This window comes from Diabrotica virgifera, chromosome 3 (genome assembly GCF_917563875.1).
Source record: "Diabrotica virgifera virgifera chromosome 3, PGI_DIABVI_V3a".
NCBI lineage: Eukaryota > Metazoa > Arthropoda > Insecta > Coleoptera > Chrysomelidae > Diabrotica > Diabrotica virgifera.
In genome coordinates, this window is record NC_065445.1 from 87767995 (window position 1) to 87840083 (window position 72089).

Consider the following 72089-nt stretch of genomic DNA (forward strand, 5'->3'; position numbering starts at 1 on the left):
CGGTTTACCATTAGATGTTGCCAAGTTTCAACTTCATGGCTTGTTAAGTAAAGGTGGCTATGCCAAAAGACATAAAAAGGATAAATCCAAACTATATAAAAGACACATAGATTATAATATTATGCAATAAGTTCCCTTGATCTTCCTAATCGAGTTAATTGGGTTGAATTTGTCTGTCTGTAGCTTAAGTTTCATGTCAGCTAATATATTTTTTATGTTCCAACATTTTTTTCTTTAATTCTGAAGCGTTTTACGGGGGAAATTCCCCTGGGAAATTGAGCACGAATTAATAATACGCAATATACGCAAAATGAGTCTTTCTTAGTTTCGTTCACTCGACCGTGTATTAGTACACTTAACGTAAACCGAGTAGCTGAATCCAATAACTTCAGAAGGCTGTAGCTTCAGAGTAATAGTTTTTCACACCTTTTCTACGCACTGAGAACTATCACTGACCGAACTTTCGTTAAATTTGACCGGGGCCACTTTTCCATAAGGAGTGTTCCGGGGTCATTTCTTTAAAGCCTTGTATCGATCGGATACAAGGCTTCCTTAATTACAGTATCACTAGCGTTTTCTTTTCTAAACTGGCCTAGTATTAATCTCCCAGAGTCGATATTTGATGTTACCGAATATTTTTTATTTCTTTTTTAAATCTGTTATGATACAAGACATAATTTTTTTCGACTTATTACAAAAATATTCTACGTTATATCCGTCCTCGTTCCGGATTTCTTATGTGTTCGATCTTTGAGATCCTACAACTTCTCCAGTAATCAATCTCCATAGCCTTTAATTTTTCCCTTTGTAAATAATGAAAACGTTCCAAGTGTGAGTCCATGATACACAGATTTATGAAAAAAGGTCAATACTCACAATCTTATTTTTTTTATTAGATGTTATAAGAGGCGACCTGTTTCGGGAACAATTTATGCCTCATCCTCAGTCCAAGTAAAAAATTTATTTATACAAAACAAAACTACAAGCTAAAAATACAAATATAGACGATTACAAAATGTTTTGTATAAACAATCTCTTTACTTGGACTGAGGATGGGCATAAATTGTAAGTCCCGAAACCGGTCGCCTTTTATAACATCTAATAAAAAAATAAGATTGTGAGTATTGGCCTTTTTTCAGAAATCTATACATTTTCCCTGTGCCTCTTATTTAGTATCTAGACTTCAGATCCATCTGTAGATACACTATTTACGGTATAAATATTAATTCACTATAAATTAGACGTTTAGTGGCTCTTGTAACTTTATTACTCCATATAGGAGGAAGAGTTCAATCATAGCTCTCTTACCTTGAGGTATTTTATTATTAACATCTACATCAGTGGTTCCTGTATAAGAGAATGTGACACCTAGATATTTAAAATTCTCAATAATATAATATAGGATGTGTTGTCTAGATCAGCTCCTATGATAACTTTATCGTCAGCAAATAGAAGAGTATACAGTGTTGTGTTTGTGTGCCCTACTGGTATTCCCATCCCGCCGCATTTTCTTTTCCAGTGTATTTTCTTACTTTTTCAGTACCGTTTCTTTTTTTTTTCAATTGAACACAGATGTCCACTTTCATCCTTTCTAATTCTTTAAAAACTTTTCTCTGTGCTGTAAGGAACCTTTGTATGTTTCACGTTGTTATAATCATCTTCTGTTTCCGTAGCGTATGTTGTCGTCTAGCAATTTCAACCCGATTCCGAGACTGATTGATTGTTATGCTTCTTTTCATGGGCATTTTTCAGTGCGTCACAAATGATAGAAAAAAAGGTAAGTCCGCGATAATATACATTTTAGTGACATGACATTTTAGTTAAATCTGACAGTTCACATTTTATTTGCAATTTGGCATAAAATCAAATCAATTATTGTGTTTATTGCATTTATAAAATGGTATTTTCTTTGATTTGTATACAGCCGGTTTCCGAAACGTTATTTAAATCTCCGATCATCTAATCGGCTGTCAGATTTGATCAACTGTTAATCTGTGATGGGTTTCTCAAACGCCAATTATTGTAAAATTGCATGATCATAGATCATGTAATCGATGATCTGACATACGATTTGGTAGCAATACTGTCACAATTGGCTGTTATCCTTCAAAATTTCAATTATATTAACCTCTAAATCCAAACTTGTATCTTTAGATTCTAAAGGTGCATTCTCTCTTACGGACTGTCACTTTTGTTTGGAGCAAGAATTGAACGAGAGCATTTTAAAAATGAGGTTGGTATTGTGACGAAAGTTGGAGATATAAAACAGTTTATTTATGATCTATAATATTTTATAATCTTATTTTTATTTTTGGTCTATATATTTACTTTTTATATTTATTTTTAATTTATTTACCGGCTGTTTTATTGTCTCCAAAGTTAGCTGCTATAATTTCTCACACGTTTTCCCTCTTATTTACATCGCTATAATCATTATGTTCTGCTTGTTAGAGCTCTGGCCTCTCAAAAAATAGCTCCATGAGTCTAGCATCCTTGTTACCTTACATTTTTAAAAGAAAAAAAAATATAAATTATATAATCAAATATAAAAAATGTCCGAGATATCCATGTTCTGCAAGTTAAATAAATATTCTAAATTATTTCTTTCATAAAAAAATCTTATTTTTATTGAATAATATGATTTATATCATTTATATATGTGTCATTTGACAATTTTTTCCCGGAATTTGTTAATTACAGTAATTAAAAATCTAAAAAAACTCTTAACAGCCCGTTAATCGACGGATAGTCGCAGATTAGGTAACAGTCCATTTTTACCGCCGTTTGACAAGCGAAACTGGTTAATCGACCTTTCGCAGACTCAAAACACTCATGATCGGCTGTTAACTAACGGTTAATCTTTTGTCAGGTGATCGACTGTTGTTAAAACTAGTTTGTTTGACGTTTCTGACGCATTTAATCTATTGTTAATCGTCGATTACATAATTTTTGAGATGATCATCCTTTCGGAAACCGGGCGATAGTCTTATAAATTGCACACATTATATTCGTAGATATATTATATAATTCGTAAATAATTTTTTTTTCGATTATAGCGCCATCTATTGACAACTAGAATAAATGTTATAAATGTCACCGACGAAATGTAATCACCGACGTGCGTTTTTTTCTGTTACATACAATCTAATGCGTTAGAAAGAGATCTAAAAACTGTGACGCACTGAAAGATCCTCATGAGAAAAAGTATATCAAAATTTTAAGTTTTTACTGATGATAGGTAGCTAACCGAACGCCCCAATGACTCCCCCCTCAACTCACTAAAGAAGAATTGTCACTGAACAAGTTCTCTTTCCATTAGCTTACTCTTAAATTATTTACGTAAAGAATCCACAAGGAAAAAATGAATTTCCTTAGTCAGCTGTATGCCATATAAGGTCAGGTGGGGAAAGTGTGTATTCGGGGTAAGTGTGTAAAGTCAAAATATATTTTAAGAGTAAACAGTAGCGATCAGCAGGTAGCAACAAAATATAACTTCGGGAGATAGTATCATAAACTTTGGCAACAGTGGCAATCTTTGACATTATCTAAGATTAATATTTTGACAATTGGAAGTAATAGAAAACGATTTTATTATTAATAAATAGATATTTATAAAACTAAACCAAAATGGGTGAAAATTTTATGTTAAGATAGGTATTTAGAAAGGTATTTGCATGAAATATCTAATAATAAAACAATAATAAATAATCATTTTTTGTTGTGAAGCGAAACAAATTTCGATTTTCGCATAATTTTGGCACGGTTTTAATGGACTTTTTCTTGGAAGGTTTCACTTTATTTTTCGTTTGATTTACTTTTTCCATTTTGTTAAACTATTGATAATATTTTTAGAATAAAAAATCCTCCTAAAACTTTATATACTCGCATTAGAATTCGAAATATTTTTACGTAAAATATACTTACCTACCTACATATAACTAAAACTCACAATCAACAACAATCTATTCTTTCAAAGAGGCCAACAACTTATACAACAACAACAAATGTATAATAAATTAACTACATATCAATAAACACTAACTTTCCTATGAAACAACAAAAACGAATTCTTAAATTAACACACTACTGCACTGAACAGATATCGATAAAGATGACAGAACAGATTAGAGAAAATCTGACGCAGGTTTGTCAAAATGACAGTGATAATTTCTCTATGTTGCCTAATTAGTTATTTAGTTATAATATGTTCGATTTCTTGTTAGAAATAAAAAAATTTAGTAGTTCCAAGATTACACAAAATCTAGGCATGGGATAAAAAAGTTTATTTTTTTTTCTTCTTAATGGCGGTACAGGCTCCTTTTTTCAATATTTTATTTAGTTATAGAGTAATTTCCACGTACTAACATATTTCTGAAATTGGGCTCTGTACCGCCATTCTTTATTATATTACGAATATGTGTGCCAAATATCTCGACAAAATATTCAAAATTAGAGCCGCAATCTTGGAACGCGTTTGTTGCTACCTGTTGATCGCTACTGTAGCCTCTTAATATGCTTATATACTAGTGTCGCCATCTATGATTCGTAAAAGAAGAATACAAATGCTTACAAGGTTAACTGAAACCAAGAGTCGCTTTGTTTTTATTTAACTAGAAAAGTGTCATCATCATACCCTCATAGGGCTTTTCATCGATTGTCATTTGTTTCGAGCTTCTGTCATGTGTCACATAATATTAATATATCTACGTCATACGTCTCTGGTTTGTATCATTGTTATATATACCAATAACGTATGACGTAGATATATTAATATTATGTGACACATGACAGAAGCTCGAAACAAATGACTGTGAATGAAAAGCCCTATAGTGTCATTCTGTCTGAACCTAATGTTACGTGCGCATTTCATGCGAGACGTGCCATTTAAAATCAAATACCTACCATCGGCATTCCGTGTTGCATTTTAAAACTTCTTTTTGCACTTTTAAAACTTATTTTTGCACCTTTAAAGTACACACTTACCCAGATTCCATTTCTATTGATTCATGGCTAAAAAATAAATCGTAGATACACTTCCCCCATTTGAAGGGGAACGGAATGGAATACTACGGACATAGTCTAAAAAAATATATAATATGGTGACGTCATTGCAGTGGAAAGTTATAAAATGAAGCAGTTGTAAGTAATACCTATTAAAATATTAGCTTCAAATCTTATTTGGTCGCAAAATGCGGCATGTAGTACCCCACCTGACCTTATCACAACCTTTTTGAAGTTATACTTCTTTAGGCGCGATTGAGAGTAATATTTCATAATACTGCGCGCATGCGCATACAGACAGTATGGCGTTTAGTTGCTATCTTTCAAGTTATGTATAAATATATCAGTACAAGAAAAGGTGTGAAGAATATATTAGTGTTTTTAGTAAATATATTTATTATAATTTTTGTGTCTTTGGATTTGTCTTCCTCAGGAGTAAGATGAGTATTATTAAAACATTTTATTGTATGTATATTTATTATCTTGTCTGTTTGTTACCGTGAATTGTCATTAGGTACGTCCGACCCGATACAGACAGATTTTGTCCTTAAAAAAACTACAAACAAAAACATACAAGTGCACTTTCGATATTTTTTACAAAGGCTATTAATGCTTACTACACCTACGATATGGAAATAAAATATGAAACCCATTTAGATTATTCCGACAATAATTTCAAAAAGGTGACGCGTACACTATTTTGACCAATATTGAAGACCACCATCTTGTAAGATTTGAAATGTTGAGGGAACATAATTATAATTTTTCTTTCATGGAAAGTATATTGTTTTGGAGAAACTCCGAAGAAAACTTAGAAAACAACACAATGTTTAAATTTACAAAAAAAAACTAGTGCTTGGAAATAGATCTGATATAGATGGTGAAGATCTATTCCATGAATTAGAATTGTTACCAATATTTTTTAAAAATATAGACACAACTCCACTCGATATTTTAAGTTATATAATATATTCTAAAATAATTTACTCTCCGTTTTCCCAAATATTTCTACATTTCTAAGTATATATTTAACACTTCCAGATAAATATCTGAAGGAGAAAGTTCTTTTTCTAAACTTAAATTGATCAAAAATAATTGGCTTTAATAAGTACCTATAGAAAAGCAAGTAAAAATAGATATCACCGAAGGAATAAAAACTTTTGCCAACTTAAAAGCTAGAAAAGTTGACTTTGATATACTTTAAAAAATATGGTAAGTATAGTTTATAAGATTGATCTTTTTTGAATACTGAAACCATGTTTTTTAATATACCTACAAGGTGGACCAAAGAAAACAGTCCACCTCAATATTTGGCAGTAGTTATTAGATTTTAAGGAAATGCAGAAACATTTCGATTTTTATTTTTATATTGCAATTTTTTAGCATATATTTCATACTGCGACGTCATCCATCTGAGCGTGATGACGTAATCGATCATTTTTTTTTAAATGGGAATAGGGGTCGTGCGTAGCTCATTTGAAAGGGTGTTTAATTCTCTAGTCAGTAATATAAACATTAATGTCATTATTTATACAGGGTGGCCAAAAAAATAATTTTTGAATTAAATTAATTGACGCAAAATGAATGTAATCTATTTAACTCAAAATACATTGTACTGCTGTCAGAAAATAGAAAAAAAAATGGTTATTTCACAAATAAACATTTCTTTTCGCTTAAGAGGAAAGGAACATTTTGACGCCTGTCAAAATTTTCAATGTATTTTAAATGTAATCATTTTTTTCGAATCCTGAGAAAACTAATCAGTATTTTTGAAAAATTTAAACGCAGAATGAAAGATTAGGTACTTTATTACCGAGGGCCGAAAGTTCCTGAGAATGAAAAAAAAGTTTCTTTTGAATGAGATATTTGAAATTAAAAATCACACTAAATTTTCTCTTAGTTTTTTAACACTGTAACTTATTAAAATAAACATTGTAGAAGTTTTCAGGGACTTTCGGCCCTCGGTAATAACGTAATCTTTCATTCTGCGTTTAAATTTTTCAAAAATACTTATTAGTTTTCTCAGTATTCGAAAAAAATAATCCCATTTAAATAGCATTGAAGCCGAAAGTTCGTACCCATCCCTTTAAATGAAATCACAAACAGCTTCTTACCTACCTCTTGGCAGTTTGAACATTTAATTTAAGCGAAAAGCAATGTTTATTGGTAAAATAAACATGCTTTTCTATTTTCTGACAGCAATAGAATGTATTCTAAGTTAAATAAATTACATAGATTCTTCTTCTTCTGCCAATTAATTTAATTTAAAAATTATTTTTTTGTCCAACCCTGTATAAATAAAGATATTAATGTTTATATTGCTGAATAGATAATTGAACATCCTTTCAAATGAGCTACCACACACGACCTCTATTCCCATTTAAAAAAATCGTCGATTGCGTCATTACGCCCAGGTGGATGACGTCACTAGTATGAAATTTATATAAAAAAATCGTAACTTAAAAATAAAAATTGACCTGTTTCGGCATTTCCTTAAAATCTAATAACTACTGCCAAATATCGAGGTGGACTGTTTTTTTTTTGCCCACACTGTATAAATAAAGAAAGCAAACATAATTAGTTTTAATTTTAGCGTACCTATAACCTATATATGGGCCATTCCACGAACATACGCCTGTTTTGGATTACTTCGACAACGAATATTTTACTGTCCAACATAAGAAGTACGAAAGTAAATGGCATTAATAATTATTCCAATTTTTTTTTTTTTAAGCTCCATTTAATTTACAATCTGTTATCACTCGTAACAATAAGTAAATTTTATGACAATTATCAGAAGAACAAATGACATGTAGGAATTCTCTCCAGTGAGAGGCTTCCTTTAACATATAATTAACAAACAAAGTTAATAATGTAGTGGAAAATGTTAATTAATTTTATTTAAATCTGTTTAATAAGTCTGTAGGCTTAAAACGCTTTAGTCGACGCACTTCATCGTTGTCATTAAACAGTTCGCGCACTAAGTGATTAGAGTGAGCACTAGTTTTGTTTTTGTATTTTTCACTGTACTTTGTGACTTCAGTTTTTACGGATTGAACTTGTAGGTCTTTTTCTATTATGTTGTTCGAAACATACCACGGAGCACTGACTATAATTCGAAGAACTTTGTTCTGGAATCTTTGTAGGATTTCTAGGTTTGAATTACTAGCAGAACCCCATAATTGAATTCCATACGTCCATATTGGCTTCAGTACGGCTTTATATATTAAGAGCTTATTTGTGAGATTTAATTGTGATTTTCTGCCAATAAGCCAGTAAAGTTGTCTTAGTTTGAGACCCAATTGTTTTCGTTTTGTAAATATATGTGTTCTCCATGTTAATCTTCTGTCAAGATATAAACCTAAATATTTGACTTCATTTCTCTGAGTAATCATTTGATTATTTAATAACACTGCTGGACATATACCTCTTCTTAGTGTAACTTTCTTAGTGTAAAATTATTTTTTTGTCCAACCCTGTATAAATAAAGATATTAATGTTTATATTGCTGAATAGATAATTGAACATCCTTTCAAATGAGCTACCACACACGACCTCTATTCCCATTTAAAAAAATCGTCGATTGCGTCATTACGCCCAGGTGGATGACGTCACTAGTATGAAATTTATATAAAAAAATCGTAACTTAAAAATAAAAATTGACCTGTTTCGGCATTTCCTTAAAATCTAATAACTACTGCCAAATATCGAGGTGGACTGTTTTTTTTGCCCACACTGTATAAATAAAGAAAGCAAACATAATTAGTTTTAATTTTAGCGTACCTATAACCTATAATATATGGGCCATTCCACGAACATACGCCTGTTTTGGATTACTTCGACAACGAATATTTTACTGTCCAACATAAGAAGTACGAAAGTAAATGGCATTAATAATTATTCCAATAAACAACAATGTAATTTGCAATTTACTTTCGTTCTTCTTATTTTGCACAGTAAAATATTCGTTGTCGAAGTAATACAAAACAGGCGTATGTTCGTGGAATAGGGTATACCTAAACTTCTGACAAAAGGGGGCGCAAAGATGAGATTTGCACCCCGGCGCCGTGTATGGTTAAGACGGCCCTGAAAACGAAGAAGGACAAAAGAAAAGAATGAACAATGGGAAGGAATATGTGCACAAATTGAACAATACATAGGAGGAACAAGGAAATCGGAACCCTGGGCAATACTGAAATCTTTAAGGAAAAATAACAATGAAAAGGTCCAAATACAATACGTATCAGAAACAGAGTGGGAAGACTACTATAAAGAACTACTCACAGAAAACCGCCCAGACTTCATAAAGACAGCCACAGAACATGAACAACAACGAAATCAGAATGAAGAACAGATTAAGATAACATTATTAATCGAAGTAAAGAATGCCATAAAACTTTAAAGAAAAAAAAATCAGGGGGAACCAGGAGGAATCGTTAATCAACTAATTAAGTACGGAACAGACAAACTATTACACAGAATTAAACACGAAATGTTCAGTAACGCTATAAACCTGAACGAAAAACCAGATGAATGGTCCAAAGCACATATAATCACGATATATAAAAAGGGAGATAAGAAAAAATGCGAGAAATACAGAGGCATCAGTGTGATAGCATGTATGGGCAGGTTATATGGAAAAATTCTGAAAGAAAAACTGGAAAAATATATCTCAAATAAAATCTGAGAAGATCACATAATATATGTACACTTAGTACATTCTTTCACGGTTTTTGCTCTAAATTTTAAAGAACCGGTTGGATTGACATGAAATTTGGCATACGTATAGCTTACATGTCAAAGAAAAAAAGTGATATTGTGCCGATATGTGTTTTTGCCCTGGGGGTGATTTTCACCCCCTCTTGGAGGTGAAAAAATATATGTCCAAAATAAGTCCGGAAATGGGTAAACTGACTAATTTTAAGTAACTTTTATTCTATAGAGCTTTTTCGCCAAGTCAACACTTTTCGAGTTATTTGCGAGTGAATATGCTCATTTTTCAACAAAATAACCACATTTTTAGACGGTTTTTCGCAAATAACTCAAAAAGTAAGTATTTTGTCGAAAAAAACGTTCTTAGCAAAAATATAAATTTAAAAAAATGGTGTAGCGTTAGGTCTTTGGATCTCGTAGAACCAGAGATAGCCAATGAAAAATAGATTCATATTCACCAAATTTAAAATAGAATATTTCGACGTGAAATATCCAAAAAAATAAGCACGTTTTGGGGAAAACCCATTATAACTTTTTTAAATGTTTAAAAAAAGCTTTATTTCTGTTTTTACAAAAAGTTTCTAGCCTTAAATTTAAGCAAGTTACGGTCAAAATAAAGTTGGTCCCTTTTGTTTTGGAAAAAAAAATCGGGAAGACCACCCCCTAATTAGCAACTTAAATGAAATTAATCGTTACCGCTCCACAAATTATTTTACGTATGTTGTGTTTATATGATCTATAAGATTCATTGATTCAAAGTGCTTATTTTTGAAAAAATTTGGTTTCAAAGTAAAATTTTTAAAAATTTTAATTTTGAAAAATATGCTTTTTTCAAAATAACTTAAAAATTGTTAGAGATACCAAAAATCTCGAAAAACAAAAAAAGTCAGCATTGCTTTTCTGAATATCATGTATTTTTTTTGTTTTTCTGTTAGACAAAAATTGATTAAGATTTGGTGTTTCTAAATTTGCATACATTTGTGATCAGTGACTCGTTCAACCTCTTTTAACTACAGCCTTTTCATTAATAAGGACTTTGAACCGATGAAACTTACAGAGCATATACACAATACATACACGAGTCAAGAAACTTGTGAAGTCGTAACGATTAAGTTCATTTAAGATACTAATTAGGGGGTGATTTTCTCGATTTTTTTACCAGAACAAAAAGGGACTAACTTGTTTACTTTTGATGCTAGAAATTTTTTTTGTAAAACAAAAATGAAGCTTTTTTAAAACACTTTAAATAAGTTGTAATGAGTTTTCCCCGAAATGTGCTTCATTTTTGGTTATTTCACGTAAAAGTATTCCATTTGGAATTTGACGAATATGAACCTATTTTTTATTAGCTATAACTCTGCTTCTACTAGGTATAGAGACGTGATATATACACCATTTTTTTTTTAAATTTTTTATAGGCTATATTTTTGATTAGAATGTTTTTCCGACAAAATACTTACTATTTGAGTTATTTGCGAAAAACCGTCTAAAAGCGTGGTTATTTTGTTGAAAAAATGAACATATTCACTGCCAAATAACTCGAAAAGTATTGACTTAGTGAGAAAACTGTTCAAGATATTTTTGGAACAAATATTAAATCCATGGACAAGGAAATGTGAAGGGATCGGAATACCAATCCGGGACAACTTCTTGTACACGTTAAGTTTTGCAGATGACCAAGTGGTAACGGCTCAAGATGAAGAAGATCTGTCCTAAATGCTCCGAAAATTAGAAGAGGAATACACAAAAAATGGACTGGAAATAAACCTAGAAAAGACCGAATACTTAACAAGAGAACAAGAACCAATGAGAAACTTGGAACTGGACGATGATAGAGAAATTAACGGCACCGAGTGATAAAATTCAAATGCTTAGTTTTCATACTCTCAAAGAATGGAACCATCGAGCAAGAGATAACCAGCAGATTAGCACAGACAAGAACATATTATATTAAACAAATGAACGGGGTACTGTGGGATAGACAGATTACCAGAAATACAAAAAAGAGAATATATAACCCCTCTCACCTTGGTACGTAGTATAATGACCTATGGAACAGAGAATTGGGTAATAAACAAACGAAACAGGTTCAAAATTACAGCAACTGAAATGGAGTTCATGAGAAGAAGCTGTAGAGTGATAAGAATAGATCGCATTAGAAATGAGCAGATAAAACGAAGAATGGCAGTATGGGTCGAAAGAAACTCACAAAAGAGGAGAAGATTTGTGCTTTAACATTAATGGAGAAAGGAGATTCTGTAATTACCGTAGCACGTGATATTGGTGCTTCAAGAGGGGCTATTTATCAACTGAAACGTTCGGCTGCAACGTTTCAGTTGATAAATAGCCCCTCTTGAAGCACCAATATCACGTGCTACGGTAATTATAGAGTCGCCTTTCTTCAGCAATGTTAAAGCACGAACCTTCTCCTCTTTTGTGAGTTTCTTTCGACTCATATTTGTCAGTTCAATTTAGAATTTGACGATCTCAAGCTTTACGCGGTAAATGAGAAGAAATTTAACCCTGACTACCCGCACAAAGCCAACTGTTTACAGTGCAAATGCGCAGAATACCCTAAATAAGCCAAGCGGTCCGTAAACTACAGATAATTGCCGTCGCAAATACGCTATCCCCGTCCCATACCCTCCCCTCCAAGTGCAGACAGAACGCATGCAAATTGTCTTCAAATTTGGTGATTTATTTGGCAATGTAAAGATTTTTTTTGCCGGTACTGTAGAACAAGACATACTCAGCTGCATCGAAGAAAAACGTTTAATTTGGTATGGACATGTGAGAAGAGCAGATCGTACAAGGTGGATATCAAAGATTTCGGATTGGAGCCCAATAGGAAAGAGAAGAAGAGGTAGACCCCAAAGATCATGGAGGGATGAAGTGGACGAGGCCATGGAAAGACGAGACCTTAAACGTGGTGAATGGCAGAACAGAAAGGACTGGAGACGTTGGCTGAAAGAAGGAAGGTGCCGACAGCTGTAAAAATTCTTATATAGATAGATGTAATCTAATACGAATTTAATAACATTTAAAGGGTTTTCACCCATTTAGTACGTTCTTTAAAGGTAAAAATTTGCAAAACCTCTAAATTTTAAAGAACCGCTTAGATTGACATGAAATTTGGCAAACATATAGCTAACAAGTCAAAGAAAAAAAGTGATATTGTACCGATGTGTGCTTTTGCCCTAGGGGTGAGTTTCATCCCCTTTTGGGGGTGAAAAATATATGTTAGAAATAAGTCCGGAAATGGATAAAATGACTGATTCTAAGCAGCTTTTGTTCTATAAAGTTTTTTCACCAAGTTAATACTTTTCGAGTTATTTGCGAGTGAATATGTTAATTTTTCTACAAAATAACCACGGTTTTCAGACGGTTTTTCGCAAATAACTCAAAAAGTAAATATTTGATCGAAAAAAATTCCTATCAAAAATAAAGCACGTAAAAAAGTGAAAAACATGGTGTATGTATATATTAGGTCATTATACCTAGTAGAAGCAGAGTTATAGCTAATGACAAATAGGTTCATATTCGTCAAATTCCAAATCGAATATTCTAACGTCCCATAACCAAAAAACGAAGCACTTTTTTGGGGAAAGCTCATTTTAACTTTTTTAAAGTGTTTAAAAAATGCTTATTTTTGTTTTATAAAAAAGTTTTTAGCATCAATAGTAAACAAGTTACGCTCAAAATAAAGTTGGTCCCTTTTTTGGTAAGAAATCGGGAAAATCACCCCCTAATTAGCATTTCAAATTAACTTAATTGTTACCACTTCACAAGTTTTTTACTCGCGTATGTATTGATCATATGATTTGTAAGTTTCATCGGTTCAAAGTCTTTATTTTTGAAAGAGCTGTAGTTAAAGGGGCTTGAACGAGTCACTTATCACGAGTGTATGCAAATTTAGAAACACCGAATCTTAACCAACTTTTGTCTTACAGAAAAACAAAAAAATACAAAATATAATAGAAAAGTAAAGCCGACTTTTTTTATTGTATAAGATTTTTGGTATCTCTAACAATATTAAGTTATTTTAAAAAGAGCATTTCTTTCAAAATCAAAATTTTTAAAAATTATATTTTAAACCATTTTGTTTTCAAAAATAAGCACTTTGAATCGATAAAACTTACGGATCATAATAAACACAACATAAGCAAAGTAACTTGTGAAGCGGTAACGATTAATTCCATTTAAGTTGCTAATTCGGGGTGATCTTCCTGATTTTTTTTTGCCAAAAGAAAAGGGATCAACTTTATTTTGAGTGTAACTTGCTTATATTTGATGCAAGAATTTTTTTTATAAAAACAGAAATAAAGTTTTTTTTTAAACACTTTGAAAAAGTTGTAATGTGTTCTCCCCAAGAATGCTGCATTATTTGGATATTTCACATTGAATTATTCTATTTGGAATTTTTCGAATATGAACCTATTTTTCATTAGCTATAACTCTGCTTTTGCTAGGTATAGAGACTTACTATATACACCGTTTTCTCACTTTTTTTTAGGCTATAGTTTTTGATAATATTTTTTTTCGACGAAATGCTTAAGTTTTGAGTTATTTGCGAAAAATCGTCTAAAAACGTGGTTATTTTGTAGAAAAATGAAAACATATTCACTTGAAAATAACTCGAAAAGTATTGAAATGGTGAAAAAACACTATAGAACAAAAGTTGCTTAAAATTAGTCAGTTTATCCATTTTGGGACATATCTTGGACATATATTTTTTCACCCCCGAAACGGGGTGAAAGTCACCCCAGGGCAAAAGCACACATCGGCACCATATCACTTTTTTTCTTTGACATATATTAGCTATGTCTATGCCAAATTTCATGTCAATCCAAGCGGTTCTTTAAAATTTACAGCAAAAACCGTGAAAGAATGTACTAATTTATTCAGGCGATTTAAACATGTAGGTATTCCTAGTAACAGCACTAAAAATGGAACATTCATTCCGAAAACGTCGATTTAGGCCGAAGGGTTTCTCTTAAGTAAATATACCTTTTATAAAGGATCTTTTAATAAAAAATTTTAAGTTGTGTATAGATTCGCTGATGCAGATTCCAAACTAAAATATGTAATCAGGTCAGGTCAGTCAAGTAATATCAAGATGTTCATTGGGCCCTTAAAATTATTTAGGCAATTAAAATAGAAATAAAAGCAGGTATTATATAAAAATCTATTTATTGCTTGAAAAATATTCTATACTGGCAATTATAAATATATTTTTATAACACCGATTTAAATCAGACTTTTGCTAAAATTTTGATGGTCATTAATATCTGTATCCACTTCCTTCGTAGTTCAGTCCAGATCTGTATTGTCCATCATCGGTGTACCCTCCTCTTGCTTCCTCTAGTCTATTTTGTTCTAATGATCTACCAAAACAAAAAATAAACTTCATGAATTATATATTTTACTATAACTAAATAGGTATTTAGTGTACTATCCCCTCTACTTTGCAATATGTGCTCAGAAGAGGTGTTTAAAGAGGCTCTAGAAGATATCAGTGAAGGCATATCAATTAATTGATGGGAAATAAGCCACAATTTTACTAAAAAATGATTTTATTAACGGTTCTACGTCCAAATCGGATGCCGTTGTCGAAATACAAAAAATATTAATGAATTAAACAAAAACGTTGTTGCTTAGTAAAAAATTCTTCTAATAATTAATTTAAGCTGACTCATTTATATCGGCAATTCAGACGTATATTATACATTTTAAAGTAGAAGACTTTAAAATGATATTGCCAATATTTATGAGTTGCGTTCCTGGGACGACTTTACTGAAAGATAGTTCGTTAGATTACATTAAATCAAAATCACAAAAAAATCATTTTTTTAGTAAAATTGTAGCTTATTTCCCATCAAAACTAGTAATTATAAAAATGCCACAAGAAAATAGCTTCAGAACAATATTAAATAGGTGGAGAGTTCAAAAGAACGGCCCACGAGCCCACAGGGAAGTGTTTTAGCGCCAATGCTTTTCAATATATTATACAGTAAAACCTGTCAATATCGGTCACTAAAAATGACAGAACTATTGGCCGATATAAAAAGGTGGCCGCTAATACCAGGTTTTGTAGTCCACAAATTTTGGTTTGGGGAACTTTAAAACTGGCCGGCTAGTTCAGGTGGCCGGTTTTGACAGGTGGCCGTTACCACAGCTTTTACTGTATTATACAAACGACCAACCACGCCGACTGTAATCAAGCTCTTCCTCTATGCTATCTCGCAATATGTGCTCAAGAAAACAGTTTTGAAGAGGTGGAGGAGAAACTCAAAACTGCCTGAAAAACAATAATTACGGCGTACTACCCGCAGAAAATGCCTGAGACCCAATTCTTCTAAAACCCAAGTTTGTGCCTTCTACCTTTGCGCAAAGGAAGCCAAACGAAAACTCCAAATTGCGTGGTCCGCAGTCAACTTCCTTCCTTTGATTCCCAAAGATTGTGTTACCTATCTCTATGGTCACAATTAAGTCCTATCTTTCTTTTATTTTTTAAATAGTAATTTTTTTATTCTTTTAACCTCTTTTGTTAACTGTTTTTGTTACTACAAAAAATAGAAAAAAAATATTTTAATCTTCAATTTTTGGTCTACAATATGTGTATTTTAGTTTGGCCAACAATCAAGAATATAAAACAAACTGTATTGTTATTAAGGAAGTCAATAATGTGGTATTTATACAAATAAGAATTCCAAATCAACCTCACTTATAAATAGTAGTCTGTAATCCATCATCTAGCAGATGAGTTTTCTACACAATTAAAGAATGGAATTGCGAACTGAAGTAAGAAATGCTATATATTGTTGTAATACGTTTTGCATAATAAATTATTGTTATTACTGTTATTATAATGCAATTAATAATCTGAAATAAATAGGTAGGTGTTCGCTCTTGTTTATTACGAGATGCGGTATTTGCACAATAGATGAGATGAGTGAAAGTTTTTATTCAACTTGTTCTTCGAAGAGCAGGAATACTGTAACACTTTGGAATTTTATTGTTGTGAACTAGAACTAATTTTTTGCGAATAGTTAGTCATTTAATTAAATGTCGACTAAAAATATAAAAACACGAAGATGCAACAAATTAAGCAATAAAACATTTCATATATGATGTTAGATTAGAATGAATAATGCAAGTACAAAGTTAATTAGGTAAGGTGACTCATGATAACTTTCGGGTCGGACATGTTGCTCGAGATAATCCCCAAAAATGGACACAGAGATTAACAAACTGGAGGCCGAGAGAGAGCAGGCAAGGAGTAGGCAGACCGCAGAAGAGGTGGGCAGATGATATCAAACAAGTCGCGGGCAAGCAGTGGATGAGAATTGCCAAGAGTAGAAATCGATGGAAGCAAATGGAAGAGGCCTATGTCCAGCAGTAGACGAACACAGGTTGAAGAAGAAGATGATGATGATCACTTTATGACGACGGTAAAGATAAAAGACTAACAATCAGAGACAGAAGCTGTGCCAATTAAACATGGCGTAAGAAAAGAATGCGTTGTGGATCCTGTCGTCCCCATCTGAGTTATAAGGTGTTTCTTCTTCTTTACGTGCCATCTCCGCGACGAAGGTTGGCAATCATCATTGCTATTCTCACTTTCGACACTGCTGCCCGAAAGAGTTCAGTTGAGCTGCATCCAAACCATTCTCTGAGATTTCTGCGCCTTCCTTGAATCTTTCCCTGCATAATTAATTTTAGGAGTTCATATCTGTCACCACGTGTTATATGACCCAAGTATTGAAGTTTTCTTATTTTGATGGAATCCAGTATCTCCCTGCTGTTCTGTATTCTCCTTAGTACTTCTTCATTGGTTATTCTGTCTGTCCAAGAGATTCTCAGCATTCTTCGATACGTCCACATCTCAAATGCTTCCAATCTATTGAGGCATTGTTTATTGAGAGTCCATATCTCCACACCATACAAAAGAACAGAAAATACATAACATTTTAGTACTCGCTTTCTAAGATCTAGGCTGAGGTCTCTACTACACAATATTTGTTTCATATTAGAAAATGCACTTCTAGCCTTTTCTATTCTAATCCGGATTTCTTTGGTATAATCGTTTGTTTCACTAATATTCGTCCCTAAATAGTTATAATTCTGAACTCGTTCTATCGTCTTATTATTTACGTGTAGATTGATGTTTGTAATATTTTTCTTTGATATAACCATGAATTTCGTTTCCTTTATGTTTAGTGACAGACCAAATTCTTCACTTGTTGCAACAACCTTACTTAAAATTCTTTGTAGATCTGTAATAGTTTCCGCTATTAGTATTGTGTCATCGGCGTATCTAATTTCACATATGGGTAGGCCATTTATTTTTATGCCTGCTACTTCATCTTCTAATGCTTTTTTGAATATTTCTTCTGAGTATGCATTAAACAGTGATGGCGACAAGACACAGCCCTGTCTAACGCCTCTTTTGATTTTTATTTTATTGGTGTTTAAATTATTTATTCTTATGACAGCTTCTTGTTCATAATACAGATTATTTATTATTCTTATATCCCGAGTGTCGATGTTTTTTGTTCTCAGTGGTTTTATTAACGGATTATGTTTCACCGTATCGAATGCCTTGTTATAATCTAGGAAGCAGATATAGATGTCCTGGTTTACATCTAAACATCTCTGTATTAGCACATTTACTGCAAATAATGCTTCTCTGGTTCCTTGAGCATTTCTAAAACCGAATTGAGTTTGTCCAATGTCTTGTTCTCACTTTTTGTATATTCTACGATGAATAATCTTTAGAAATACTTTGAGTATGTGGAACATTAGACTGATGGTACGGTGTTCGCAACATTGTCTGGCGTTTCTCTTTTTCGGTATAGTCACGAATGTTGATAGAAGCCATTCTTTAGGTAATATACCTGTTCTGTATACGATAATTCTACAATTACATGTATATTGCAGTCGGCTATAAGTTGCAATATTTCTGTCGGTATTTCGTCCGGTCCTACAGCTTTCCCAGTTTTCAGTTCTTTAATGGTGTGTTTTACTTCACTTTCTGTTATTTCTGGTCCAGTCTCTTCAACGAAATATTCGTTATCTATTATGCCTCGGTTGTCGTTAAACAGCTGTTCTATATGGTTTGTCCATACCAACAATTTGTTTTCTGTATCCATTACTATGTCTCCCTTTTCATCAACTAGTATATTTTGTTTGTATTCTGGTTTTCTAGTTAATTCTTTTATTTTCCTGTGTACATTAAAGCTGTCATGTTTATGTTGTAGCGTTTCTATTTCATCACATTTTTCTTTTAACCAATTTTCTTTTGCTATGCGAAATTGTCGCCGTATTCGTTTTGTGTTTGCTGGTATAACGATTTATTTTTGTCCTTACATGCTCTTCTTTTGTTCATTAAGTTTAGTATTTCGTCTGTCATCCAATCTTTTTTCTTTTCTTTGGGTTTGCGTAGATACTTTTTTGAAGGTTCTATTAAGTCAGCCTTTATTTTTCCCAGTTTTTGTTGATATTTTCTTCACTGTATTCCCCCTCAATCTGTACGGTGTTTAGACGTTCGTTAATTCTTTCTTTGATATTTTCTCTGATTTCTGGATTTCTTAGTGCACTTGTATCAGTTCTTTCTTCTTTTGCTGTTTTCTCTATTCTTTTCATTTTAATTTTCATGTGAGCTACTAAGAGATTATGATTAGATGATATATCTGCTCCAGGTTGTGTTTTGACTGCTGTAATACTATTCCGATATCTTTCTTTGATCATGATATAATCTACTTGATTTCTCATTATCTGATGTTCATTATCTCTTGGCGATTTCCACGTGTACAAACGTCTATTAGGTAATTCAAAGAACGTGTTTGTAACAATCATATTATTATCTTGGCAGAATTGTATCAACCTATCTCCTCTTTGATTTCTATCACCCAATCCAAAATTTCCCACTACGTTACTTGTGCTACCCTTTCCAATTTTGGCGTTTAGATCACCCATTATTACTGTGACGTCACGTACTTTGGTAGTTCTCAATGCCTCTTGAATTTGTTCATAGAACGATTCCGCGTCTTCGTCATCTTTTTCGGCCGTTGGGGCATAGACTTAAATAAGGTGTTTACGGGATCATAAACAGGATATTAAGTTACTTTACAGAACAAACCATCGGATAACACCAAGCTGGATTCAGACCAGGACTGCCATCTATTGACCAGCTATTCAACGTAAAACAAATTTAATATTAGCTAAAGCCTGGGAACACGACATAGATATCTACCAAATCTTTGTAGATTTTCGACAAGCCTTTGTTAACATAAATAGAAATAAAATATATTTAATTATGCAGGAATTTGGTATACCAAGGAAACTGGTAAAGTTAGTTCAATTAACCATGATTCACACAAAATCTCAAGTACGAGTTCAAAATTAATTGACAGATCCCTTCCAGATAACTTAGAGGATGCTAAACGGCTAAAAGATGCATATGGACTGGCTACGATTCTGTTTATGTATGGAATATGTTAATGTCCGTAAATATAAAAAATTTATTGTTTAATAAGTCTAAGCAGATTGTAATGTATGCAGATGATGCAAACTTGATGGAAAGAACCCCAAGAAACATCGCAGAACTTTATGTACAATAAAACCAATTTGTCTGCAACCGCGAGGAGAAGAAATGATAGGTGTTCGTTTATGCGGTGCAAGTGACCTTAAGGGTTTTTCGCTTACTCTTTTGTTTGAGTATTAAGGAATCTTTCTTGATGGAGCTTGCCACGCTGAGTAGATGAGTTGTGAATTATTTAAAATTCTCTCATCTTAATTTCCTCGGCACCCTGTATGGTTTATAAATTTTTAAAGTCTCAGGAGGTGTAACCAAAGAAAGTATTCCACCTGTTGTCAATCTGGTGGTACGGAGGCGATATTTATTGTCGTTTTCTGCGCTACTTCGATTGATAACTTAGTTTGTTTTTCGGTAGATGGCCCTAGTTCATCCGTGACATTTCTTTCTTTGCAATTCGGGAAGGCCCAAAGCTATGGTAAATGGTTAAAGCGGAGAGAAGAGGATATGGGTTTACTGATGAGGGGAAAAAGATCTCCGAAACCGGTATAGACTCTTCCTGCACTCTCCGCTTTAACCAGAGTATTATGCAGCTGCTGCATTTTCGTTTTGCAAAGAAATTGAGAATGTTTATACACATTTTTAATTCGCTTACTCTTTTGTTTGAGTATTAAGGAATCTTTCTTAATGGAGCTTTGCCACGCTGAGTAGATGAGTTGTGAATTATTTAAAATTCTCTCATCTTAATTTCCTCGGCACCCTGTATGATTTATACATTTTTAAAGTCTCAGGAGGTGTAACCAAAGAAAGTATTCCACCTGTTGTCAATCTGGTGGTACGGAGGCGATATTTATTGTCGTTTTCTGCGCTACTTCGATTGATAACTTAGTTTGTTTTTCGGTAGATGGCCCTAGTTCATCCGTGACATTTCTTTCTTTGCAATTCGGGAAGGCCCAAAGCTATGGTAAATCGTTAAAGCGGAGAGAAGAGGATATGGGCACAGCACAGCATAGAAAACGCAACAGCAGTGACACACTAGTAGGCGGGAAAAGTTCGCGCACTATTACTGCGCAGATCGTCGGCCATTTTGTGCGTAGTACCAGACAATGTAGAAAATCGACAGTGTTGCCGATTTGTACATAATTATCAGATTTACATAACTTTTATGACATTCATATTTTTTAACATAATTTTATACGTATGCCTGTGGGAATTATGTCAATAATTGGGACACAACACAAAATATTGACGATGAATGGCGATTGTATTGTTAATCTTTTGCATAAATTCCAGAAATTATTCAAAAAAAATCTCTTACGGGCAATAAAGTTGGTGACATCGGCAACACTGATGAACCAACACATCACATCATCACCGAGATGTACTACGCGAAAAATGGCGACCCTGTACTTTTCAACTTCAAAGGCGGCATCAGAGAGTGTCCTTGCTGGTTTCGTTTATTATGCTGTGATATGGGTTTACTGATGAGGGGAAAAAGATCTCCGAAACCGGTATAGACTCTTCCTGCACTCTCCGCTTTAACCAGAGTATTATGCAGCTGCTGCATTTTCATTTTGCAAAGAAATTGAGAATGTTTATACACATTTTTAAGGGTTTTTGTTAACTCTGTTTACCTGTAGAGCTGGAAGAAAATGTGACAGAAATATGGTTAGCCTTCGACGTAGATAAAACTAAAGCCCTAAACAAGCAAGCAAGCAACGGAACTTGCAGAATTTGGCAATAGACGACGATAATATTGGGCTAGTAAGGTAAGTGCGTCAAATATTGCCATGCTCCTAATATTGTCACTCCCCATAAATTTATTAATTTGTCCCTTAAGTCACAGATGGCCATATAAGCTCAAATATCGAATTAAAACAACCACTCTAAAAACGTTATGGTGGAACCAGTCAGTATTGGTGTTCACGGCAAAGCAGAGTGTATTTCATGCGATTTGTTTATAAAAACGTGGGAAAACTGTAATGATTGGTATAAGCTTGCTAATACCGATTACAGAAGGGTGAGAACGTTATCAGGTAGGTACATTCAAGTACTTTATTAATCCATATTGTGTTTAAGTAATATAAACGAGAATAAAACATAAATCGCCATTTTTGTTCAGCAGTACCTAGTAATGATCCTAATATTGCCACAAGAGATAGTTCCTAATATTGCCATGGCAATATTTGGAACCTAATATGAAAATTTACTTTTTATTAATAAAAACTTTCTTTTCAACAGAATGCCGAATAGAAAGAGAGCCATGTGGTCTGAGGCGAATCTCGTTGCAGCGTTAGAAGCAATAAGAGCTAGAAGCAGTATAAGCCACGCTTCATTACGATATGAAATATCTCGAACAACACTTGGACTACATTATCGCAGATAAAATTCGGTTAAACGACTTGGAAGGAAAAGTGTTTTAAGTTTTGAACAAGAAAGAGATCTAGTTCGCAGAATTCATAAACTAGCAGAAGTAGTCATTCCAAGAACCAGTGAAATAGTAAGAAGAAGTGTATTTTCGTATGCGATGATAATGAACATTCCTAATCCTTTTTCTGATACATCTAAATTAGCAGGAAGGAAATGGCTGAAATTATTTTTTGCAAGACATCCCTATGTGGCTAGAAGGAAGGCTCAGCAAATGAATCCAGCAAGAGCGCAGACAATGAATCCATTTATTGTAAAGGATTATTTTAAGAAATTGGAATATTCATTAAATTGGAATTGTTTGATAAACCTGGAAACGTTTACAATATGGACGAGAAAGGTTGCCGTCTAACGATCCATAAACAGCAAACCGTATTGGCCAAGAAATGTGCTAAACGTATCCACTTGACAGCGCCTGAACATGGTGAAAATGTTAGTATTGTGGGTTGTGGAAATACCCTGGGGCAAGCCATCCCACAGTTCATTCTTTTCAAAGGGAAGAAATTGAAGCCTGAATGGAATGATCATCTACCACCAGGATCAACTGTAATGATGACACAGAAAGGGAGCATGACAAATGAGGCGTTTATTTCATGACTAGCACATTTTGCAAAGTATAAGAATACAGGACCCACACTCCTGTTATTCGATGGTGCAAAATCGCATCTGAACATAAGTATTGTTGAAGCTGCAGAAAATTATGGTGTTACTTTATTTTGTCTTTCAAGTAACACCACGCATGAACTGCAGCCTATGGATAAAGCAGTCTTCAAAAGTTATGAGTCTTTTTGGGATCAGGAGGTTTTAAATTTTTTGATAACTCAACCTGGGAAAAATTTAATCAAAATGCGATTTGGTGAAATATTTAGTAAAGTTTTGTTAAAAGCGATGACACCAGCTAACATCATCTCTGGGTTCAAAGCAACTGGAATATTTCCTTTTAACCCAGACATCATACCTGAATCAGCATTTGCACCCAGTCTTATAACGCATATTGAAGAAGTGTTATAACCACTAGACGTCGACGATAACAACGTAAAAAAGCCATCAACTTCTACAGTTGATGAAAACGGCCCTGCACAAGTAGAATAAGTAATAAAAAAAAATCAACAAAACGTCTTCGTTTATATAGCGAGTCGTCTCATTCTGAATCAGATTTCAGTGTTCATGATAGTACATCTAATGATATAAACAGCGAAGATGAAAATATGGTACCATTCACTCCCGATAAAAGTTCCAGAAACAGACACTTCTTTTAAAGGTATGGACTTAGTAATTTCACCCCTAATCAAGATAACTGTTACAAAGCGAAAACCAGCAATTAATAGCAAAGCTCAAGAAGTTACGAAGGATTTATTTTCCACAGCGATAGAAAAACCACCCAAAGGTAAAAGTAACAAAGAACCTTCCAAGCAACAAGAAAAATCAAAAGACAAAAACAAAGAACAGGAAGAAAAGAAAAGAAACAAACATCAAAAAGAACAAGACAATCTGAACAAAGAAAATAAAGAAAAGAAAATAAACAAGAATTTAAAAAGTAGTGAATCATGGTTCTCTCATATATGTAATGAAGACCGCCAGGCTGATATGAGATTATGTCTTGCATGTGGCCAATACGTGCATGAAGAGTGTGTGGGTCTTACCGTTGTCTTACTAAACAGATAAGGATAAATTCATATGTCCCAATTGTTCTCAAAAATAGTCAATGTCTCACATTAGTTTTTTAAATGTTAAGGTTCAATATTATTACTTATTTTTATTAACAAAATACCTGTTCCTTTTATTGCCAGTGCTGTGGCAATATTAAGGGTATAGGTTCCAAATATTGCCAGTTGGCAATCGTTTAAAAAAAGAAGAATATATATTTTTTTGATTGTTTAATTTTTATAAATGTTTAGAAATTAGACTATAAACATGTTTGTTACTTGTTTAATAAATTTACAGGTTATTTCAAATAAATTTGTATTTAATAAAAAATAATTAGTCTTAGCATGGCAATATTTAGCTCACTTACCTTAAATCAGCTCACATACGTGAGTGGACATATAACTGAGGACGGGAGTGAGGAGTAGGAAATACGAAAACGGATAATGCTTGCTAACATCGCATACTTCTCTCTGTCTCAGGTGTTTGGATCCAAAGACATCCATAGGGAAGTAAAGTTTAAAATATACAAAACCATCAAACGACCAGCAACATATGGTGTAGAAATATGGACCATGACAGAAAATACATTAAACCTTATTAATACTTTTGAAAGAAAGATATTAAACAGGATATTGGGACCCATTTGGGACAATGGTATATGGAGAATAAGGTTCAACCACGAGTTATATATACCAATATTACAAATAACCCTCTAGCAAATCATGCAAAAATATAAAGATTGCGCTGGACAGGTTACCTTATAAGAATGGTTAATGACAGAATATCTAGTAGAACATTTAGCGGAACTATGGTGGCGTCGGCCAGTAGGAAGACCAAGGAAGAGGTGAGAACTGATACTAGATATATTGAGGGTGGATAACTGGATGAGAGCAGCCAGGGACAGAGATACTTAGAGGCGGATGCTGGAGGAGGCCAAGGCCCAATTTGGGCTGTAGCGGCATGAGAGAGAGGGTATTTGCACAATAGATGAGATGAGTGAAAGTTTTTATTCAACTTGTTCTTCGAAGAGCAGCAGTACTGTAACACTTTGGAATTTTATTGTTGCGAACTAGAACAAATTTTTTTCTACAACCACTATTCAAAGTGCACTTTTCTGCACGGTTTTATATTAGCAAACTTGATATTTTCTCACAGTATAAGATATTTGACATTAGTGTGCAGAAAAGTGACGTTTCTGTGCCGCAAAGTGACGTTTCTGTGCCGCAAAGTTCTTTTCTGTACAGTTGACTACCTCATTCTGAGTAACGTTATATTCTGTTTACATCCGTGGACTACCGCATTCTGAGTAACGTTATATTCTGTTTACATCCGTGGTTAAATTTTAGACAAATATATAACCTATAAGACAATTATTATATTTAACTATAGCATAGAAACTAAATTATGGATGTTACAACTGTTTTATTTTACAATTTTATTCTTATTAAACATTTTATAATTATCAAATAACCAATAAGGATTTAGCAACCTGTGCAAGAGACGTCGAATGAAGTAGGTTTTGTGTAAATCCGTGACTGCATAAATATAATGTCAATAATGTGTAATAATTGTTTAAATTTAAACAAATTAAGGCAGTGCATTAATTTTTTAACTGATTTCTGTGCAATTTATTTAGGTATAAGGAATTTAAATTGATTAGTAGGTATTAATTAAATACAGTTTAAAATTTATCACATAGGTACCTATTATAATTAATCGTCGTTTGGAAATTGTGATTTTTATTTTTAGGAAAAACTGTGCTTGTAGAAAAAGTATAGTGTGAAACACGTGCAGAAAGGTAATTTCTCACTCGTTTGAATTGCGGCACTCGCTTGCGCTCGTACCGCAACTTTTCAAACTCGTGAGAAATTAGTACCTTTCTGCACTTGTTGCACAATATACTATTTGCGAATAGTTAGTCATTTAATCAAATGTCGAGTAAAAATATAAAAACACGAAGATGCGACAAATTAAGAAATAAAACATTTCATATATTATATGATGTTAGATGTTAGATTAGAATGAATAATACAAATACAAAGTCAATTAAGGTAACTCACCATAACATATACAGCGTGATTGATTAGTGTGAGGAAGCTCAGTAGATCTGTTATAGTAAAATTTACAAAAAAAAGTTATTGACAAAAATTGTAGGCAGCTTTAAACTTCACATTTTAAAATTAGTTACAATCTTACAGGGTGTTCCATAAGATGGTGGCAGACCAAACTTATGTTTTTTTTAAATAGAAATCCCTGTATTTTATATTAAACTTGAAATCTGCTTCACTTCTACATCACAACAATGTGAAGTTTTATTATGTTATACTGGGTATTTAAAAAGTTATAACCAATATTACCTGAAAATCGTATCAAGTTTAACTCCCTGTATAATTAAAAAGGAGTATAGGAACATTGATCTATTGCAATCATAGTTTTTTAATAATTATTAAAAATTATAAAATATATTTGTTTTCATAATATTCATTAAATCAAATACAGGGTAAGTCAAAATGCAAGTACATTATTTTCTTGGTAATTTTAAATAGAACACCCTGTATTTTATATCACTATCGAAAAGTACTAATATCGTACTTTAAATTTTATGAAGTACTTTCTCTACATAAAGTTATCAGTTTTCTAGATATTTTTATTTTTCCATTAAAGTATTAATTTGGTAGATACTTTAACGTTTACCAATAATTATTGTGAGTTGGCCATGATTGATTTGTCACATGTACAGATTTGTCAATTCAGTAACGAAATAACGACACAGAAAAGAAAACAATTTATTTTAAACAAAATTTATAAAAAATAACCGACGGAAAATTAAAAAAAAATAACAACACAGAAAAATAAAAAACAACAGTAATTTTAACTTATCTTACTTAAGTAAGGTGTTCAAAATGACCTCCCAAAATATCTATGCATACTTGAAAGCGGTCATTGAAAGAGTTGCGTACATTACTAAGCATTTGTAAAGAAATATTTTGAAATGCAATTCGGATTCTATTTTTCATATAATCCCTTGTTGTTGGAGGTATTTTATATACTTCGTTCTTAACGTAACCCCAAAAAAATGAGTCCATTTTATTGAAGTCTGGTGACCTTTGGGGCCACCTTACCGGTCCATCCCTTCCGATCCATCTTTCACCAAACTGATCATTAAGTTCACCACGTATTAATTCGTTGTGGTGCGCAGGAGCACCGTCATGTAAAAACCACATTTGTTCACGTATATTAAGTGGAACCTCTTCTAATAATATCGGTAACTGATTTACGACAAAATCTAAATAAATCTCACCATTTAAGTTATCTTCAAAAAAATATGGTCCTACTATGGTTACCGACGATACCTCTCCACACATTTAGAGACCATCTTGTTTGACTATGTGTTACTATGTGGTATGGATTACTTGTTGAATAGTAGTGAAAGTTATGCGTCTTAACAGAACCGTTTCGATGGAATGTAGCTTCATCACCAAATAGGACATAATCAAAAAAATATCCGCTCATTAATTTTTTCCAAGGCCCATTCGTAAAATACTATTCGTTTCTGAAACTCATCATTATTTAATTGTTGGTGCTTTTGAATATGATAAGGGTGCATCTTGTTTTTAGATAGAATGTTTTAAACTCTAACTAAGTTCTTGTTCATTGGAAATACTCCTTATACTTGTGTGTGGGTTTTCTGTAACTGCCATCAACACACTCATTTCGTTTTCCTCTGTCACACTAGTTTTTGTTCGTTCATGTTTTTCATAATTCACTGAACCAGTGCGGTTAAATCGATCTTTCAATTTTTCAAATGTATCTTGTCTAGGTTGCCGCCTATCTGGAAACCGATCTTGATAAATCCTAGCTGATAGTAATGAATTTTTATTGCATTCCCCCAAAATCCAGATCATATCTACCGTTTCATCAGTAGTAACATTCATTATTGCTAATATAAATTGAATTAATTACTGAATTACTAAATAATAATTGTTGCTAATTTACGATGTATCCCAATACTGAATTAATAAACAATAATGCCAAACTGTCAGTTTCTGACAGATCAATCATGGCCAACTCACAATAATTATTGGTAAACGTTAAAATATCCACCAAATTATTACTTTGATGGAAAAATAAAAATATCTAGAAAACTGATAACTTTAGGTATAGGGAGTACTTCATAAAATTTGAAGTACGATAGTAGTACTTTTCGATAGAGATATAAAATACAGGGTGTTCTATTTAAAATTACCAAGAAAATAATGTACTTGCATTTTGACTTACCCTGTATTTGATTTAACGAATATTATGAAAACAAATATGTTTTATAATTTTTAACAATTATTAAAAAACTATGGTTGCAATAGATCAATGTTTCTATACTCCTTTTTAATTATACAGTTAAACTTGATACGATTTTCAGGTAACATTGGTTATAACTTTTTAAATACCCGCTATAACATAATAAAACTTTACATTGTTGTAATGCGGAAGTGAAGCAGATTTCAAATTTAAAATAAAATACAAGGTATTCCATTTAAAAAAACATAAGTTTGGTCTGCCACCATCATATGGAACACCCTGTAAGACTGTAACTAATTTTAAAATGTGGAGTTTAAAGCTGCCTACAATTTTTGTTAATAACTTTTTTTTGGAATTTTTACTATAACAGATCTACTGAGCTTCCTCACACTAATCAATCACCCTGTATATGAGAACAGTAAAGATTCCTATTAAAAGTCCTACTAAAAGTCGTACATTATCGAATCTATAGAAAGTGCCAAACAATCATCGAAGACGATCAGTTTGGATGCAGAGCGGGCATAGGAACCAGAGAAGCCCTTCAGACACCCTGAGAAACTTTTCAGTTTACTAGTTCTCGCCCAAAAATGCTACAACCAACAGAAAGATATATTTATATGCTTTATAGATTTCGAAAAAGCATTTGATAGAGACACAACCTCGACACGACACGACTTCGAAAAAGCATTTGTAAACACCACCTAATACTATTAAAACGTTTGCCTAAAGTCGATTCAGATGGAACATACATGTTCTTCTTCTTCTAGTGCCGACTCCACTAATAAAGGTTGAATATAACCATTGCCCATTGGTCTTTATCTTCTGCTTTTCTTAAAAGCGTCTGTGTGTTTATCCCGGTAGAGTCACGAATATTTTTCAGCCAAGATATTTGTCGTCTACAAGGACCACTTTTTTTTCGATTTTACCCTTCATAATCAGCTGTAGATAGAGAATGATAAAGAGAATAATGACTATCGTTTAAATATTACCTTAGAATAGCATCTGGTATAGGTGGAGGCGTGGGAAGATGCGCTCCTACAGGCCTAAAACCATTTTCGTCAGCAGTATACTGCAAACTTATTCTTTGACCATCCGGAGCCGTGTACGAAAAACCTCCTTCGGCTTGTTGTGTACCCTCTGGACCTAGAGGTTTGAGAAATCCTCTTTCTTCTGCTACAATTCCATTGCCAGTTTCATATAAGTAGTTATAAGATCCGTCACCTCTATTTGGATTGTTCTCATACCTAAAATTAAGATGCAGTTATTGGAATAATAGTGCATTCGATCAATAGTCTAAACTAATGAAAGTGAAAAAAAGAGTCATCATTTGGCCCAGGGGCGTAACAGAGGCCCCCGCAGCATGAAGCTTGCGGGGGGGCCCCAATCGATTTGAGGCCCTAACTTGTCGTCTGATATTATGTAAAAATCTGTTATTGGTATATTATTTTACGTTCTGTGTTTAAATTTAAGTGTTATTTTACGTTGTGTGTTTACCTTTTTAAATAGACATGTTCATGTCATGTAGACATGGCAAGTGAATAATCTCATATCTATAAACTTAATCTTTTCCGGTCTCACGAATTTTTATGGTAACGGCAATAAACTATATTGCTTTGTACGTGACCATTGAAAGATTTGAGAATTGCAATTTGCCGAATTTCAGAACAATATTTCTAAATCTAGAAATGGGTTCTCTCTTTACATCTAGTATTTCGATACAATTATCGGCAGTAGTTTCCAGAGGCGTAACAGAGGCCCCCGTAGCATGGGCTATCAATATTGCGTCGTCTTCCTAACAGAGTATTTTTACTTCTTTGTTTCCCACTCTGTATCCTCTTCCTTTGTTCAAGCTGTTGGCGATCTCATTTATGATTAAATTGAAGATAATTGGGCCCAATGAGTCCCCTGCCTTATTCCGTTGCCTATGTCTATAGATTCTGTAAGTTGTCCCTCTATTCTACAGGAACTTCTCTATTATACAGAAGATGGATTAGGTACATGTTTGACTCTTGAAGCTTGCGGGGGCCCAGTATGCCAGGGGCTCCATCTTGTCGTCTAAGATATGTAAAAATGTGTCATTTTTATATAATTATCGGCATAAGTACATACGCAACGTTTTTTAAGCAGTGTAGTATTGAAAATAAAGTTGTCCATCAGATAGATATGTATTAATAAAATTGTAGATATATTCGCTGATAGTAGTACACGAAGAAAGTTGTTCGTCTCATCAATAATACTATAAAATATTGTAATCATTTATTAATTTTTGTGCTTTTTTATTCTATACCAGTAAATATGGAAAATGTAAGTTGTCATAAAGAGTGCATGAATACATTAACAGCCCAGTAAATGACCGTTTTGGAGTGTAATTATCAGCGTCACGACGGATTTGCTTGACAATTTTGATTTTGGTTCTACTTACCCTCCACTTGGGGGAGTGAAAAACATATGTTTAAAATAAGTCCGGAAACGGTTAAATTGACTAATTATAAGCAATAGTCCAGTACATCGTCCGTTTTGGAAGATGATTACAAAAGTCTTAAAAATGGTTTTAACTGCTTCGTTTGAACGAGTCTACCACTTTCTGAAAAATTTCAGAGTGCATGTTGGGCGCGTTTCCGCGGATTTGTCGGACAAGATATCGACAATCTTTATTGTTTAAATATAAGTACTTTAAATTGAAAATTGAGGGTTTTCTTAAAATCTTCTTCTGAAAATTAAGACTTGCTCAAACGAAGCCATTTTTAAGACTTTTCTAATCATCTTCCAAAAAAGACGGTGTACTACTGTGGACTACAACTTTTGTTGTATATTTTTAACAAAAAAAAAACACGTTTTAGGCGGTGATTCGCAAATAACTCAAAAATTTTTATCAAATAAAATATCATCAAAAAAATATTTTTAGCAAAAATGTAGCTTATAAAAAACAAAAAAAAATGGTCTATTCATGAAGTCAATCGCCACAGTAAAAGCAAAGTTAAAGCTCATGAAAAATTGTTCTTATTCGTCCAATTCCAAATCGAATATTTCAACATAAAATAACCAAAATAAAGTACTTTTCGGGGAAAACTCAATAAAATATTTTTCAATTTAAAAAAAGCTTTATTTTTTATAAAACTATCTAGGATCAAAACTAATCGAGTTAAGCTCAAAATAAAGTTGGCCCACTTGTTTTGGTAAAAAAAATAAAATAAAATAGTTAGCGCTTTACCATTTACTTTATATATGTATTGTTTATATGATCTGTAAGTTTGACCGGTTCAAAGTTTTTATTTACGGTTTATTTTGTAAATATTATGGTTTTATTTTGTTATTAACACAAAAATTGGTTAAGATATGGCTATTCAAAATTTACATACACTCGTGATTAGTGACTCGTTCAAAAATAAGGTCTTTGGACCAGTGAAACTTACAGATCATATAAAAAAAGTTAAGTAAGTTATAAAGCGGTAATGATTAGTTTAATTTGGGGTGCTAAAATAGGGAGAGACTTTCACGATTTTTTAGCAAAACAAGTTGTTAACTTTATTTTGAGTGTAACTCGCTTTTCCCGAAGTTTTTCCCGAAAAGTGCTTTATTTTTTGGTTATTTCACGTTGAAATATTCGATTTGGAATTTGAAAAATAAGAAGAATTTTTTCATAGGTCACAACTTTGGTTTTACTGGGCCGATAGACATCATTTGTTATAAGCTACATTTTTGCTAAGAATATTTTTTAGATCAAATTCTTTTTGAGTTATTTGCGTAAAACCGATTGAAAATGTGGTTTTCTTGTTGAACTATAAACATTTTCACCCGCAAATAATTAAAAAAGTATTGACTTGATCACTTCGGCGGTGACACTGAAAATTATACGGAATCTCCGTATTTCACGCTCATTTACTAGCCTATCACATATACGTTTTTGTTACACAAGTCGTATTTAGTAACTTTTTAAAGTGGGCCCCATTTTCAATTCTGCGGGGGGCCCCGACGTAGTTTGTTACGCCACTGATTTGGCCCCAAAACTTCACTATCGTGTCGACGAACGCTTCTCATGTCTTCGCTTGGTCTCCTTTCCAATAACCTCTTTGTCCATCGCCCATCTGTCATATTAACTATGTGTCCTGCCAATCTCCATGATAGTCTGGTTATCCTTTCGATATCGTCATCCACCTTGGTTCTTCTCCTGATCTCATCGTTGTTTATTTTGTCTCGCAGAGTTATTCTTAACATGGATCGCTTCATCCTTCTCTGTGTGACTCTCAGTTTGATAGCCGAGGCTTTTGTTAAGGTAAATGTTTCTGCTCAGTATGCTAACACTGGGAGAGCGCATTAATCAAATGCTTTTCTCTTCATGCATGTGGGCAGCTCACTCGTAAAAGTTTTTCTCAGTTTTCCATATGCTGTCCACCCAAGACCGATTCTTTTCTTTAGTTTATGGGTTTAACTTATTAAAAAATCCACGAGGAAAATAAACTTCCTGTAGCTGGCTGTATACCATAAATCACAAAAATACTAGATTTGTTGTAAAAGGTATATTTTAAAATACCCTAAATAAGGGTCACATTAAGACAAAACGTTTTCGGATTAAGAAATCCATCATCAGTGTTCTAAAATCCAAAAATAGCATGCCTTAGCCACCAAAATGTGTTTGGTAAAAACCCTTTAAATATGAACGATTATGTTACGTTACATATTTATATAATGGTTAAATGATGTTCCAGATGTGCCTGGATGTTACCCAGGGCAACACAGGACTCTTCCCAGGTGGTTGGAATTTTTTTTGGAGAAATAAAACCTCACATATTGGATTTCAATGGCCCATTTTTTTAAAAATATACCTTTTACAACAAATCTAGTATTTTTGTAATTTATTAAACTTATTATACTATTATAATTTTGAACTTAAATTTATTTTAATATCTTAGAAATAAAGGCAAAGAAAGCAAGGCAAAATACAAGCATTAATATTTTGTATTTTGACAACGACATCCGATGTGGTCGTCGAAACGTTAATAAAATCATTTTTTTTAGTTAAATTGTGGCTTATTTCCCATTTAGAATAGTTGATTACAAAAATGCCACAAGGAAATAGCTTCAGAACAACAACAAGCATTTACCTTAAAATAGGAATTTGTGGTCCACCTCTGTAACCATCATAGTAACCCCCATAATATCCTCTGCCTCCGAAGGCACCTCCTGATCCACCAGCAAGTGGTGCTCCAGGGCCACCAGCAAATGGTGCTCCAGGGCCACCAGCAAATGGTGCTCCAGGGGCACCCGCAAATGGTGCTCCTGGTACTACTGGACCTCCCGCGAATGGAGCTCCTACACCTCCGAATGTTCCTAACGCTCTGCCAAATGGTCCTATTCCAGGCGTGTATCTTCCCACCGTAGGAGGGAGGTAGCCAGAATCCAATCGTCCTCCAAGGACCACGCTCACTAAACTGGTAAGAAGTATCTGCGGATAAATTAAAAAGTGATTTAAGTATATAAATGCTACATTTTGTGTATTATTGTCATGGTAAGATTTCTACTGAATGTTCCAAAAGATTATTTGCTTGAACTTATATCATTTCTGTTGATCTGAACCTATATTTTTTACTTTCTTGAGTTTCATGCCTTACTGAGCCCTCCTTCCTTTTGCAAAAATAGGGAAAATCTCAGTCGTTGGCTGTATACCATAGTTTAAAAAAACTTACAACAAACAGTACCATACAATAACTACCATAATCCACGAGTGGTAAAAAAAAAACAAAATAAAAAAGAGAAGCACCGAAGAACGCAAATATATGAATATCTTTTAAGAAAACAGCGGAGTCAAATAAAAGAACTGATAAAGAACTAGTCCGAAAAATCTGGAACATGGCCCGAATTACAAAGTCGTGTCTCGGCGTCCCGGGTAAGGCTTCCGGGCCATCCGAATTTTGGTATAATTTTTTTTTGGTAAAAACCACGTAAAAAACATGGGACGAAAGAAAGTCGACAATTTCTAGAGTGTAATACTAATATGTACCAATATTACATCCAAAACGCATGCATTTTATATCGTGGTACCTATTATAGTTCTACGAAAACTCAACCTGTGGACTTTCTTCGTTTCTGTGTTTTAATTATCTTCTTTTTAAAAGACGATTTAAAAGCAATAACAATTCATGTAAGTATACGCATGAATCTGCTGTCATTACAACCAAGTGTGGCTTAATCCTCTCAAAATAGTTATTTATGAACAGTCCGTGAAGTATGCTTCTTGCGAACGCACGCGGAGCGAGTGATCTACATCGCGTAAGTTCGCAAAAAGTACTTCACGCACAGTTTCATACAATATTTTATCTACGATAAATAAATAAAAAACTGTAACTCTTCGACACTGGAATTCATTTCTATTCTACAATTTTTAGAACTTTGTCATTTAAAATTCTAACTTCTTTCAAACCACAAAACTGTCAAAACTTTTGTTGTAATTTATTGCTCACACGTCATCACCATGACAACGAGAAAGTTAAGGATATTTGATTATATGAAAGTGTGCCAATAAACAGTGCCAAAAAGTAAATCCCATTTAAAATACATTGTTACTTAACGCACAGCTTAAATCCTTCACGCACTGCTATCTATAATGGCAGTTTTCACAAACTAAAAACTTATACATAACTATTTTTATAGAGATAGAGTAGATAAATATCATTGTCAACATAAAAATGCCAAATAATCAATAAAATCATGATATTACATTTCTATATTAAAAAAAGGCCCGATTTTTATTGAAAAGTTCCGAATGTCAGGTATTTTTTTCAGGTTTGTCCCGATTTCGACTGAATTGAAGTTAGACACACTATATATAGGATGTGTGGATGTCTTTTCTCACAAACATATCAGATAAAAAAGAAAGATATATTAAGGGGCCACAATGCGTAGAAATAAACAAACCGAGGCACGTTGAACGTTACGAGGAGCACTCCCGAATCATGATTTATGTAAATCATGATTTGGGAGTGCTCCCCGTAACATTCAACGTATCTTGGTTTGTTTATCTCTAGTGCATCTTTATTGTATTGTGATTACAGTATAATTGTATAAACTAGAATATAAATATGCTTTGGCACTAAAAAGTGAACAATTTTATGGACAAAACTTCCAAAGAATCAGAAAATAAAAATAACAATTTCAATTTTGTTATGAATCGTCAATATTAAAAAAAAAATAAAAGATAACAAAATAAAACAAAACAATCTAGTGCAAAATTTAAATAAATTGCAAATTGAATAATACAACCTTACCCACTAATAAGTTTAAGCTGCTGCATATAATATGTATTATATCCAAATATAGATAAAAAGTACTTGTACATAAAAGTACTGTAATTTCTTAGTTATTCATTAAGAAACTCTTCCACTGAATAATATGGTCTTTCAGATAGGTAAACTTTTGTCATTTTACGGAACTTAGAGAAAGATGTTGCAGATTTAAGTTGGAAAGGGAGATGGTTGTCTAGTTTTTTTTGCAGAATATAATATATGTAGATTTCTTTACTAACTCAGTGGACGGAATCGGTAAATAGACATCAAAGGTTGAATTTCTAGTGGAGTAGTTATGATTGGGTCTTATTAATATATAATGAAGGAAGTGTTAAAATTTCGTGATCTTTGAAGTAGCTTCTCTAATGTGTTGTTCTTCTGAGGTCAAATAGATATCGTACCTATTGCTATTGCTATTTTTTGTAGTTTAAAAATAACATCGGATTGGGCAGCTTTACTATAACTCTAAAAAGGAAGAACATATCCAAGATGAGATTCGAACAAAGAAAAATATGTTATTTTAAAAGATGTTACATTGATTTCCTTCGAAACAGATCTTATTGAATAGCAAGATGAGGCTAGTTTCTTACTTAACACATCGATATGAAGGGACCATTTATGGTTGGTGTCTAAAAAATACCAAGAAATTTGAATCAACGGTAGTGATTTGGCTGTTATTAAGGGTTGAAGAGCTCCTTTATAGGATAATGCTATCATCTTATCCACGTTAAAAGAGAGTAATTTAGACTGACCAGGTTTTTATTGTAAGTCGATCAGATGTTATAGCTGCATGAAGAGTTGCAATATTAGTCTTAGTCTTGACATATTATGCCCTGGCAAGATAGGTCCGTTTAAAAAAATAAATTAAAACTAATTTGGCCCTAGATAATAAATAATTTATTCCTTATTATTATACGTAATATGTCCATTAGGCAATATTCCAAAAGATTGGCTAGGTACAAAATTTATTACGTTACCATAGAAACGGGGAGCGATTGGCCAATAGCGCAGTCAATGAGGGTATTTGGCTCCGAATTTCATCCTACTACATCGATTTACTTGATATTTTCACAGTAAATAGGAAATAGCTCAAGAAACAAAGTCTTCCCTATGCCGATGTGCGCTTTTATCTTGGGGGTGGTTCCCACCCCTTCTCGGGGGTGAAAAATGTTTTGGTTAAAATAGCCACGGAAGAGGCTAGACAACCTAATTTTAAGCAAAAACTGTTCTATAATTATTTTTTGAAAACTCAATACTTTTTGAGTTATTCGTGGTTGAAAATTGGCCATTTTTATTGAAAAATGACACCCTTTCGAACGGATTTTTGCGAATACCTTAAAAACTGTGCATCTAACAAAAAAACTATATAAAATATTTCTGTAGGTTATAAAAAAACAAAGAGATTCGTTCCTTCATAAATCTTCTAGTTAAAATACAAAGAGGGATATGGTAGGTAAGAAAAGTTTGTTTTTTTGCTGCATGCTCAAATCGGTATATTCAGCTTGAAATAACAGAGAAACTGTCGATTTTAGGTGTATAATGATACTAATAACTTTTGTAGTGCTTGAAAAGACCTTTAAAAAGAGCAATACTAAATGTCGATTACATTCAAACTAAGCGAGATATTCTGCAAAAAATTGATGACTAATGTATTTTAAAAAGAAAGGAGAAGTATATTTTTAACCCCTCATCCATCAGAATTTAAATACATACTTTTCTTTCTGCAATACTTTTTATTATAGTGTTATTTCTATGTTCAAAAAGTTGGACTGGATTAAAATAAATGGTTTTTGAAAATAAGATCAAATTACAGAGCGCATTTTTAAATTTTCTTAAAAATCATCTTTTCCTCCATGTAACTCGAAAAAGATAAGAGATACGAAAAAAAGATACTACACAAAAATGTAGGGCTTTTTTATTTACAAATTTTCTTTTTATTTTACATTACTGTATTTCTTATCATGTTCACGTTACATGGAGAAAAAGAAGATTTTTAAGAAAATTTAAAAATGCTCTGTATAATTTGATCTTTTTTTTTAAACCATTCATTTTAAACCCGTCCAACTTTTTGAACATACATAGAAATAACACTATAGTAAAAGGTATTGTGGAAGGAAAACGATTCATTTACATTTTGGTGGATGGGGGTTAAAATTACTTCTCATTTTTTCTTAAAATACATTAGTTATCATGTTTTTTGCAGCATATGTCGCTTAGTTTTAATGTAATGGACCTTTACTATAGCTCATTTTAAAGGTCTTTTCAAGCACTACAAAAGATATTAGTAGCATTATACACCTAAAGTTTCTCTGTTATTTCAAGTTGAATACACCAATTTGAGAATGTACCAAAAAACAAACTATTTCACCTACCATATCTCTTTTTGTATTATAACTAGAAGATTTATGAAGGCAAGTATCTCTTTGTCTTTTTATAGCCTACAAAAATGTTTAATATAGTTTTTTGGTTAGATGCATAGTTTTTAAGGTATTCGCAAAAAACCGTTCGAAAAGGTATTATGTTTCAATTAAAATGGCCAATTTTCAACCACGAATATCTCAAAAAGTATCGAATTTCAAAAAAAAAATATAGAACAGTTTTTGCTTAGAATTAAGATCTCTATCGAATTCCGTAGTAATTTTAACCAAAAAATTTTCTACCCCTAAAGAGGGGTGGGAACCACCCCCAAGATAAATGCACACATCGGCATAGGGTAGACTTTGAATTAGGAGGTAAGTAGAGGCTAGGCCCAAAATTTCATTAAAATCCATGCAGTAGGATAGAATTCGGAGGTAATATCCTATTCTTGCTCCCATTGACTGGGGTATAATAGGTCTACATTAAAACTTTTTCTTAAAATTATACATTGCAGAATATACAAACAAGCTATGCTAAGAAAGAATACAAGTCACACAGTTTGGATTCACGAAAGGCGTTGGTACGAGAGATGCACTGTTTAGTCTACAGGTATTATTCCAAAGATGCATAGATATGCCTTGAGATATTTACACCTGCTTTGTGGACTATTAAAAAGAATTTGATGCAGTTCAACACCGAAAAATGATGAATGTTCTAACAAAACGCCAAATGGACGATAAAGATCGGCGCGCGGCGTGTAATACAAAATTTATACCGGAACCAACCAGCCACAATAAGAACAAATCTTGGAGATGAAGTGACGAAAGCGGTCCAGATTCTGCGAAGCGTTAGACAAGGATGTATATTTTCACCTATAATATTTAACCTATATTCAGAAGAAATATTTAGTGAAACCTTGGAAAATTGTGAACATGGAATACTCCTAAATTAAGATCACATTAACAACATCTGCTATGCAGACGACACCGTTATTTTTGTAGACAGTTTGAAAAGTTTACAGCAACTCATAAACAAAATAAATGAAGTAAGCGAAAGATTTGGACTACAAGTGAACATATCAAAAACTATATTTATGGCCATCAGCAAAAATAAAATTAGAGACCTGCAACTGCTTGTCAAGAATACAGCAGTGGACCGAGTAAAATAGTATACCTATCTTGAAACAATAGTAAACGAACAATGGGATCATTCACAAAAATTAAATTGTAGAACAAAGAAGGCTAGGAGTGCATTCAACAACATGGCCAAACTCTTTAAAAGCCACAACCTTAATCTGGAGATAAAAGTAAGGCTCCTACGATGTTATATCTTCTCAATATTGTACTACGGAGTTGAATCCTGGACACTCATTGAAGCGATGGAGAAAAAACTTGAAGCCTTTGAGATGTGGCTATACAGGCGAATCCTAAGGATATCATAGACGGACAAGATATCCAACTAAACCAACTAAATGAAGAATGGGGAAAGAAAGAGAAGTGATGTTTACAATTAAAAAGAGAAAGAATATCTCGGACACATAATGAGAAATGGCACTAAATACAAATTAGTGAAAATAATCTTCCAAGGCAAAGTATTCGGAAGGCGAGGTATAGGGAGAACAAGAATATCATGGTAAAAGAACCTGTGGAAATGGTTCTCCGCAACAATAACTAATCTATTTAAAGCATCAGTTAATAAAATAATTATAGCCAGAATGATCGCCAATATTCGAAACGAATACGCACCAAAAGAAGAAGAAGAATATGACCATTACTTAAATAATAAAATATAGTAAAAATTAAAATTTTCCAAATTTGTGAAATAATATAATAGTTCACTATTAGAAAATAAATCTGTTTAGGTACTTACCAATTTCATGTTGTAAAATGTAAACCACATTTGATCTTGTTACAATGTATTATTACCTATTTATAGGTAATTTTGAAGTGTTGCATTTGAAGAAAACAATTTAAAAAGAGGCGCCTCTTGGTCTCCCCACTTTGTGACCCATCTCTGACCCCTAGCTAAATTATCCATAATTTAGAGATGGTGGTAACCGTTACTTCCTATTCTTGGGAGTTTTCAATAATGTATGCATCGTGTTATACAAAATCGTATACCCTAATGTGTTTTTTAAAAGTTATTTTAGGTATATGATATAACTACCCTGTTATTATGACTAAGCAATAATATGGGTGTGCACTTTTCTCAGGTCATGTAATATCGACGAATGTCATGTAATAAGACTTAAGGATAATTTCAACTCTCTACCAAGAACAAAAGGCTAAAATTAGAATAAAAAGCGAAACACCAGGAAAATCAAAATCGAGAAGGGCGTAAGACAGGGATCTGTCCAGTCACCTTTGCTCTCCATCGTTTACTCTGAGAAGATATTTAAGAAAGCTTTGGAAGGCACCTCGGATGGTATAATCATAAACGGGCAATGTATAAATAACCTGCGATACGCTGATGACACACAACGCAGAATCCTGCGTGGAGCAAACTACAAAGCCTGGAGATTTCCCTCTAACGAAATCCATAACATCTGAAATATCCCCACTATTATCGAGAGAATAAACTCTCTGAACAGGAACTTCACAGCTAAAGTCATCAACGGTTCCCTCTCCGACACCCAACAATCTCTGAAATGTTCCTGTTCCTCTCTCGGCCACATACTCTGCCGCCGAAAGCCCAAACGGAAAAAACTTCACCCACCGTCTGCTCTAATGCAAACATGCATTGACGATCTCACGGCAGAGTACGAAGAAATCCTCGAGGCTACACCGCTAGCCTATCGCACCCTCCTTATCTGATCCTTATCGTTTCCCCGAACAGGGAGAAGTTGGTTTTTTGCGGTTTTCCAACTTCATAGCACAATTATACCTGTTCACCCGAGAAATAGCCGCAACTATTTCTCACACACACTCACTAGAACGCTCACTGACCATGCAATGCCCAAAACTACCGCCTGCATGGACAGTACACACATAAGTCATCTCTGGAAAGAACACCATCTTCCAATCCACACTCTCTTCTCTGGTTTCTAATGGACAGCTGGAAAACACCATCTAGCATCCTGCAAGCCACCCAGGCACTTTGCCCCAACGCTTTTTCAGACTGTTTGCTTTTGCTGCCTACACACACATTCACCACATAGCCTGAAGAGTTGAAGAGGACCACAATCCTAAACAGGGACAAATCAATATAATCCTCTCAAATAAAGATATCCTTTACCTACCCAAAATTTACATTGTCTATCTGTCTGATGACACGGTCATTCTGGCGGATAATGCTGAAGCACTGCAACGCCTAATGGACCGAGTAACCACAGCCTGTAGAGAATTTGGAAAGAAATTGGAAAGAAAACAAAAACGATAGCAAAAACGATGGTCCTCAACAAGCACCAAAACAGAAGGGTGAAGATCAATGTCGACGGAACAGATCTGGAAAGAGTAACAAGAATAACGTACCTAGGAAGTAACCTTGTTGAAACTTGGGACTACTCACTAGAGATTAGAACACGTCTGGAAAAGATATGAAGAATGGGGAAAGAAAGAGAAGTGATGTTTACAATTAAAAAGAGAAAGAATATCTCGGACACATAATGAGAAATGGCACTAAATACAAATTAGTGAAAATAATCTTCCAAGGCAAAGTATTCGGAAGGTATAAGTATATATAACAGCAAAGTACAGTGTTTTACAAAATGCAAAAATAGCTGGATATCGCATTGAGAACTAGAATATTTAAATGCTATGTTTTCTCCACCTTGCTATATGGTGTGTAAGCCTGGACAATGACAGAAGCGACACAGAAAGAATCCATTCATTCGAACTCTGGTGCTACCGTAAAATGCTCAGAATATCCTATGCGAGCCATACGACAAATGCAGAAGTCTTGCGGAGGATGAACAAGGAAAGAGAGTTTATGCTTATAATAAAAGAACGTAAAACACAATATTTTGGTCACATCGTAAGAAATCAAAAATATGAACTGCTCCAACTCACAATCGAAGGAAAAATCAATAGCAAAAGGGGACCAGGAAGAAGACGCAACTCTTGGCTTAAAAACCTACGACAATGGACGAAGATGACCTCAATAGAACTATTCAGGGTGGCTTCAAATAAGATTAAATGGGCAAATGTAATTGCCAACTTCCTTACGGATACGGCACTGTAAGAAGAAGACTTTTATAAGTATTGTAGGATTACATTCGTTTAAGTTATTTAATTTTATCATAAACGCGAGCCGAAAGCCAGTTAAGTGGCATTTCCCTAATAATAAAAAAAAACGCGATAGATCTATAGGTTCAACATATCGCCAAGTGACAGTAGTCAGAAAGTCAGAGAAAAGTCGAGTTGACATTAAGACGCTGATGATAGGGGGCAGATGGCCTTTTTCATCAGAATAAAGACGAACGACGAAATAAGAGCATATTTTTGATATAAAGCCGTTTTAGATGTTCAGTGTTAATTACCGTTCACATTAGTTGTTAGATTATCCTTGTAATTTACGAGTAAAGTATTTGCTGTATCCTAAAATCGACCTGTGACCAAAGAATCAACCCTAGACACTAGACAAACAGAAGATAAAAGCCTACAGTATAATTATTGTTCTAGTATATTTCTGCTCTTAGCAATACTGTATTTTACAACGCTTTGTAAAACTTACTGAATTTACGTTCACGTTTGTAGATTGTAGATTTTAAACAGTGAGTAAGCAGTAAGGCCTATTTAACTTGAGAGCTAAAAGATCTTTTGTGTATTCGCGGTGTGCAAGTACTTGGAAGGGAAACGAGAAATGACCGTGCGCGAGTCGCGGAGAAATATTGCAACTATCTTAAATAATTCATATTGTCAATTGAAATGGTCAAATTGACGTATATTTCATACCTTCTGTCATTGACGCAGAAAAATTATATATTGCTCCACAATATTGATATGATATGCAATTATTATATAAAGGTAAATTTAATTAATTGTATTTTGCTTGCAGTACTGCATTTTAATAACTAATTTTATTTACTACATACAATTGTTTACGTTTGCTAAACATAACCTGCATCTTATTTTTTCTTCTTATTATTTTTTTGGACTATGGCCTTGACAATTATCCAGCAACCAGGACTAATATAATTGGCCAATATAATTAAAAGTGCGAATAAAAGTACAGAGCGTAGAAATAGAGGTCGCTTTGCCGAACTTGCACGGTCCCAATACCAAACGTGTATTTATTTTTCTATTCGCGGTGTGCAAGTACTTGGAGGGGATACGAGAAACGATCGTGCACGAATAGCGGAGAAATCTTGCAACTTTCTTAAATAATTCATATTGTCAATTGAAATTGTCAAATTGACATTTATTTCATACCTACTGTCATTGAAGAAGAAAAATTATATGTTGCTCACAATATTGATATGATATGCAATTATTATATAAAAGTATATTTATTTAATTGTATTTTGCTTGCAGTCCTTCATTTTAATAACTAATAATTTTATTTACTACATACAATTGTTTACCTTTTAATAACATAACCTAAATCTTACTTTTTCTTCTTATAATTTTTTTTATCCTACGGCCTTGACAATTATCCAGCAACCAGGACCAATATGATTGGCCAATATAATTAAAAGTGCGAAAAAAGTTGCCGAGCTATGAAAAAAGGTGTCGCTTTTCCGAACTTGTACGGTCCCAATACAGTTCCATATAAAATTCTAAGCAAAAATCATTCAGTGCACTGGAATAAGTGTTACCCCCTTATTAACTTATTTATTTTTAGAACATAAGCAAAACGCTTCGACAGGTCGATTTTTAAAATAATCATAGTATATTATAGCATCAATGTTTCGAAGTTTACGCGATACCTCTTCAGGTGACAGGCATAACTTTAAAATTACACACAGTCGGACAAATGAAAAAATACCCATGAACGATCACATCAATCACTTATTTTGTATTTGCTGTGTTTTTCTATAAAAAACAAACGTTTGTTATAGAAAATGACAGCAAATAATAAATAAGTGATTGATGTGATCGCTCATAAGTATTCTTTCATTTTTCCGACTGTACATTAACATTATGAGATTGTGTTATGGTCGGCAGTTGCCCCTGAACGAGAAAAGTTTGTACCTTTGTTGTACTTATTTGTCCCATCCCAGCTCCAAATTGTAGGTGAATAAGGAATTTTTCAAAAATGAATAACCATTTTAAATTTCGTTGCAACACGAAATTTTTCCTTTATTACGTGACGATGAGTTGACCAAATACTCAAGTAGATGGAGGCCAATAAACCAAAGAAAAAAAGAAGAAAAAGAAGAAGAAGTTTATTCAAAAAACGTCTAGTACCATTTGTCATTTTTGAGAGTTGCTATGTCCAAGCATGTTTTAATAGGAGCATCTGCAGGGTTTATCACGGGAATAGTTACAACTAAAGTAGGAAAATCAGCAGCGCTTGCTCTTGGAGGAGGGATGCTGTTACTTCAGGTTTTAAATGAAATGGAGGTCATTACTATAAATTGGGATCGAGTCAATCATACAATCAGTAATACACATGAAGAAAACATAGTTAATGGTGCAGTTTTATATTTGAAAAAGATTAAAGAATTTGTACAGAATAAAAATGTATGTTTAACTTATGGATTTTTAGCAGGATTTTTGATTGGAATAGCAACATAAAATCATTTTATCAAATTGTTTTATTATTGTGTTATCCTTCAAAGATCATTGAAAGATTTCACTCAATCGTGAAAGACATTCACGATTTCATATTAGTAGACCGCCAACTGAAGGTTCGAGAGATAGCTGAGACACTAAGCATCCCAAAAGGTCGTGTGAGTCATATCCTGTAGGAAATTTTGGGCATGAGAAAGCTGTCCTACAAGTGCAACCATGAGACCACTTCAGAGCAGTGTCTGAGGTTGAAGTAAAGGAGTTTCTACGTTGCTTTATAACCGGCGACGAGACATGGATCCATCGGTGCTCACCAGAGACCAAGGAATGGTCGATATAATGAACGTCACCCCGCTAACGTGTTCGAAGAAGGCGAAGACTATGGTATCGACAGGAAAGGTGATGGCCACCGTTTTCTGGGATTAACAACGTGTGATCAACTTCCTGGAAAAGGGCAAAGCGTTCACGGGGCTTTACTATGCCGCATTTTTGAGCTGATTTATTGCAAAAATAGCCCCAATTGTGGAAAAATAAATGCTCTTCCATCATGACAACGTATCGATTCACACCTTCAATATCGCCATGGCCAAACTTGTCGAAGTGGACTACGAACTTCTATCCCATCCACCGTATTATCCAGATTTGGCCCTGTACGACTTCTTCTTGTTTCCAAACTTGAGAAAGTCACTTGTCGGGCAGAAATTTAAGTCAAAAAATGAGGAGTTCATCACCGACATGGAAGCCAATTTTGCAGACATCAAGAAAACGTATTTTTAATACGGGTTAAAGAAGTTAGAGCATCGCTGGGTCAAGTGTATCGAGCTAAAAAGAGACCACGTTCAGAAATAAATCGCCACTTTTCCAAAATTTTCGTTTATCTTTTGGAGGCTAAGTACCTACTTATCGGATCGCCCTAGTATTGCCGTAAAAATTAACAGTTTTTCAAAGAATATCTTAAATAGCACAGGTAAATATCTTTTTAAGAACTTAAAGAGAATGCAGATGATGCAGAAAAAATGAATAACCATTTTCAATTTCGTTGCAAAACAAAAATACAACCGCATCATATTCTAGTCCAATCAGAGAGTGCAGCAAGCACCTCTACCGGTTTCGAAACTTATTAGTCTCTCATCAGGAGGCATATATGCTGCTCTCTCTGATCCAACCAAAACAAACCCCGGCGTGCAGTCACGGATTCCAACGAACGAAATGGCATAGATGCCCTAGCGGCAACTGCTAGCAAAAGATTAAGTTTTCAATCTAATGGCATATAAAACAACATAATGTTACTCTACATCCCACCAGACTGAAAACAATGGGAACCTTCTCTGGTTACACCTCCGATGCTTCTACAATTTGCAAGCCATAACGGATGCTGATTTATAATTCACGTCCCATCTGCTCAGCGCGGTAAAGTTCCAACGAGAATGGTTCCCTTCATACTCCAATCAAAGTAAACATGTAAATCAAAAATGAATAACCATTTTCAATTTCGTTGCAAAACGAAAATACAGCCGCATCATATTCTAGTCCAATCAGAGAGTGCGGCAAGCACCTCTACCGGTTTCGAAACGTATTAGTCTCTCATCAGGAGGCACATATGCTGCTCTCTCTGATCCAACCAAAACAAACACCGGCGTGCAGTCACGGATTGCAAAGAACGAAATGGCATAGATGCCCTAGCGACAACTGCTAGCAAAAGACTAAGTTTTCAATATAATGGCATATAAAACAACATAATGTTACTCTACATCCCACCAGACTGAAAACAATGGGAACCTTCTCTGCTTACACCTCCGAGGCTTCTACAATTTGCAAGCCATAACGGATGCTGAGACTAAGGAAGATGAGGGAATTTTACAATTTATAATTCACGTCCCATCTGCTCAGCGCGGTAAAGTTCCAACGAGAATGGTTCCCTTCATACTCCAATCAGAGTAACCATGTAAATAAAAAATGAATAACCATTTCCAATTTCGTTGCAAAACGAAAATACATCCGCATCATATTCTAGTCCAATCAGAGAGTGCAGCAAGCACCTCTACCGGTTTCGAAACTTATTAGTCACTCATCAGGAGGCACATATGCTGCTCTCTCTAATCCAACCAAAACAAACGCCGGCGTGCAGTCACGGATTGCAAAGAACGAAATGGCATAGATGCCCTAGCGGCAACTGCTAGCAAAAGACTAAGTTTTCAATCTAATGGCATATAAAACAACATAATGTTACTCTACATCCCACCAGACTGAAAACAATGGGAACCTTCTCTCGTTACACCTCCGAGGCTTCTACAATTTGCAAGCCATAACGGATGCTGAGACTAAGGAAGATGAGGGAATTTTACAATTTATAATTCACGTCCCATCTGCTCAGCGCGGTAAAGTTCCAACGAGAAAGGTTCCCTTCATACTCCAATCAGAGTAAACATGTAAATAAAAAATGAATAACCATTTCCAATTTCGTTGCAAAACGAAAATACATCCGCATCATATTCTAGTCCAATCAGAGAGTGCAGCAAGCACCTCTACCGGTTTCTAAACTTATTAGTCTAATCACTAGGCACATATGCTGCTCTCTCTGATCCGACCAAAACAAACCCCGGCGTGCAGTTACGGATTGCAACGAACGAAATGGCATAAATGCCCTAGCGAAAAAAAAAGTGGATAAAAAAGACTTATCACTTACCAAACATCAACTGGTAAGAAACTGCAAAATTCTGTTTCGTAAAGTGGACATGACAATTAGGTGTTCCTAATTTGGGTCTCTAGCAACTAAGAAAAATATTCTTAGTTGAAAAAGTTTTTTCTACTAGCGTGCAAAAATGTCTACTTTGGCGCACGCATTTTAGTTTAGAAAGTTTCACTTTTCCGTACGCGTGTTACTTTTCCGCACGCGGTTTTTACTTTTCCGCACGCGTGTGAATTTAGATATGTTAATATGGCCTTAAAGTAATTATAATACATGCAATAAACTAATATTTAGATATTATTTACTAATGTATTTCAAATATATCTTATTGTGTTCCTGTTTTAATGAAATTAACGCGACAATTCGATGAAATAATAGTATATTACTTTATGAGGCGGAGAAGCATGACTTTTCTTGACGCGCCCGATATTACGCGCCTCACTTCGTTCGGCGCGTAATATCGGGCGCGTCAAGAAAAGTCGCTTCTTTGCCGAATAAAGTATACTATTTTTTCTTCAAACGTAGCAATTTTCAACCATAAATAGTACAATTCATAATAAGTATGCATCACTGCGGCCTGAAAATTTCACAGAAAATGATTTTTTATCAAGTACCAAAATGGAAAGTGTTACCGAAGCGTCATGGGAATACATTCGATCAGCGCAGTAGCCCAAAAAGTAGCTAGTTATTTAAATTTAAACGATGCAAGCGCATACACGGGTCACTCTTTACGACGAACTTCAGCAACACTTTTAATTGATGGAGGCGGAAATCTAGAATGCCTCAAACGACATGGGGGCTGGAAATCAAGCACGGTTGCCGAAGGATATATAGAGGATTCAATAAGAAATAAGAACGATAATGCTCAAAAAATTTTAAACCCTCATGATGCGCCAACATCGGGAATGATTGCTGAAAGTTGTGCTCGACCATCAGTATCATCAACAATTACCAATGCGTATCAAGAGTCGGGAACAATTTTGCATGGTTTCAATTTTGAAAATGCCTCATTAACTAATTGTACTTTTAATATTACTATAAATAAAAATGATGTTTAATTGTTGTTAATGACATTTGTATTGTTGCTTTGTGACATGTTTCATATTGTTGCCATGACAACATTTTTCCCTCCGCCGTAAAGAAATGGGAAAAAAAACTGCTGCCGGCGGAGACATCAAACTTTGACAGGATCAAGTTAGATAAGTAATGTCATCATTATTTGACGTTTGAAGAAAAAATTATTTTGACATAATATTCGGAAGTCAAATCGGTAGACAATAACAGTCGTTTTGAATCATCGTCATGGAAACCAAGATCCTCGTCATGCTAACTAATTATATTGAAAGTTTGGTTTTGACAACCTTGTCAAAGAATTAATTTGTGTATGTATTTTCATATTAATTAAATTAATTGATTAAGGGCCGGTTGTTCGAACGCTAATCAACAATGATCACTATCAAATATTTAATTACTCTCACAACTGTCAATGTCAACTTCGGTTGGGTTGCTGAAAACGTAATTGATTATAATTATGAGATTAGTTAATTAATTAACATAACAATTATTAACATAATTGATTAACTAATTTCATAATTGTAATCAATAATTATGTTTTCAGCAACCCAATAAAAGTTGACATTGACAGTTGTGACAGTAATTAAATATTTGATAATGATCATTTTTGATTAGCGTTCGAACAACCAGCCCTTAGGGCCGGTTGTTCGAACGCTAATCAACAATGATCATTATCAAATAATTAATTACTGTCAATGTCAACTTTGTTTGGGTTGTTAAAAAGTCTGTGGAGTCTATAATCAATTAATATAACAATAATTATTACCATAATTAATAATAAATCTCCTAATTGTAATTAATTATGCTTTCAGCAACCCAAACAAAGTTGACATTGACAGTTTTGGTGACAGTAATTAAATATTTGATAATGATCATTGTTGATTAGCGTTCGAACAACCGGCCCTTAGATTTGGTAATTTTTTAAAGACTCTTAGAAAAAATATTGTTCCTAACTCTTGCAGAAAGTCTCTTTTCCGCACTCGACTGCTTGCCGAACTCCCGCTTCGCGTCGTTCGGCAAACTGCAGTCGCGTGCGGAAAAGAATGACTTTCTGCACTTGTTAGGAAGATAACTATAGAAGAACATCATTTTTGGCCGTATGATGGGAAAGAATATCGATTCGCTAAAAAAAATTGACAAGACAAGGAAAAACTAAAAGAAAAAGACCCAGAGGAAGATTACCCACATGATATCTTGATCATATATCACAAATAGCAGACACATCTGTGTATGATTGCATTAAAACGACCGAAAAAAGTGATGAATGGTTTCAAAGAATCGTTCACATATATAATATAAGTACATGTCTATACCTACATCATAATATTTAGGTCACGATGCTCACAAGGGAGTGAACGTCTACAAAGTATGTTGTGATAAGATAGCAAGCGAAAGAGCAGTCTTGTAAGCAAAAGAACGCTGTAGAGAAACTATTTGAATGCCCCGTATTACTTTGTGGGATCAGAAAATATGCGGTAAGTAATGAGGTTCAACAGTAGCTGAAAATAAGTCATAACGAACTATGGTACAAGTTATACGAAGTAGAGGAAGAAACTGCTATGTCATACATGCCACAAGACCTCTTGGTTGAGTAATCGAATGACATAAAGTTTAGTATCAAAAGTATCATAACTAAGTGCCAGAGATAGGTAATTTTACCACCTGTTACGTTACAATAAGCTAGAAGAAAGAAGTAAGCATCCACGAAGAAGCATCGATTATAAGACATAGAGACTCGATTATGTGTAGGGTTCATTTCGGGACTGCTTTCACTCTCAAGTTGCTGTTCCGTTTACTAATTCAATTAGTATTTTTATTTCATCATCATCATCAACAGCTATTTCATCCATGTTTTTGTAATATAATTAAAAAAAATTAAATACCTTGGTATGAGAGGGGGCCGATCGCCCCCATCGCCCCTCCCTGGATCCGCCACTGCTGGTTTACTTCTCTGCTTCTCTTATTTGCTTTTGGTCTCCATTCAACAATTCGCTTCGTCCAACAATTGTCTTCCATTCTTCGTATGTATCCTGCCAGTTCTATGTTAACGTGGCAATCTTTGGATTACATAATATATGTTACTTTTCATCGTCTTCTTATTTCTTGGATTTTCGATCGCTGAGCTTAATATTGAGCATTTTCCGTTCCATAGCTCTCTGATTACGTAGAGTTAGTGAACTCTCATTTCTCATTAACGCATATTATTTGATGTGTGTACTAACGGTTTTCATATTATTTAAACTTTTATTCTTTCTGTGTACATTTCACAAGAATAAAAAACCGCTAAACGCCGTAAAAATGAGTGGCGCATACAATATTCCAGCTACAAAAGATCTGATATGAATATTACGTGGCGCGAAAATGTATTTTCATTTTGATGCAAAACAAAATTCTAGTTTTATTTTAAAAGATTTTTTCATAATATTTGCCCAATTTGCAGTAAAACGCGCCACAAAAGAGTAACTTTGATACAGTTTGAATTTTGAAACACTTTTGTGGCGCGTTTACTTCAAATTTAGCAAATATTATGAAAAACTCTTTTAAAATGAAACTAGAATTTTGTTTTGCATCAAAATGAAAATACATTTTCGCGTCACGTAATATTCATATCAGATCTTTTGTAGCTGGAATATTGTATGTGCCACTCATTTTACGGCGTTTAGCGGTTTTTTATTCTTGTATCAGGAGTTTTTCAAAGTTATTTATAAATTAATGTATAAAGTTGAATGCAATGTTTCTCGATTACACGTTAAGCTTTATAAATGGTCGTCTTTGTCGCATTATCTCCCAAATGATCTAGTGTCCATCGAATGTACACTAGATTTTTTTTCTATTCGAAATAGATTGAAAAAAATATTGGGATGGCCGGTAAATGAACTCGGATTGCCCGTTGCCAGATCAAATGAGCGTCGTAACCACTACAACTACATAAACCATTTAGGGAATAATCGTTAGTTGGATTATAGTTTTGTAGCTTAATAACTTCTAAACGGCTTAACCGATTTTGTTCACTAAACATGAGTTTGAAACGTATTGACAAGTAGTATCTTATGCATCTAAGGTCAAGTATGATAACTGAAGCTATTACAGGAATTATTGAGCTTGAAAAACCTATACTTATGAAGCCTATAACTTACAACTTTTTCCCGGATATAAGATATATACCGTTAGATTCGTCTAGAGTCCTTCTACAAACACTCAGTTATTGGCGTAATTCGTAGGTTGAAATTTTGAGTAATTGTCGAAAAGCCAAAATTTTCAAAGTTTAGTTTTTCAGTTTTTCGGCAATACTGAGCCGTGTGTATGTCTGACAGCTCCTGACAGCTTAAACACCATTTGAAAGCTTAACTCAACGCTATTGATTTGGTGTATTTACTGTTCTCCTGTCTCTTCTTGAACCGAAGATATATACCGCCAAAAATATGCCATTTTGTACCTACCAAGTCCTATAGCTGGCTTATGGGTAGTCAAAACTCACAAACTACACCGGTTCTGAATCGGCCCTCACCCCCTCTTCAAACAAAAAAAAAAAAATTCAGATCGGTTTAACTTTTCCACACACATACATACATACATACATACATACATACATACATATCCACAAACATTTTCCCTTTTTTAAATAAAAATTGACTCATATTTCTGAGCTCGGTAACTTTTGAACGGTATAACCGATTTTCAAAATTAGACAGGCGTTGGAAAGGTAATGATCGCTTCTATTAGAAGCCGCAAAGGTCGGAGTTAAATTTTTGAAGTTTTTGGGAGTTTTGGGGACGAGAACGAAAAACAGACCCTAAATAGGAAGGGCCGTAAAATCCACACCCTTGGACCAAAATGGATGGTTGACATATGAATGGGTGAGCCTTATCCTGAACTTTAAGATGGGAGTTGGCCCAATTTTTAATTCAGTCAGATTTAGAAAATCGAAAATTTCGTGTATATATAGTGTCGTGTGTAGGGGGTGTAGGTGTGCGCCACTGGCGAGAACTGCCGTTCTCTGGTATTTGTAATTTCTATTTTCAAATATAATTGTTAGAATTTATTTGATTACTTTCAGTAAATTAGATATTAGCTAAGCTAATAGGGCTTTTCAATCACAGTCATTTGTTTCGAGCTTCTGTCATATGTCATATAATCCGTGTATATTAATATTATACACAGATTATACAACATATGACAGAAGCTCGAAACAAATGACAATCGATGAAAAGCCCTATTAGACAAGTAATATTTTCTAACCTACAAATTGTCACTATACTACATAAGTCTGGCTATAGTTTTGTCGAATGGAAACTAATTTGTTACTGTTTGACTTTTTGTTCTTTTTTATCTTTATATTGGTAATAGTCGGTATGATGTTTAAGCTGTTTAATGTTGAGTTCATCAATCTCTTAAATAGTAAAAACTATCAAACACTTCATTAAAATAATTCCATAAAATATGTCCACCGGGATAACAGCAATTTCCTAATAATTACATTGACAGTTCGTGTCGACGTACGTTTCACTAGCTTTTGTTTTAATTTAAGTTGTTTGCAAATGAATCATTATAGTCCGTTCTTTAACGGTAAAATATTGCAAAACCTCTAAATTTTAAAGAACCGCTTGGATTGACATGAAATTTGGCATACACATAGCTAACAAGTCAAAGAAAAAAAGTGATATTGTGCCGATATGTGCTTTTGCCCTGGGGTGGTTTTCACCCCCTCTTGGGGGTGAAATAATATTCGTCCAAAGTAAGTCAGGAAATGGATAAACTGGCTAATTTTAAGTAACTTTTGTTCTATAGAGTTTTTTCACTAAGTCAATACTTTTCGAGTTATTTGGCAGTGAATATGTTCATTGTTTCAACAAAATAACCACGCTTTTAGACGGTTTTTCGCAAATAACTAAAATACTAAGTATTTTGTCGAAAAAACATTCTCAGCAAAAATATAGTCTGTAAAAAATTTAAAAAAATGGTGTATATATCACGTCTCTATACCTAGTAGAAGCAGAGTTATAGCTAATGAAATATAGGTTCATATTCGTCAAATTGCAAATGGAATACTTTAACGTGAAATAACCAAAAATGAAGCACATTTCGGGGAAAACTCATTACAACTTATTAAAAGCGTTTAAAAAAAGCTTCATTTTTGTTTTATAAAAAAAAATTCTAGCATCAAAATTAAACAAGTTACGCTCAAAATAAAGTTAGTCCCTTTTGGTTTTGGTAAAAAAATCGAGAAAATCACCCCCCAATTAGTATCTTAAATGAACTTAATCGTTACGATTCACAAGTTTTTTGACTCGTGTATATATTGTTTATATGATCTGTAAGTTTCATCGGTTCAAAGACCTTATTATTGAAAGGGCTGTAGTTAAAAGGGGTTGAACGAGTCACTGATCACGAATGTATGCAAAAGAAACACAAAATCTTAATCAATTTTTGTCTAACAGAAAAACAAAAAAATAGATGATATTCATAAAAGCAAATCTGACTTTTTTTGTTTTTCGAGATTTTTGGTATCTCTAATAATTTTTAAGTTATTTTGAAAAAAAGCATATTTTTCAAAATTAAAATTTTTAAATATTTTACTTTGAAACCAAATTTTTTCAAAAATGAGCACTTTGAATCAATGAAACTTACAGATCATATAAACACAACATAAGTAAAATAATTTGTGGAGCGGTAACGATTAATTTCATTTAAGTTGCCAATTAGGGGGTGGTCTTCCTGATTTTTTTTTGCCAAAACAAAAGGGATCAACTTTATTTTGAGCGTAACTTGCTTAAATTTAATGCTAAAAACTTTTTGTAAAAACAGAAATAAAGCTTTTTTTAAACACTTTAACAAAGTTATAAAGGGTTTTCCCCAAAAAGTGCTTAATTTTTTAGATATTTCACGTCGAAATATTCTATTTGAAATTTGGTAAATATGAATCTATTTTTCATTGGCTATAACTCTGGTTTTACGAGATCCAGAGGCCTAACGCGTACACCGTTTTTTTTACATTTTTATAGGCTATACTTTTGCTAAGAACGTTTTTTTCGACAAAATACTTACTTTTTGAGTTATTTGCGATAAACCGTCTAAAAATGTGGTTATTTGGTTGAAAAATGAACATATTCACTCGTAAATAACTCGAAAAGTGTTGACTTGTCGAAAAATCTCTATAGAACAAAAGTTACTTAAAATTAGTCAGTTTACCCATTTCCGGACTTATTTTGGACATATATTTTTTCACCCCCAATAGGGGGTGAAAGTCACCCCCACGGCAAAAACACACATCGGCACAATATCACTTTTTTTCTTTGACATGTAAGCTATGCGTATGCCAAATTTCATCTCAATCCAAGCGGTTCTTTAAAATTTAGAGCAAAAACCGTGAAATAATGGACTATTACGTTTGCGCGAAGATCTAACGGAAAAACAATAGGGCTTTTCATTCACAGTCATTTGTTTCGAGCTTCTGTTATATGTGGTATAATCCGTGTATATTAATATTATACACAGAGTATACAACATATGGCAGGAGCTCGAAACAAATGACAATCGATGAAAAGCCCTATGGAACAACTACCTTTATACGCTTACCGGATGTCACGGTTCTTAGACAAACTGGATATAAAACTATAAAGGTCTGCGTGCATAAACGAACTTGACAGATGCTTCGAACGTCAGTGATTCGTGTGAACAGACCTTAAGACCATTGCATTTTAGAACAAACCATAATTTGTATCTAGTTTGTTCAAAACGTCAATGTGACAGTTGTCATTTTTGAGAGTCGCAATTAATGTTGACGCGTTGACGTTATGTTTGTAGAGTTTTAAAAGTATTCTTCGTAATTCAAAATATTAAAAAGATAACGTAGCATTTAATAGACTCGGCAGTAAATAAAGAAACATGACCGTTTCTAGTTCTACCGACACCGAAAAAGAAGATAAAAAATGCCCAAAGTCCCAACTGAAAAAGATTTTGCATGTACTACGCAGTAATGCTAAGTCCAAACAAGTTTTAGTAGGAGCTTCTGCAGGCTTTATTACGGGAATAGTTACAACTAAAATAGGAAAATCAGCAGCTCTTGCTCTTGGAGGAGGTATGATGTTACTTCAGGTTTTAAATGAAATGGAGTATATTAATATAAATTGGGATCGAGTCAATGATACAGTTAACAATTCAGTTGAAGAAAATATGGCTAACGGTGCAGCTTTATATTTGAAGAAGGTCAAAGAATTCGTAAAGAATAAAAATGTTTGTATAATGTATGGATTCGTGGGAGGATTTTTGATTGGAATAGCGATTTAAGAAGATATGTTGGAAAATTGTTCCTGATGTTGTATTATCCTTAATAGCTAAGTTAAATATTTGTTAAAATTTAAATATAGCGGATAACTTATTTATAAGTAGTTTAATAAAATACTTAAAATAATAAAAGGTATATAATTATATTTAATATATACTTACGTACATTTTATTTAAAAATGAATGGTTCTGGGAAAAAATGTATGATATTTTAGTCGCCATAATAATATGTAGAAGAATACTTCCCTACAGATAGATCCACAAACAATTGAGAGATATTCATTTTGAATATTAGCCCAGTAGTCCAGGGCGGATCTGTTTTGAGATGGACGTTGAGAGGTGACTCAAATTTTTTTGCAGAAATTGCTTGAAAATAAATCAAATAATAATATTTGAGTTATCCTCCCTCTCAAAAAGATCCGGAACATTGTTTAAATAATCAAAATGTCAAGAATTGAAGGAAAAATTCGATTTTTTTCTTCGTTTTTTGATTATAACTTTAACAGTATTCATTTCCGAGAAAAGTTGTACTGACATAAAAGTTGCGTAATTCAATTTACTATAATATAAAATTGGTTAAAAATTTATAAAATAGTCACCCTAGTTACAAAATAGCAATAATTGCGAAAAAACCATACAAAAACAAGTATTCGCATTTTACGTTTTTCAACCATTTATGCTACACTTAGAACCTTCATATTTCACCCAGAAAATCTTTATGATACCGTAAAACAATACTGTAAATTTCATTAAGATCGGTTCAATAGATTTTGCAAAATAAATTTTGCAATACAGCTTTCGCAAAAAAAATTCATTTATTCAAAATGTTACAGGACTGAAAATAAAGCAGATAGCAAGTTGAATTTTTTTTTCTTATAGAAGTGTACTGTACCTTTCATTTGCAATTATCAAAATTAAAATCGATTAATTACCACGGCGTCAGAAAATTTTTGAAATAAACAATAATTCTTGGTGCTACGCGCAGGACAGCGGTGTTCGATTCACACAGGTTGATTTCCACCAAAATTTGTTCCAATCTTTATCTAATATATTATTTTTTTACTCTATATTTTGTTGTATTTTAATTTTTTAATTCCACAAAAATCAAACTAATTTTATTATTGTTTGTGAAATATTGTTTAAACAATTGCATATGTTTAAAAATAATAAACTTTTATTATTTAAATTAAAATATATGAACAAAGAAAGTTTTTGCTAATAAAAGTGCTATTTCAAAGGATAGAGTATGTGTTTTTATTTTGCAATAAACAAATTTATTTATTTATATCGAAATGTCATAAAAATTAAAATTTATCAATCATTATCAAAGGTCATTGGAATGCCCAATCAGAGCAACCTATCCGCTGTCCTGCGCGTAGCACCAATAATTAATGTTTATTTAAAAAATTTCCTGACGCCGTGGTGTTAAGCGATTTTAATTTTGCGAAATTGAAAATGACAGGTACAGTACCCTTCTATATGCAAAAAAATTTTCAACTTGCTATCTGTTTTATTTTCAGTCCTGTAACATTTTGAAAAAATGAATTTTTTTTACGAAATCTGGATTGCAAAATTTATTTTGCAAATTCTATCGAACCGATCTTAATGAAATTTACAATATTGTTTTACTGTATGATAAAATTTTTCAGGGTGAAATATGAAGGTCCTAAGTGTAGCGTAAATGGTGGAAAAACGCAAAATGCGAATACTTGTTTTTGTATGTTTTTTTCACAATTTCTGCTATTTTTCAACAAGGGTGACTATTTCTTAAATTTTTAACCAATTCTATATTGTAGGAAATTTAATTACGCAACTTTTATCTCATTACAACTTTTCTCGGAAATGAATACTTTTAAAGTTATAATCAAAAAACCAAGAAAAAAATCGAATTTTTCCTTAATTTTTTGACATTTTGATTATTTAAACAATGTTCCGGACCTTTTTGAGAGGGAGGATAACTCAAATATTATTATTTGATTTATTTTCAAGCAATTTCTCCAAAAAAATTTGAGTCACCTCTCAACGTCCAAATGTACTAATATTTTTACATATGCGGCCTGGTCTACAGTAAATGAACGGGAAATACGGTGATACCGTGTAATTTTCAGGGGCAACTCCGAATTGCATGAAAATTTGGATTTAGGTTCTATTTACCCTCCACTTCAAAGTTGAATTTGTGCCGTTGGATGCTTTTACTTGGGGGGTGACAGTCACCCCTTCTCGGGGGTGAAAAAACATAGGTACGTTCAAGATAAGCCCGGAAATGGAGAAATTGACTGATTATAAACAACTTTAGTTTTACAGAGTTTTTTATGTAAGTCAATACTTTTCGAGATATTTGCGATTGAAAATGTTTACCTTTCGACAAAAAAATCTACGTTTTTAAACGGTTTTCCGCAAATAACTCAAAAAGTAAATATTTTATCGAAAAAATATTCTTTGCAAAAGTGTAGCCTATAAAAATACTAAAAACATGGTGTATCAGTTAAGTCTATAAACCGAGTAAAAGCAAAGTTGTAGCTCATGAAAAATACGTTGTTGGTCGTCTAGTTTCAAATCGAATATTTCAACGTGAAATCACCGAAAAATCACTTTTCGAGAAAAATCCATTTCAACTTTTTTAAAGTGTTTACAAAAAGCTTCGTTTTAATTGTTTATAAAAGTTTCTAGCGTTAAAAATAAGCGAGTTACGCTCAAAATAAAGTTGGACCCCTTTTTTTGGTAAAAAAATCATCAATATCCCCGTGTTTAGCTCCCCAAATGAAATGAATCCTTACCGCTTTACAAACAATTTACTTTACTTTTGTATTTCTTATATGATCTGTCAGTTTCACCGATTTAAAGTGCTTATTTTTGAAAGTGTTATAGTTAAAAGGGCTTGAACGAGTCACTATTCACGAGTGTATGCAAACTTTGAACACCCATATCCTAACCAATCTTTTTCTTACGGAAAAGCAAAATGAAACTATCATATTTATTACAGCAAAACCTACATTTTTCGTATCACTAATATTTTTTAAGTTATTTCGAAAAAAGGAAATTTTTTCAAAATTTTTGGAAATTGTTTTTTATTATACAACCTAATTTTTTCAAAAATAAGGACTTCAAACCGGTCAAACTTACAGATCATATAAACAATATACATACCTACATTTAAAGTAAATGATAAAACGGTAACGATTAATTTTATTTAGGGTGCTAAATAGAGGGAGATTTTCACGATTTTTTTTTACCATAAAAAAGGGGCCAACTTTTTTTTCAGCGTAACTCTGCTTTTTATAATAAAAGCAAATTAAAAATCTAAAAATTAAAGGAACAATGCAAAAAACACAAAGAATCGCCGATATAACTTAATTAACCTATGAATTTTAAATGCCAATAGTGTCAAAATTTCATAAATGTCAATAGTCTCAAAATTTCATAACAGTGGTTACCAATGACAAAAAAGCATTACGGCGCAGTAAATTTGAATTGCTCCTCCTAGCTTAAAAACAGGGTAGATACATAAAAATTGATGGGATGTAACACGTAACATCAATGTCCTTAAGATTGTATAATCTCTTACGTTCGAGGGTTTTATATAAATCGTTTGCAAATCATGGCCGTTCTATAATTGTATATGTGTTATTATCTATTAGTATTATTTTATTATTGTATAAAAAAATTTAGCGCCTTCCATCTTTTATTAGGTACTTTTATAACTGAATAAAGAGAAACTATTTCCCATAAAAATATCGAATAAAAAATCGCCTTGAAAAAACCATTTCTGTCCGAGTCATTCTTGTAATGAAGGAATGCACTATTTAAAATATATTAAATTTACTTACTTTGTTCTAGTATCATGTTTATATGGGATTGAGTCACAATAATTATTGGTGTAATGAAAATTACATTTTTATATAACTAATGTCTAACATAGGTTTTCCTTGCAGCAGATTGTTAAACTTCTTTCTAGACATCATTCAACCACTAGTAAATAACATACCCTTTCATCAAAAACTCACAGAACCACTCTGAAAATTAGCAGAAATAGATTATAATTCCAAAAATATGCTAGTCAGTTTTAATATTACCAGTCTTTTTAACAATGTATCACTGGAGAAAACTTTAAAAATATCAAGAGGTAAACTAGAAAGGGATGATACATTGACAAAAAAACCAAAACTGAATGTGTTAAGTCAACGTGGAGCTAGTAACACTTTACACAGATAATACTTATTTTCAAGTAGACCATCACCTTTAGTAGGAGTATCACCTGCTCCAATGAAAATACATTTCGGGAAGAAAAAATCCTGCTAAGAAGGTTTTGACTAAAGTTGACTAGCCATTGTCATTTATAAACAAGGAATTCCAGAAGATTAAAGAAAACAAACAACAAAACGCCACAAGTACTCCAGAGATACTCACAAGAAGAAATTTAAAGATATATGAATGGTATTGGCAGCAATACCAATAAACAATACCATTGGTATTGGTATTGAAGGGTATATACCCTTTACATATGGTATTGGCAGCAATATCATATGTAAAGGGATTATTAGAAAAATTGAAAGAATAGGACATAAGTACAATATCACAACAACATTCAAAACAACCGACACTCTGAGATCTATCCTATTCAAAACCAAACCCAACCACACACAAGAAAGATCCATAAACTGCATCTACAAAATACCCTGTGAATGCAACAATTACTACGTGGGAGAAACCGTAAGACCACTAAATGTCAGAGTAGACGTGCATGAAGCACACATCAAGAACCAAGACTTCGAAAAATCCAAGATATGCAAACATGCCTGGAACAATGAGCACATAATACAATGGAAAGATGCATCAATAATCATGAAAGAAACAGACATAAACAAGAGAAAAGTCAAAGATGCAGTCCTCATCCTACTTATAGAAGAAAAATGTGTAGCAGAATGCAATAGGTTTTGTTTGCCAATAATTAAAGAAAAAGTCAATAACAAGAACATACCAACAATAGCGGAATAAAGAAACTGGAAGAACAAATTACCAAAAATCTCATACACAATACACGAGAATAGTCAGAATTTGATAATATATATGTTAGGATAAAAGTAGATAATCTGGTAATTGTACACAATTACCGGTAATTGTATACAATTACCAGAGTCGACGGTAAATGTAGGAAATATTCTGTAAAAACCCTTTATTTCCTACTTTTTCCGGTAATTGTATACATTTCCCAGAGGATCTTAATAAAAGTAAGAAATTAAAATTATAACGATCGACACGTAAGCGGAATGCCACAATACATAACTGTAGAAATCATAGCGGTCTAGTTGGACCTGTGTGAAACTTGCGAGAAAAAATCTTAAGTTTTTAAAAAAGGTTTAGTATTGAAACCTATACTGTCAAAAAAAGAAATGAGTAGTAGATGTCAAATAGATTTGATAGATATGCAAGCCCAAGCAGATAGTTAATTCAAGTTCATTTTTGTCTACCAAGATCACTTAACAAAATTTGTACAATTACGGCCGTTGAAAACTAAACATGCAGAAGAAGTTGCATTAGTTCTTCTTGACATATTTTGTGCCTTTGGAGCTAATAGCATCCTTCAAAGCGACAATGGATGAGAATTCTCCAACATAATTATAGAAGAACTGTGCTCCATATGGAAAGACTTGAAGATAGTGCACGGTAAGCCAAGACATAGTGAGTCACAAGGATCTGTTGCGAATAAAGGGCATTGAAAATATACTAAGTTCCTGGTTGGAAGGCAACCAAACAAAAAGTTGTCAGAGGATCTTCGATCTGTACAATTCGCTAAGAACCGAGCTTAGCTTACCCTTCTGGCATCAAGTGCAGTCCGTATGAAGCTATGTTTGGGGTTTCTGCCAAAATTGGTTTTAAAACTTCATCACTGCCAGGAGATGCTTTAGAAAATATTTCGACTGAAGAATATTTGGAAGTAGAAGAACAAGTAGAAGAAACCCAGTCAGGTCCTGATTCCGAAGAATACGAAGAAGCAGAAGTGGATGAGCCAAATGAGCTTTTAACAGAACAAGAACCAGAAAAACCTGAGCAACCATCAGTGAATGAATTTAATGCGATTCTAGAAGAACTATTTTCTAATCAGAGACGAGATTCTGTTGCAATTAAACGGACACGTGCAAAGGAAGGTCTTGAAAAGAAAGCGAAGAAAATGCTTAGAACATCAAAGACATTTGGCTGTTTTTATGAGTGTTTTAAATGAGTTATACGAATTGGCTACTACAGAAGGGCGACTGCCACAGTTGTACCTATAGCAGAAATCAATTTACCATCTGCAAAGAATTATTCATTTATTTAGACATGGTTCCAAAACTAAACATTTCATTGCGCGAGTATGTTAGAAAAACGTCTTTGTCGGGCGGGCAAGGCTATCAGCGATGTGTTTGCAAAAGTAAATAAAATGTAAAACAGACAAGTTTAAATGTAAAAAAATGGAATGTTATGTAATTCCAAGTTCCATGAGAGTTTGCCATGTCACAACAAATAGTAAGTAAGTAAAGTAGTAGTATGAATTCAGGCAAAAAAGCTCAATTCAGGTTAAACAAAATGTCTGTTATTGTTTTTAATTCAGTTAAATAAAAATCGTACTTCTTGAATAGCTGTTGGAATTTATTGTATTTATTTCAATTTTACTTACTTACTTTTACCGCTGGTCCTTGGTAATTGTATACAATTACCGGTAAAAGCAGATAATTGAAAATCATTTCCTACATTTACCGTCGACTCGGGTAATTGTATACAATTACCAATTATCTACTCTTACCGTAACATATATAATTGTCTCCCGATTTATTCCGCTAACGCGGCTTTGAAACTATAGCAGAGTTGTCTGCTATATCTAGGGCCTACGGTATACAAGAAAGGTAACAGGGCCAGTGCTACGCTTCAACCGCCTATTATTACCCATGGTTTTACCCAAGGTACTAATTTTATTCAGGCTGAGTCGACCTGGGGCCTATATACATTTTTAAAAACGTCTAGCTGTTCTCGCCGGCGCGGCGCTGGGATTCAAACCCCGGCCCATCTGCATGGAAGTCAGACATCCTACATCCTGAGTTACTCCGGTCCTTCAGAATTTGATATCCCTAATAATATTACTTTCATTCTTTCAACCAGACATTGCTGTGGTCCATAAGATCCATACCAAATTTTGTCATTGTTTGAAAAGAAATACATAACCTAAAAATCAGGTTATAAAAACTTCCCAGAATTTTTTAGAACAATTTTCTATTTCCGGGGTGGAAATCGAAACGTCAAACTTTAGTAGTAAATTAAAAATGTAATAGTCATTACTATAATAATTGTGGCTAAATAAAACGGGATAACTCCCGAAGGTTGGCTGTATACCATCTAGTTAAATAAAATTTAACGTGAGGTAAAACACTCCCTGGTGTAGGGTAAGAACGTGTACCTCTGGACATTTCACAAAATATTGCTTTTGGATTTTTTTATTAGAGAAATTATACTGCTAAGAAAAAAATCTTCTAGTGCAACCTATTTATCAGACTGTTTTGAATTATTGTGAATTTTGTATAATCTATAAGTTGCACCATTTTAAAATCAACATGCATTTGTTAAAATACTGTCATATTGTCCAAAGGGACAGCACCTACGTCTACCTTTGGACTGGTTTGTATGTACCTTTGGACAGAGGTTGTACCTTTGGACGTATAAAAAATTAATTACAAATATGTGTTATATATTTTTTAATCATCATAAAAATGGATAGTCAACTAAAATATTGTTTATTACTAATAACAATACTAATAAAAGATTTTTCAATGAGTATATTAAAACATATTATAATTGTCAAAAGTTACATTGAATTTAATATGAGAAATAAACCTTTTTGATTCTTCCACGCTTTGAGGCAGTGGTAATTTAAGCACTATGTCTTGAAAATCGACTGCATATGGTTCTTCTTTTCCTTCTATGAAATGAAAGTTTTGTTGAGTCTTCGCATAAAATTTTACAATATAACTAGTATTATTATCAATCGTTTCCAGCACTTTAGCTACGTAATGTTTAACTAACTTTTTAGAACAGAGCTTAACCAAAATAAAGTCTCCTACTACTATGTCAAGATCTATTTCTGATGGGAACTCAGGAAAATCATGTTCTTCAACCATATTATCACAATCCATTTCATCAGACGTGTCACAGAAAGGTATTTGATCGTCATCTTCACTATCAGATGAAGAACTAGAAGGAAGTTTATATAGCTTCTTTTTTACCTTTTCCTTAGGTTCCTTTTCTCTTGGCGTTGACTTTTTTTTTCTGTTTAGCAGCTCTGACATAATAGCAAGATTCTCTGGTGTACTGGTTAAAATTCTAGTTTTTCCTTTCTTACGCATTCCTCTGCCTTGTAAATCTTTTCTAGCTGGCGCTTTTGGAAACGGCGCTATATACTCTATAGAGATATTGAGAGGCAGATCGGTTACAGGTGATGTATATTCACTCTGTGGTGCAGCTAAAGACCCTGAAGTTGGATAATCAACTTGAAAAGAAGTGGACGGAACAGGATTAGAAACGGAAGTAGACGGGGTAGATAAATGTTCAGCTGGGATTAAAGTCAAACAATTGGAAGTTTGGTCACAAGGAGCGGTAGATGATGTAGATTTATCAGCCAGTGTTGATTCTATAAAAATATTGGTGTTAACTGGCCACAAACCTGTACCCTCAAAACTTTTTACAATATTTTTTGGTGTGAATGCTTGTAGATAAGCTTTTCCTGCAATGCCTGCAACGTCATAAATACTTATTGGTTTACCAGGATTACTTAACATCCAGTCTTCTGCAGTTTTGTGGTAAAAAGTTTTGTATGGACCAAAAACCACTGGGTCCAAGGGCTGCATTTTGTGCGATGTATGTGGATGAATTGTTAATAAAACTACACCGGAATTTTTGGCTTTATCAATTACGTCTATTGAAATATGCGTATCATGATTATCCATGACAATCAGTATCGGCTTTCCCTGGGTAGGTTTAGTGTAAGATATTATGTGTTCCAAAAATTGCAGAAAAATCTTTGCTGATGACCATCCTGAAGGATTTGCTGCCCCAATGCATCCGGGTGGACCTCCATTTGTCATGTGATCTTTATAGTGCACACGAGGAAATATAAATAATGGTGGGATAGTTTGACCCGCTGCATTTACGCAAGCTATCATTGTAATATTATTTATTCCTCTTTTTATAAAGATGGTTTATGTACTGTAATATATTAGAATATTTTAGATGGTTTATGTACTGTAAAATTTGAAGTTTCATCCAAATTATATATACGTTCAGGACCAAATTGATACATCTTCATAACATTAGTGTAATTATTAAAAAATTGCTCAACGTTGTTTTTATTAAAACTAGTGGCTCTAGCTAAACTTGTTGCCTCTGGTTTCCTTAGAGATAACGCCGGCCATCTCTTTCTGTATTGAACTAGCCATTCTCGGCCTGCAATTTGCTTGTCTTGCCACGAGTCTGGTATTTTTTTACCTAACACTGTGGCATAATTAAATGCCAATTTTCTAGTTCGGATTTTAGTAAGTCCCAAATGAAGATAGGCAGCTTTTTCTAGATAATTAAACAGTTGCTTCTCCTCTGCAACACTAAATACTTTATGAAAACAGTAGTTTGGTGGCGAAACTATGATATCATTAATACTGGTTACCAAATTATGCTGCTTTTTCATATAATTGTGTAACGTAGATTTACTTATATGCCATTTCTTCGCCACGCTACGAATAGATGCATTATTCGTCAAAACTTCATGCAATGCCTCCTTCAATGACTCTTGTGGTACATGTTCCCGCTTTCTACCAATTTTACTGCGTGGCACTGTAACAAATTATTCTCGTTACAAGAATTACTCACGATAAAAACGTTCTTGTACCTTTGGACACGTCCAGAGGTACAAGCAACGGTGTGTCCACAGGTACAAGCAGCGCATATTTAAAGTTTTAAACACGATAATCTATTTTAGGTTAAGATACAACTAAAAATATTATGCATAAGTGTTATCTAGATTATCACTCTTTATTATGATATCAAAAGTTTTGCAATAACTACAGCGATTGCCAAAATAAATGTTGGTGAATATTGCTAATAAACTTACTTTTATCAATAAAAATTTTCAACACCAGCTCGGAGCTCTAAACACACAGTAACAAACACGTTTTTCAAACACTGTTGCCAACTCTACATAAAATATTATAGCTGACGCTTTGTATATTCATACTGTTTGTAGTTTTCGAAATACTTAAGTTGTCCAAAGGTACAAACGTCCAGAGGTACACGTCCTTCCCCTAGTTGGTATATTTTAATAAAAATTTAAAAAAATTTTAAAATCCAAAAGGATTACGTTCAAAACATTGTCGGACTTATCAGTTCATCATCAGTGACCTCCCTGTCCTTGCAAAATAGCCACAATGCCAAACACTGGTTAAGTTATATGTTCCAACTACATAGTAAAAAGTATAAAATAGTTTGGCTTAAAGTGGATGCCAATGGATTACTTCCAGCAACATGATGCTCTACTCATCATCATCATTATCTTTGCCTTATCCCTATGCGGGGTCGGCTTCCCTAATTGCATTTCTCCATACAATTCTATCTTGGGTCATATCAATGTTAATCCCTATTTACCAACATGTCCTGCCTTATCGTCTCCCCCAGGTCTTATTTGGTCTTCCTCTCCTACTCCTTCAAGGAATCTGCACTTCAGCTATTCTTCATATTGGGTGATTAACGTCTCGACGTTGAACAGGACCAAACCATCTTAACCTATGCTCTCTCATTTTCGCATCAATTGGTGCCACACCTAGACTTCCCCTAATATACTCATTTCTAATTTTATCCTTCTTTGTCACTCCACTCATCCATCTAAGCATTCTCATTTCCGCCAAATGCATTCGTTGTTCCTCTTTCTTTTTCACTGCCCAACATTCAGTTCCCTACATCATAGCCGGTCTTATGGCTGTTTTATAGAAATTTCTCTTCAGCTTCATTGGGATTTTTCTGTCACACAACACACCACTCGCTTCTTTCCACTTTATCCATCCAGCCCTAATTCTACTGCATGCATCTCCATCTATTTCTCCATTACTCTGTAATACCGATTCTAGGTACTTAAAACTATTGCTTTTCACAATCATTTCACCATCCAAAGATACCATTTTATTTGTAGTAACTCCATCTTTAAATGAACATTCCAAATACTCTGTTTTTGTCCTACTAAGTTTTAAACCTTTCTCCTCCAGAAATTGTCTCCGCTGTTCCAGTTTTTGTTCTAAGTCTCTTTCACCCTTTCCTATTAATACTACATCATCAGCATACATTAGGCACCATGGAATGCTACCCTGTAGTTTCGCTGTTATCTGGTCCAAAACTAATGAGAATAAATAAGGACTAAGCACAGAGCCTTGGTGCAATCCTACTTTCACCTGAAATTTATCAGCCTCTCCCACACCTGTCCTAACACTAGTCGTTACTCCCTCATACATATCTCTCACAATCTTTACATATTCGCCAGGGACTCTTTTCTTATTAAGTGCCCACCACAGAATCTCTCAAGGAACTCTATCATATGCTTTCTCAAGATCAATGAATACCATATGCGCGTTGGTCTCTTCTTGTATTCCTGTATTTTTTCATCAATTGACTTACAATGAAAATTGCATCTGTTGTTGATCTGCCCTGCATAAAACCAAATTGATTATCGGATATTTCGGTTTCTTCACGTATCCGTCTATCAATTACTCTCTCCCATATTTTCATGGTGTGGTTAAGTAGTTTTATAGCCCTGTAGTTTGTACATTGTTGTAGGTCTCCCTTGTTTTTGTAGACAGGTACTACTCATGATGCTCTACTGCTTTACGTTAAAATATTTTTTTGTTATTAGGTCTTCATTGAGCTACGTTTAGTCTGTTAATGATGGGTAATTGCTGGAAGTAATCCATTGGCATCCACTTTAAGCCAAACTATTTTATACTTTTTACTATGTAGTTGGAACATATAACTTAACCAGTGTTTGGCATTGTGGCTATTTTGCAAGGACAGGGAGTTCACTGATGATGGACTGATAAGTACGAAAACGTTTTGAACGTAATCCTTTTGGATTTTTAAAAAATTTTAAATTTTTATTAAAATATACGAACTACACGAGGGAGTGTTTTACTTCACGTTAAATTTTATAAACACATTACTTAAATTGGACATGCCATAAGAAAACAGTTTCAGAACCTCATTTTGTTCCATCTCTAGCTTGGCTGTATACCTCAGTTTACTTAGAAGTGGAATTTTATTTTTTCTTAAATTGGCCAGATTTAAAATGATCTACGTGCCCGCCTTTAGGCATCAAGGTTAGAGACTCTAAACTTTAACTGTTGGTTTATTGAATTTAGATTATTGGGAGCGGGCTGAAAATTATAATAAATTACCGATAAAGTAGTAGATAAATTTTCTTAAATGTTACTACCTTATGTTGTGCTTAGGTGCTTATTAAACTTAGGAAGTCTATATGTTTATATTTAATCAAAATGTAAGAGAACTTTAATGTTTTTAATAATAATATGAAGATAAATAAATAATAAGGAATCTAATTACAATATTACTAAATAATACACTCTGGACCAAAATTAACCGGCCACCTTAAAAATGGGTTATTTTTGATGTCTTATATCTCCTAAACCTGTTGACCGGTTTAAGTTATTTTTTCAATATGTTATAGCCTTATTCCTTGACAATATCGTTATAATAATATTAAACAGGTAAATTTTCATTGTATACCGGGTGTACGAATCAAACTGTGTTTTTTTCATAAAGTTTGCATCACCCTGTGGAATATTCTAGCATTTGTAGAATACTGAAATTAAAACCTAACTATAGTCTCATGCTTTCTCAACATTTTGTTGTTTGATTCATTCGCTTATGTTGGATAATAAAAAAGTTAGATGCTTTAACAATTAGCTGAAAAAACTCGACAGCGTTACCTCGAGAGACCCATAAGCTAATTAAATATTTTTGAATTTTTTATTTCATATGATCTAATGACGAGTTATGATGTCTACTGCAAATTCCATTTTTTTGAGGAGTCGGTAAAAATTTGCCACCGTTGGCTTATTTCTCAATATTTGGTCTTAAATTTTTTTTTTAACATTCTTTGAATTGTACTGAATATTTTTATTTAATTTAAAAATAAAATAATTCTACCACAATTTCAAACAAAATTCAAAAAAGGTGCTAGAGATGATGATTTAAAATTAAACCCCCCCGTTCCCCTTTAACTTAAACAACATTAAACAGTTAAAAATTCGAAATGTAACAAATATTGCGGCCCTCGATAATAGACCAAAAACATTTTGTGGCCCTTACTAAAAAAAGTTTGCCCACCCCTGACATAGAACGTAAAAAAATTTAAAAGAAAATGAATTCTGGAAGTGAGGGAATTTTGCCTATCTTAACGGGCATTGGGTGTAACCTTTGAGCCCTAGTCACTCTTGATTTAAAGTTCCTTAGATATTTTTACTGTTTGGTGACCGCTAAAATAGGATAATTCTGATATAACGAAGACGATATGATATTAGTTTGACTTTTCTTAAAAACGATTTGCCAAGTAGGTATATATCAATAATTACGACGTTACTATGGTTTGTTTTTAAACCAGGAGGAGTAAACTAAAAAAAAAAAACAGATTCACACCCAAGAAAGTCACTAGAAAAATCACCAAATACATCTTCTTTTTTGGTTGATCACAATCGGCCTTCGACAGTAATCCATACGAATTATATTATACTAATACGTCGCTAAAGAGTTCTAAAACACCTGTTTTTTTTTTTATATAAAAGTAGACTAAAAATCTAAAAACTAAAGGAATAACGCAGAAAATACAAAAATTGCCAATAAAATTAACCTATGAAATGCCAGTAGTGTCAAAATTTCATAAATGTCATTAGTGCCAAAATTTCATAACAATAGAGTAAACTCGGTAACAAGCATTACAACACGGTAAGTTTGAATTATTCCTCTTGGTTTAAAAACAGACCATAACTACATTTTAAAACGGCCTACTGTGTAATTTAAACACAGATCTTAATGGCAAGTTTATTAATAATAAAAGACGACTTAAAAGAAAACTCAAAATAATAAGTACCTGTCGAAGAAGTAATTGTATATGTGCTTATTATTCATTTATATACCAGGCACGCTTCATTCACTACCCTACATTTTTATTAATTTTTTATACTTGTTATTATGTAACTACTGCAATTTTTATTATTACTATTATTACGTTAGATAAAACCGTCCTTTTTACATTTTGACAAGATAATGTTGGACACACCTAAAATATGTAATGCATAAACAGGAGAAATATTGCATAAAAGTTAATTTAATGGTCAAATTATACACCACAACAAGCTCTTTTTACTTGTCATCAGTTTATATAGCATTTTATAGTTCAAAAGACTCGTTGAGAGGCAGCTTTTGCATATTAGTATAATTATTAAAATCAGTGACTCAACTTTCTAGTAACTTTACTAATTAAATTTGTGCTATATTGTTCAAATTTTGACTTCGACTATAAGTGGAAACACGAATCAATGATAAAAATGCTACACAATGCTAATATTGATGAGAAATATATCCAGAATCTCTATTGGAATCAAAAAGCAGGAGTGAGACTAAACAAATCAACGAGCACACAGGACATTGAAATTTTAAGAGGGTGCGACAGTGATGCATTTTGTCTCGTGTGCTATTCAACCTCTATATTGGAGAATGTTTTTGGAGAGGCACTTAAAGGCACTTTTAGGTTTATTCAATAAATTGGTTTTAAAAATATTTTTTTTTTAATTTTGAAAAAAAAAATCCTTTTTTCAAAATAACTTAAAATTTATTAATCATACCGAAAATCACAAACAGTAAAAAATGTAGGTTTTGATTTTCTGAATATTCTGTATTTTTTGTTTTTTGGGTAAGGCAAAAATTGGTTAAGATATGGCTGTTCAAAATTTGCATACACTCGTGATTATTGACTAGTTCAAGTTCTTTCAACTAGAGCCCCTTCAAAACTAAGCACTTTGAACCGATGAAACTTACATATAATATAAACAATACATACACGAGTAAAGTAACTTGTGAAGTGGTAACGATTAATTTTATTTGGGATGCTAATTAGGAGGTGATTTTCACGATTTTTTTACCAAAAGCACGAATTTTGAGCATAACTTCCGTACTTTTAATGCTAGGAACTTTTTTAAAAAACAAAAATAAAGCTTTTTCTAATAACTTTTAAAAAGTTTTAATGAGTCTTCCTCAAAAAGTGCTTCATTTTTTTATTTCACGTTGAAATATTCGATTTTGAATTTGGCGAGTATGAACCGATTTTTTATTACTTAGAACTCATTCTTTTACTAGATCTAGAGATCTCGTAGATACAACATTTTTTTCACTTTTTTATGGGCTATATTTTTGGTAACAATGTTTTTTTTTCAATGAAATACTTACTTTTTGAGTTACTTGCAAGAAACTGACTAAAAACGTGTTTCTTCTTTGTTGAAAAATGAACGTAGTTACTCGCAAATAACTCGAAAAGTGTTAACTTAGTGAAAAATGCTATAGAACAAATGTTGCTTAGAATTAGTCAGTTTATCCATTTCCATACTTATTTTGAACGTATATTTTTCACCCCCAAAAGGGGGTGAAACTTACCTCTAGGTAGGGATGGCGGTTTTTGACAAAACACCGGTTTTCGGTTATACCGGTTTTTTTGCTTACGGTTTAACCTGGCGGTTATAACCGGCCAAAAAACCGGTTTTTGGAAAGACCAGTTGTCGGTTTTTTTAATCCAATAGGTTACAAAGTTACATTTACAATACACTTTAGTCTGCGATACTCCATTCGACTCGATATCAATATGATCAAAATTAGTATTTTTTATCGAAAGAACATATGTATTCAGTGGCGGAGCTAGCGTGGGTGACACCCGGAGCGGTAAACGATGGTGTCACCCCAAATCCTAAAAATAAAGATTGTTAAAATCAACGAAAATCCGATAACCGTATGTTTTGAATAATGAAAAAATGAAGAATTATAGTTAA

At 33.4% G+C, this 72089-nt stretch overlaps 3 protein-coding genes across 3 annotated transcripts; 2 read left to right on the top strand and 1 right to left on the bottom strand.

Annotated features, from left to right (window-relative positions):
- Nucleotides 1–14887: 14887 nt before the first annotated feature.
- Nucleotides 14888–40236, bottom strand: LOC114330516 (pupal cuticle protein 20-like). The gene is made up of 4 exons (XM_028279862.2): nucleotides 40129–40236; nucleotides 33724–34064; nucleotides 29611–29865; nucleotides 14888–15098 (listed from the first exon to the last, which is right to left on the bottom strand). The coding sequence occupies exons 1-4, from the start codon at nucleotides 40156–40158 to the stop codon at nucleotides 14996–14998; spliced, it is 729 nt and encodes a 242-aa protein (XP_028135663.2). The 5' UTR covers nucleotides 40159–40236; the 3' UTR covers nucleotides 14888–14995.
- A 4378-nt stretch (nucleotides 40237–44614) lies between these two features.
- On the top strand, nucleotides 44615–44941 carry LOC114330515 (FUN14 domain-containing protein 2-like). Its single transcript, XM_050645273.1, has one exon. It carries the CDS (start codon nucleotides 44631–44633, stop codon nucleotides 44934–44936), a length of 306 nt encoding a protein of 101 aa, XP_050501230.1. The 5' UTR covers nucleotides 44615–44630; the 3' UTR covers nucleotides 44937–44941.
- A 10637-nt stretch (nucleotides 44942–55578) lies between these two features.
- Nucleotides 55579–55980, top strand: LOC114330531 (FUN14 domain-containing protein 1A-like). The gene has a single exon (XM_028279886.2). The coding sequence runs from the start codon at nucleotides 55579–55581 to the stop codon at nucleotides 55978–55980; it is 402 nt and encodes a 133-aa protein (XP_028135687.2).
- Nucleotides 55981–72089: the final 16109 nt, after the last annotated feature.

Excerpts from the sequence above, each read along its gene's own strand:
- LOC114330516 (XM_028279862.2), bottom strand. The coding sequence starts at position 40,158 with ATGTGGTTTACATTTTACAACATGAAATTG. Across the intron at positions 34,065-40,128 it reads CATTTTACAACATGAAATTG|ATACTTCTTACCAGTTTAGT; the intron begins GTAAGTACCTAA and ends ATTTATCCGCAG. Across the intron at positions 29,866-33,723 it reads CCACAAATTCCTATTTTAAG|GTATGAGAACAATCCAAATA; the intron begins GTAAATGCTTGT and ends TCTTAATTTTAG.
- LOC114330531 (XM_028279886.2), top strand. The coding sequence starts at position 55,579 with ATGACCGTTTCTAGTTCTACCGACACCGAAAAAGAAGATAAAAAATGC.
- LOC114330515 (XM_050645273.1), top strand. The coding sequence starts at position 44,631 with ATGTCCAAGCATGTTTTAATAGGAGCATCTGCAGGGTTTATCACGGGA.